Source organism: Elephas maximus, chromosome 22 (genome assembly GCF_024166365.1).
Source record: "Elephas maximus indicus isolate mEleMax1 chromosome 22, mEleMax1 primary haplotype, whole genome shotgun sequence".
NCBI classification, from domain to species: domain Eukaryota; kingdom Metazoa; phylum Chordata; class Mammalia; order Proboscidea; family Elephantidae; genus Elephas; species Elephas maximus.
The window spans coordinates 50,807,919-50,880,007 of NC_064840.1; the positions used below are offsets into that span (position 1 = coordinate 50,807,919).

The 72,089-nt window shown below is 43.8% G+C and overlaps 2 protein-coding genes across 2 annotated transcripts; both read left to right on the forward strand.

The window, feature by feature from the left end:
• The first annotated feature begins 5,763 nt into the window (after positions 1-5,763).
• NKX2-6 (NK2 homeobox 6) lies at positions 5,764-10,669 on the forward strand. The gene is made up of 2 exons (XM_049866993.1): positions 5,764-6,037; positions 10,059-10,669. The coding sequence occupies exons 1-2, from the start codon at positions 5,764-5,766 to the stop codon at positions 10,667-10,669; spliced, it is 885 nt and encodes a 294-aa protein (XP_049722950.1).
• A 29,168-nt stretch (positions 10,670-39,837) lies between these two features.
• Positions 39,838-44,595, forward strand: NKX3-1 (NK3 homeobox 1). The gene is made up of 2 exons (XM_049866633.1): positions 39,838-40,217; positions 41,626-44,595. Exons 1-2 carry the CDS (start codon positions 39,890-39,892, stop codon positions 42,042-42,044), a joined length of 747 nt encoding a protein of 248 aa, XP_049722590.1. The 5' UTR covers positions 39,838-39,889; the 3' UTR covers positions 42,045-44,595.
• Positions 44,596-72,089: the final 27,494 nt, after the last annotated feature.

The following is a 72,089-nucleotide window of genomic DNA, read 5'->3' on the forward strand; positions in this document are numbered from 1 at the left end:
ATGTTCGATCAATTTCAGACTGCAGCAGCTGATAAAAATCTTCTATTTCTTCATCTTTGGCCCTAGTGGTTGATGTGTAAATTTGAATAATAATTGTATTAACTGGTCTTTCTTGTATGGATATTATCCTATCACTTACAGCGTTGTACTTCAGGATAGATCTTGAAACGTTCTTTTTGACAATGAATGCAACACCATTCCTCTTCGAATTGTCATTCCCGGCATAGTAGACTACAGCCTTCAATATGGATAAAGAACATAAAGAAAACAAAAATCCTCACAACTGGAACAAGAAGCAACATCATGATAAACAGAGAAAATATTGAAGATGTCAAGAATTTCATTTTGTTTGGATCCACAATCAATGGCCATGGAAGTAGTAGTCAAGAAGTCAAGCAACATATTGCATTGGGAAAATCTGCCACAAAAGACCTCTTTAAAGTGTTAAAAAGCAAAGATATCACTTTAAGGACTGAGGTGCACCTGACCCAAGCCAGGGCATTTTCAATTGCCTCATATGCATGGGAAAACTGGACAATGAATAAGGAAGAAGCCCAGGAAGAAAGTCCTGGCAATATACTCCCCAGAAATCAGCAGTTGAAACCCTCTGGAGCACATTTCTGCTCTGACATACACGGGGTCACCATGAGTTAGAATCAACTTGAGGAAATAACCTGTTGTACATAGAATTTTGAAGAGGCAATCTCTTCAATTTAGGAAAGTTTGGAAAGAACAGAAGGAGGGAAGGACTTTGGGTAATCAAGAATGGGAAGTAGTTCAATAAATACCTTTTTTTGCAGTTTTTTTTTCACTTGAGAGATGAAGGTTTACAGAACAAACTAGCTTCTCGTTAAACAGTTAGTACACATATTGTTTTACGACATTGGTTGACAACCCCATGACGTGTCAGCACTGTCCCTTCTCGACCCTGGGTTCCCTATTACCAACTTTCTATCCCCTCCTGCCTTCTAGTCCTTGCCGCTGGGCTAGTGTGCCCTTTAGTCTTGTTTTCTTTCATGGGCCTGTCTAATCTTTGGATAAAGGGTGAACCTCAGGAGTGACTTTGTTACTGAGCTAAAAGGGTGTCTGGGGGCCATACTCTCAGTGTTTCTCCAGTCTCTGTCAGGCCAGTAAGTCTGGTCTTTTTTTATGAGTTAGAATTTTGTTCTACATTTTTCTCCAGTTCTGTCCAGGACCCTCTATTGTAATCTTTGTCAGAGCAGCCAGTGATGGTAATTGGGCACCATCCACTTGTACTGGACTCAGTCTGGTGGAGACCATGGTAGTTATGGTCCATTAGTCCTTTAGACCAATCTTTAGTTTTCTTCATTCTCCCTTCCTCCAGATGGGGTGAGACCAATGGATTATCTTAGATAGTAACTCACAAGCTTTTAGGGCCCCAGACTCTACTTACCAAAGTAGAATGTAGAACATTTTCTTTATAAACTATGTTATGCCAATTGAGCTAGATGTTCCCCAAAACCACAGCCCTCAGCCCAGCAGTTTGGTCCCTCAGGGAGTTTGGATGTGTCTATGGAACTTCCAAGACCATGCCTTATACAAGTTGTCCTAGCTTCCCTAGTATTGTGTACTGTCATACCCATCACCAAAGTTACCACCTGTCTATTGTCTATTTAGTGCTTTTCCATTCTCACTCCTTCCCTCCCTCATAACCATCAAAGTTAGTTTCTTTTTGTGTGTAAACCTTTTCATGATCAATAAATATCTTGTACAAATTCCCTATGATTGTGCAAGGTATCATATTGCATGGGAATAATTTAGAAGTCTGTCTCCAGTGCAAGCATGCAAGTTCAGATGAAAGGGCTGGGACTGCTCATTTCCTCAGTATCTTCAGAGCCTGGGCAGTGCCTGGTCCATGACAGGGGCTCAAAACACATTCCTGGGCCTGGCACTGGTTGGAGCGTCATAGTGAGTTATCTCGGTGGAGCTTGGCAGGCAGATCCACTCACACCGCTGGCACTGCCGCTCAGAGAGCTCATGCTATACCTAAAAGCAGGCGGTCTCATTTTAAGAACAGAGATGACAATGTCCTCACTCATGAGCCAAGGACACACATACACCAGCAGCACCAGCACCATCACCACCATCCCGCACCACAGTCTTGGCTGCGCAGATCTCAACCTTAAGAGCCTCTGGACTCCCTGGCCTTTCAGTTCTCACTGTCCCGCCTCGCTTACCCCTCCCCCGCCCTGGCGCCAGCACTTCAGCTAGTAGCCAGGTCCCTGGAGCTGCCCTTAAGCCGCCGGGCTGCCGCTAATACCTCTCCAACTGACCCGGAATAGGAGAGATTAGTGTTACTGGCTCCACTCTCAGGCCGGACACCCTTCGTGTGCGCTAGCGCAGGAGTGGGAGAGGGAAGGCGAGGGCACAGAGGCCCCTTGTTTGCCTCCACAGCCCAGTGCCCGAGGTCCGCTGAGACAGCGGAGGTGACTCAGGGAGGGTGAAAGCCCGCCAAGGGGAGAGAGCCCCGGAACTGGGACCCAAACACCCAGGTTCCAAGTTCCCTCCCCGCGCGCTGCGGGGCAGAAGGACAACCTCTCTCCCTACAGGGGCTGGGCAAACGGGATATGACACCTCTGGCAGGTTTGCACCGACCGGCCCTGGAGCAAGAGCCGAGGCAGCAGTTTTCTTAGGGAGGACTCGGGTTTGCACCACAGGAGGTATTAGAAAGACTTCTTATGCCTGGGACCTCGTTTGATACTCGCAGCAAACCAGGAAAAGGTGGTGGGGAGCAAGACCTGGGACGGGAGGTAAGGATTTGAACTCAGGGCTTTTGGCTTCAAGTCCTTTCTCTGCAGATATTTCTTTTACGACTTCCTACACCGCGGCGGTCCGTCCGCTGGGAGAATTCCACTGTTTGATAACGCGCTGGCAGGTTTGTGGCTTCGTGTTTTTATCTGGGGGCGCTTCTCCTCAACCAGCCCTTGGAATGGGGGATTGAACCCAGCGTGTCTTGGATCTACTGGAGGGAAGGGGGCGGAGCACCCCCACAGTCCGATGACCGGAAATACTAGAAATTGCTAGTCTCTCAGTAGTGTCCCACGGTTGTAAATATCCGTCTACCAGATCGATATTTGCCTGCGACTCTGGGAGGTGGATGCATGGTGCTAGTCTTCTGGGAAGTTGAGCGTTAAAATATTTGATTCATTAATGTGCCTTCTACATGTTTATCCCGAGGAAATAATCCCAAGTGTTGACACAGACTAAGGCACAAAGATGTTTTCTGAACCCTTATTTGCAGTGATTAAAAAAAAAATTAGATAGGATCTAAAAATATAAATACAAGTCTATTATGATCCATCCATGATGTGGAATATTATATCATCATTTAAAATTATATTAGTAAAAACTGAAGTGGTGGGCATGCTCAGGAAGTGAATTTAAAATATGCAAACTCCCATATACCTTATGATCTCCTATGTGTAAAATGTACGTAGAAGGAAGGGCGCTAAAGTGCTATCTCCACATGGAAGTTGTCTTCTTTTTCACTTTTCCCTGTTTTTCATGTTTTTCAAGGCATGCAGGATTACTTTTAGAATCGGAATAAAATAATAGAATTTAAATAAATATGTGGACCATCACAAGATTTTTGACATTTCAAAGGGCAACAATGTCTCTTTCAGGAATAAAAATAATTGCTGCCGTCTCCTAGACTCCTGTGTGTTATTCATCAGATGGACAGCCTTAGACTTCAGGTAACTTCTCTGACTGTGACTCCTTACTCAAAAAAGGAAGTGGCAGATAGTCGGGGTATAGCTTAGATGTTGTCTTAGTTAATAGTGCTGCTATAACAGAAATACCACAAGTGGATGGCTTTAACACAGAGAAATTTATTTTCTCACAGTTTAGGGCGCTAGAAGTCTGAATTCAGCGTGCCAGCTCTAGGGGAACTCTTTCTGTAGGCCCCGGAGGAAGATCCTTCAGCAATCTTCTTGTGGCTTGGCATGTGTCTTCCCCCATCTCTGTTTCTGTGGCTTGCTTGTTTAATCTCTCTTACAGCTCAAAAGAGATTGGTTTAAAACACACCCTACACTAATCCTGTCTCATCAGCATAACGGAGACAACCCATTCCCAAATGAGATTATAACCACAGGCACAGAGGTTAGGATTTACAACACGTATTTCTGGGTGACACAATTCAATATATAACAGATGTAACAGTTAAATCATATGATGTATAAGAAATCATTACCGGTGGCTGAACGACCAAATTTGCCAAAACTCTACATGAATTATTTAGCCTGGGAGGATGAGTTCATTTTATCTGGATTTCGAGAAATAATGCCCAGGTCTTGGAATATTAAATTTGCGTAAGAAGATTTGTTTAAGAAACGTCTGCTCTGAAACTCCAAAAGGAGCTCTAATGAGATCCCATTCTGATTTGACAACATTTAAAAACCTTTTTTGATTCTGCGTCTGGGCCGGCTGACGCTGACTCCCTTTTCCTTGATTCCGGTAGCATGAATAATAGTAGCAATGGACATTCATTGATAATCTTACACGTTATATCACTTAATTCTTGAAATAACCCTATGGCGAGCTTATTCTTATCTCCATTTTGTAATGAAACCAAGGTTCAGAGGAGTTAAATGGTTTGTCCAAAAGCCCACATGCCCTTGACTCCCAACTCCAGGGTCTTATCCCTGGCCCACGATGCCGCCCTTTACGCCGGGCGGGCTGTGTCCCAGGGGATTTTCTGGAGATCTAATGCTCATTAAAACTTGCCGTCCCTGCAGGGGCGCAGCGTTCATACACCCATGCACGCACGCACGCACTCTCAAGGCAAATCAACTTTAGGGAGGAAGAAAAGGAACCCGAGGAGGTGAAGGATGAGTTAAGCCCTTCTCTAGGACCTTCGCCCCGTGCCAGCGCCGTTACCTTCTCTTCTCCCCAACCTCGCGGAGTCAAAGGAGAGCCTTCAAAGAGGCAGAGGGCTCCCCAAATCTAGCCCTCATGCTCCTTCTCCGCTCCGGTCGCTCCTACTGGGAAGCGGCTGGTCGGGTGCACCCAGACCCGGACTCTACTTTACCGCTAAAACACTCGCAGACATTTCCGCCCCAGTAGGCCCCGTTGGCTTAAGACTCGCTCTTCCTCCGCGGTCCAGACTCTGCGCACTGGGATGGGCTCCCGGTCGCCGAGCTCCAGCCTTGTGCACCTTAGACCCGGTGGGTGCCCAGTGGCCCTCCTCCATGGGAGTGAAAAGTTGAGCTAAGGCCAGGCTGAATGGACCGTATCAGTTTGCACAGCAAGGCTCCACCCCCAGCCCCCGCGCACCCACTCGGAGGTCCCTGCAGAACCTGGGTTGACCCCGGAAGCTCCCGATTCCCTCAACGCCTGTACCGTACCGACAGAGTCACAAGCCTCGAGCAGCACCGTCTCTACAGTTTTCCTTGCTTTTGCAAGCCGTCAGTAAGACCCAAATTTCTCGGGAGGTGCTGGGGATGGGCAGGATTAGACGGTTGTGAGGGGAAAGCTCTTGGTGGGGGGAGGGGAGAGGTGCAGGATTAGCACGTGGTTTCTGCGGGAACCAATGAGGGTGGCGGTCTTGTCTTGCAGCCTTGACCCCCACCCCACCCCCCCCCCACCCCCGGGCCGCAGGAATGGCCCAGCGCGGTCAGGACGCTGGGCGTCTGTCCCTGGGCTGGGATCCACGGAACCTGCAGCAAGGAGAGCCAGGTAGTTTAGGGCGCTGCGCTCCTCGAGGACTAGGGACGCCCCGGCCCCGCCCCCTCCACCTTCGGGATGCTGCTGAGCCCGGGCACCTCCACCCCCTTCTCCGTCAATGATATCCTGCGGCTGGAGCGCGAGCAGAGCCTCCCCAAGGCCTCTCCACTCCTGGAGGCTCGGAGGAGCCCGGAAAACTCTCGATGCTTGCGATTGGACCCGGAACCGCGCGGATGGGAGGTTCTCAACACCGAAAGCGGCGGCGACAGGAGCAGGCAGGCAGGGTCAGAGCCTCTGGGGGGTCCCTGTGAGACGGTCTTGGAAATGGACGCGGAACGGTTGGAGGAGCCACGTAAGTAGCGCTCAGGTCTTGGCTCCTACCGGGTTATTATCGAGGGAGGTCCCTACCGATCGGTGCTGGGGAGGGGGGGCGGGAAGGGCGTAGCTCCTAGTTTCCTGGTCTCCGAAGACCCCTCGCCAGTTTCCCTCAGTTGAAGAGTCCAAAAACCAGGCCTCGCAGGTCCCACTACTACCCACCCGCATACCCAGAGAGCTTCTCGCGCCCAATAAAAGGCTCTGACTCAGGACTTCACACCGCAGCCTGCCTTCTGATTCCCACAGAAGCTCATCACCCCCGCTCACGGCCACAGTCCGCTCATGGCCACAGTTACCAGAATTTCCAGCTTCTCTTTCCCACTGCAACCCCCCCCCAAAATATCTCAGCTGTGCCCACCTCCCCCACACACGCACAAGCGCGCGCGCGCGATAGAGAGAGAGCCCCTTTCCTGTCATCTCCAAGTCTCTCTCTACCCTAAACCATCTGCGAAGAAAATGTGACCTTCAAAGCAGCCGAGCCTGGAAGCAGAACCTCAGTCGGCTCTGGGTATCCGGCCCTTTCTTGGGTTTTGCTGAATGGCCTGCCCCAGTCCCGCCATTCCTCTGCCGCAGTTCCTCCTCTCGAGGGACACTAGAAGTGGGGACCAGGTGGTGTCTGAGTCCCTCGAAGTGGAAGGCCCAGCGGGTGCTGGCGGCAGGGTTTGGCGTCTGGGAGCATGTTAAGGCAGCTCGGGTTTTAGCTGCCCTGGGAGATGGCTGAGTCCTGGCGCCTGGTCACCGAGGGCGCAAAGGCGAGCCCCTACACCTGTGTCCATCCCTTAGGAAGGGGAGAAGAGGGTCAGGAGTTCAGTTGGGTCGGCTCCGGCGACCCAGGAGAATTCGGCAGGAAACGTCCACAATCCCAAGGATGAAAAAGCCACCCTTCCTCTTGCGGCAACAGGTTTGGTTTTTCTCTCACGGAACCCCTAAGCCTAGGTCCACCGTCTCGGATCAGGTCTGGGGGACCCCGAGAGATGTGAGCGCTCCTCAGGGCGAGTCTTCTCTGCCAGTCTGCGCCACGGTCCCTGTATTCAAAGAGCAAACTAACCAAATAAATAAAATCAAGATGTTGGTGCGACGTTATCCGCCGACTTACAGGCCGGTTTGGCAAGATCTTGGAAAGCAAAGAACCTTTGCTGTGTTCGCAAAGAAGCTGGTGTGTTTTCTGCAACCGATGCGAACTCCCTTGACCTTGCTTTTTCACTTCGGCTTTGCTGAGAAAGGATGGCGCTCCTCGGACCACCTCTGTCACCTTGCAGCGGGAGGCTCCCACCGCACGTTCCTCCTTTGCTGGCCATCCCGAGTCAAGTCTCTTCTCTTCTGCGGCTATCGTGGACGCCGAGGAGGGACCAGAGTCCCGCTCCAGGAGCTAAGCTGGCGGGCCGGGGCAGCGCTTCGCGCGGTGGACTGGGCGCCGCATCTGTCCACCCAGACTTCAGACGCGCGGAGCTGGAGAGGCTCAGGATTGTACACCAGGGAGCGCGTGGCGCCGGCACCGGAGGAAGGTTGATCTTTGTCCGGAGCGTGCAACCCTCAGCTTGCGTCTTTGGGGACTTTGAAATGGGTGCTGCTTGCCCCACAGCATTGGTGAAGGTCAGCTGTTATTTTCTGATTTGCTAAGATAACGAAGCTTCCTCAATATTTTTCCTTTTTGCCAGGGAAGAAGTCCTCGAGTTCTCTGACCCAGACACTGAGCGCAGGCTTCCCTAAAGCTGTTCTCTCCTCAAACGTCAAATACCAAACAGCCCCATACCCAGGGAGACTGTGCCAGTGCGCGTGGCGATTTGGAGTCGGGTGCCAGCCCGCACAGGCTCTAATTAGTTCAGGCAGCTCAGGCGTGCCCTGTCCCGCCTCACGACGAGCTTGAAGCCCCTCCACACCTGTAGTTTTCTCCTGGTGTGAGTTTTTATTTAAAAACATCAGCATTTCCTTTTTTTCCCCCATCCTTGGCTTAAAACAGATCCTAAACCAAGAGAGAAGAGAGGTGGGGAGAAGGGAAGAAAAGGCTGCATTCTGGCGGGGCTTGAGGCACAGGGTCAGCAGTCTGTGTCGGGAGCCCTGTTTTCACTGCTTCAGTTTGGAGCCCCCGCCCCCACCGGGTTCCCAGAGAGGGCCCTTCCTCTGGGGAAGGAGGACTTGAGGGACTAAGCACGTGCCACCGACCTCACTGGGAAACCCCAAGGGAAGAGGCCACTTTTCAAAAAGTTAAATGTGGATCTCAGCTTTTCATACCCCTTAAAGAGAACATCCGTTTCTGTTTCCCAGCCAAGAGCCAGGAGTCAAGAAATATTTTGTTTTATTTTGTTAATTTGGATTACAGACCATCATGGCCAAGAAAGATGGGATGGGTCTTTGGTGCCAGAGGAGCAGTTGGTTACTAAAAAGACAAGGCTGTATGCAAAAGGGGGAGTAAAGGTGGGAGACACACTCAAGACTTCTGTTCCTGGGCTGGTGGCCAAGTATCCTGGGATGCACATGGAAGCTTTGACCAATGACTCGGAGGCAGAAAGATATCTCCTGGTGAGCACTTCACCCAGCTTCGGGCTTCTCTGGACACGGTAGCAGACGGATCTGGAGAGAGGGTGTCTCTTTCTGTCTCCCCACCCCTCTTCTCTAAGGATGGTCCAGAGTTTCTGTTAGATAGAGCCCAAACTAACACTCGATCCTAACACCTAAAGCTTTCCCAAACTCAGCCACACTTCAGAATTGAGATCCCATGGAACTGCCCTCCCACCGATATACATCACATACATTCTACGAAGGAAATGCAGCCACCTTAGAAGCTTGATAGTTTATCTTTTGGGAAATGGTGTGTATACCCGGGACCATAGAGTGTCACAATTTACATATATTCCCAAAGCTACAAAAGCCACCCAGCTTGGGAAGAAGAGACATTCAAACTGGCCTGGGGGGGAGGCATGCAGGGGAAGGCTCTCAAGGAAGGTGGATCTCTCCTTTTTGTTAATGTTTCATTTTATGTAGTTATATTTCAATATCACACATAGTTCCTCTCTTTTTTTGTGTGTGATAAATCCAACACTCAACAGAAATACATTCTTCCTGAAAAGTCAGTTAAGTAATTTTTATTCTACCTTTTTTTTTTTTCTAATTGTGCTTGAAGTGAAAGTTTACAGTTCAAGGTAGTTTCTCATACAAAATTTATACACATTGTTATGTGACCCTAGTTGCTCTCCCTATAATGTGACAGCATGCTTCCTTCCACCCAGGATTTCCAGTGTCCATTCAACCAGCTCCTGTGCCTTTTTACCTTCTCACCTAGCCTCCAGACAGGAGCAGCCCATTTAGTCTCCTGTTTGTTTGTTTGTTTGTTTTATCTAGAGTCGCTGTGAGTCAGAATCCACTGTATAGCACTGGGTTTGGTTTTTGGTTTTTATCTACTTGACCTAAGAAGCACTGTCTTTACGAGTATCATTTTATATCTTATAGTCCACTCTAATCTTTGTCTGAAGAGCTGGCTTCGGAAATGGTTTCAGCTCTGGGCTAACAGAGAGTCCGGGGTGTCTTCTGGGGTCCCTCCAGTCTCAGTTAGACCATTAAGTCTGGTCTTTTAACTAGAATTTGAGTTCTGCACCCCACTTTTCTCCTGCTCCCTCAGCGACACAGTTGTGTTCCCCCTGAGGGCGGTCATTGGTGTATTCTATCTTCTTGGTACCTAGATGAATAGATACGCTCCATGTATCTCTCCTCACCACACCCCTAATGGTAATGCTCCCTGGTGACATACTTACAATGTGAATATTATTATTGTTATATATATCTCACAATATTTGCCAATTCAATGTCGCATGTACAGTTTAGTGATATCAATTACATTACTCATGTGCGACCGTCACCAATAATTTTTCTATCACCAGGAATAGAAACACACTTCCTAAACAATGACTTCCGAGGAAGAGGAACTCTTGGTCGCAATGTAAAAATTGCTGAGGTGTGAGCCTTAGGCTGGGTGCTGATGGTGTTCCCCCCTGTGCTTTTAGAGCCCGGCCTGAACGCGGCCTCGTCCCCCCGCGGCGGGACCAGGGTGCCCGAGCGCGGCGTTGGGAAGAGCGGAGGCGGCGCGGAGCGGCCCAGGGCGCGGCCACGGCGGAAGCCGCGCGTGCTCTTCTCGCAGACGCAGGTGCTGGAGCTCGAGCGGCGCTTCAAGCAGCAGCGGTACCTGTCGGCGCCGGAGCGCGAGCACCTGGCCAGCGCGCTGCAGCTCACGTCCACGCAGGTCAAGATCTGGTTCCAGAACCGACGCTACAAGTGCAAGCGGCAGCGCCAGGACAAGTCCCTGGAGCTGGCGGGCCACCCCCTAGCGCCGCGGCGGGTGGCGGTGCCCGTGCTGGTGCGGGACGGCAAGCCCTGCCTGGGACCTGGAGCGCCGGCCTTCCCGAGCCCCTATGGCCCCGCCGCGGCGCCCTATTCCAGCTACGGAGGCTACGCCGGCGCCCTCTACGGTGCTGGCTACGGCGGCGGCTACACGGGCGCGCCCCCGGGCCCCGCGCCGCCCGCACCCTTGGCCCGCGGGGGCTTCGGCGGGGGCAGCCCTGGCGGAAGCCGGGAGGGCCATCTGCCTGCCACGCTGCAGGGCGTCAGGGCCTGGTGAGGCGACTCAGCTGGGCCATGCCCACCGGGCCAGGTACCCCATCCCCGCTCCTCCGCGCGCGGGCGCGGCCGGGGTGAGGGGCCGCCTCCCCAAAGGGAAGCGAACATGGGACGGCGCTTTCCTCCCCCCAAAAACGATCTCTGGGACTGCAAATTGACACCTCACCTCCCCGACGAGCGACCCCCTCTCCCAAGGCCCAGGGAAGGTTCTGCCCCTAAGAGAAGTAACGCGGGGCCTTGGCAGCGCAGGAGGGAGGAAAACCAAGGGTACCGAGAGGTGTCGGAGCAGGAATGAGAGAGACAGGTGGTGCTTTTCAGGTCTTTGACTAAGAGCTTGAAAGGCTTTTTAATTTGTGTGCAGCACCCGCGGGGCTCTAGGCTGGAAGAGTGATGTAGAGGACCTAATTTCCAGCGAAAGATGGGGGAAGGATGAGAAGACAGGAGCGAGGGAAGGGGGACGAAGACCAGCGAAGAGGAAGGTCTAGCAGGTTCACGCAGAGGGACCATTGCTGAGAAGTACGCCCTTCTGTGGGGCCTAAAAAGTCCTCCAAAGGCAGCGCTCATGGGGACTCACTACTAATCCAGTGGCTCACTCTGTTGAGGAGTCCAAAGATTGCCCTCCAGGAGTATCGTCTATATTCTGTCTGTCCCTTCACTGTCACTTGCATTTTATCTCTTGTGTACAGTATAACATCCTGAGTAAATATACTACATATATTTGTGTGTGTGTGTGTGTGTGTGTGTCACGTGTGTGAATCTGAGTCTGTGTGAACCTATACTCTTCCTGGCTATTTTGAAACAACTTTAAATTGAAGTAAAAATAAAACTCAGAAGTTCCGAGCCTGCAAAACAGGATTTCCTAAGGAGACAAAACTAGCTCTGCCCTAAAGGTAGCTTGTTGTCGTTAGTTGCCTCCCAGTTGGCCCCACCTCATGAGAACCCTGTGTATAGCAGAAGGAAAGATTGCCTGGTCCTGTGCCATCGCCACCATCATTGGCATGTTCGAGTTCATTGTTGTGGCTATTGTGTAGTGCCTTCCCACCCAGGGAGCTCGTCTTCCAGCACTGTATTGAACAGTACTCTGTTGGGATCCATAAGGTTTCCACTGGCTAATTTTTGTAAGTAGATCACCAGGCCCTTCTTCCTAGTCTGTCTTAGTCTGGAAGTTGTGCTGAAACTTGTCGCTGTTGGTGACCCTGCTGGTATTTGAAATACCCACAGCATAGCTTCCAGCAACATAGCAACAAGTAAGCCAGCACAATAGGACCAGCTGATAGACGGACGGGGGGTAGTTTACCTGATTTCTTTTCTCCCATCTCCCTCTCCCTTTATAAGGTTTTCTTTCAAAACATAACCAGCTTCTAAATTCTATATCAGGAAAGCAGATGACATGGGAGGACACCTCCACAAGTCCATGTATGGCCATCCTTAAATGATGGCTAGGAGCCTGAACTTTACGGGAAACTTATGACCCCCCCCCCAAAAAGAAGAAGTTATGCAAGCTGAACACTGAAAACAAACTCATTCTGTTAATGGTAGCATAAATTCAAATAGGAAATTTGTCTTCGGCAGGCACCGTCATAGGAAAATCACCCCCCCTCCTCTGGATTATCTTTTCAGGCAATAAAAACTCTGGTTCTTCATCTCCTGGACCAGTGATTTGTCAAAAGTTGAATTCTAATATTTAGTAAATTCTAATATTTAATGAAAAGGCACTGCCCTTGCAGTGTCTCATTGTTAAATATGCCCTGGTTTTTCTTCTGAATTGGGAAAGCAGAGACTGCTTGATTCTATGTAAACTGTAACTCACTATAGTTTAAATGCTTTAAATAGTCTCTGTTTAAGTTAAAAACCAAGAGTAAATGTTTATATTTTTCTCACTACCATTTCCTTACATTTTTTTCTTATTTTTGTTTGCATCCATTCTCTTTTATTTCTTCATTTTCACGGCCAATAAAACTGTATTTAGAAACAACCCCACTGTCTTTAAATTATACTTAGTGCTGACACCTGGGCTTTTTTAAAAAAATGCAGTGTGTATATTTGGAAATCTCAAATATTCCTTGGTCAATTAAGCTGAGATGAACTAGAGATTAAAGTTAAACTCTCCATCATGAGAAAATTGTTATGTTCTATGATTATCCTTCTTTCACGTTTGGGTTTATTCCTGACAAGAAGAAAAATTACTCAATGAACACTGGCCTTATATTTATGACAGCTGAGTTTAGGTCCCACTGCTACCACTGAGTAACAATCTGTGTGGCCCTAAATTGTTAAGTGGTTAGGTTAAACTACTTCTAAGATCAGAGTCTAAAATACATATGTTAATTTTTAAAAATCCTTTGTTGTTTTTTGTGTAAGGTCCCACCCTGGAAATGAAGGTCATGGTGGTATAGTGGAAATTAATAAATGTCATTTCCTCCACCCTCTCGCTCCCTTCTAACAGAGAATGTAACGGAAGAAGAATTTACAGACACGTATTGTTCAGAATCGGCCTTGCATCTGTGAATTATCCAAGTCAAAGGCTCCCACTCCACCCTCCACACCTTTGTCTATCACATGGGAAGGCATGAGAAAAGAGGCTGCCCAGAGTGAAGCGGGGAAAGAAGCTTAGATCAATCACCAGGAAATCAGCCATCACTGAACACTCCTGGTGGACACCAGAGAAAAATAGGATTTGGCTGTCAGCCTTAGAGAATTTATTATCTAATTGGATAACAAAGACTAGCATAAGAAAAAGGTATCTAAAAATACAAGGTGGTGTGTGCTGCGTGTCAAACAAGAGAACAGACAATAAGTTCTCTCCGGAGAGAAAGAAAATCCAGTGCAAGCCGGGGTGCTTAGAGAAGGCTGCCCAGAGGAGGCGGGTTAAGCCTGGTGATTAGTGTGGCAATAACACCACTTATGAGGAGAGGTTCTGAGAGAGGTTCTAGGGACTTTGGATTGAAGAAAAGTCAATGGGCACATCCTAAAGCCAGAGTTACATTTTTTAGTTGTTTGAGACACAATTGAAAGCTAGCTTCTGCAAATTTTAAGACTGCATTCAGTTGGCTGAAGGCGTGAGGGAGGGGGAAGGAGGGTTGCTTAATTATACATCCAAGGTTCTTCAGCTGTTTCATTGACCTGCGGCATTTTCTGTTGTGCTCCCCAGATCACTCCAGCATACGTTTTTGCTGGTCTAAAAAATATATACCCCTAACTAAAACCTTGTCCATGTACAATGCACGTGGCTTTTCTCTCCAGACCACGGCACAGAAGTTTGAGGTTCACAGGACACCAACAGCTTCTTTCCAAAAGGAAAGGAGGGCGAGAGAGTGAAGGAAAACTCTCTCCCATCTCCCCATCCTGTCAGGATCACTTTAAAATGCATCCCTCTCCCTGCTCCTCAAACCCGCCCCCAGCAGCCCATTTTCTGTCTCCGTAATCTCCTTTCCACCAAAAGCAGCTCTTTTTTTGTGACTCCTACCGAGGACTGCTTATCCGAAGCGGGGCTTTCACCAAGGAGCTTTCTGTAAGCAATCAAGGCTCTTATCTGCATCCTTCAGTCCCGTCACTCCAGTCACCTCTTAATGTTCACAAGTTCCTCAAATGGGAAGTAATTGACCTCTAAACAAAACAAAAAGCTCTCAGAGAGATAGCGGAGGTTCCTTTCCTGACTGTCCCAGGGCTAGGGGTCTCACCTAGGCCAGGTGGATAAGTCAATAAAATTGCAGACTTCCTGGCTCCCTGTCCCTCCTCTCTCTGTCCCAACCCCACTTCAAGCCAGCTCCATCCAGATACCATCTGCAAATCAGATGGAGTATGAGTCCAACTCTAGACGTCAGAGTGCCCACGGACTTCTGGTATTTATTGTTTATAATGTTATCATTATTATTACATAAATTTTGGGGGGCGTGTTTAATTTTTTAAATTCCATTTGAAGTGTCTACAGTCTCAGAGTTCATACCAGCTCTTTATCAGCTTACTAACTGCCCCCCCCGCCACCTTTTTCACAAAACAAGGGAAGTCTCAAGCTTAAAAGCTGTGGCTCTCCGCCCCCCCCAACACCCCATTCTCCTCTTAAAGAGGCCCTGTTAGACAGATGGAAGAAGGTGGAAGGGAGGGATACTGAGTCAGGAGTTGTTGCACCTGGTTCTATGTGATTTGAGCAAGCCTAGTAACAATCTCTCTAGGAGTACCTGGTTGGCGCAAACACTTAAGCGCTAGACTACTAACTCAAAGGTTGGCAGTTCAAACTCACCCAGATTGCATCTGGGAAGTAAATCCTGTGGACCTGCTTCTAAAAGGTCACAGTGTTGAAAATCCTACGGAGCGCAGTTCCGCTCTGCGCACATGGGGTCACTATAAGTCCAAATCGACTTGATGGCAACTAACAACAACAGTAACCTCTCTGAAATTCGGTCTTTCCATTTATAAAATTAAGGAGGTAGACCTCTGAGGCTATGATTTTAATTTGGGGTAGCTCCCTTTAGATTGCAGATGGCTTTGTTTTTCTCTTTTTTTCAATCGTGAGCTATATCATACACCCAGAAGAGTATGTAGAACATTGTATAGATTAAAGAAGACAGTGAACACAGTTGTAACTACCACTCCAGGCAAGAAACAGGGATGCCAGCTCCCCCAGAAGTCCTTCTCCCCAAGCACCTCCCACACTGAATGCCCTGGCCCCTCCTCTTCTTCCCCCAGGAAACAGCTATTCTGACTTCTGTGATCTTTAATTTTGCATGCTTCCCTTTTTGAATTTACCCACATGGACATATCCCTAAACTATATGGTTTAATTTTGTTTGGTTTTGAATGTTACAGAAATAGAATCATACTGCATGTGCGCTTTTGTGACTTGCTTCTTTTGTTCAACTTGATGTTTGATTAACCCATGCCTGTTGTTTCAGTTTGCCAATTTCTACATTGCTACATTGTATTGCTATATTCCTTGCTATATTGTATCCTGTTGGATGGCTATACCTCCATTTATTTATTTACATGTTGATGAAAATGTAGGTAGTTCCAGTTGGGGATTTTAACAAGAGTGCTGGCAGTGGTGCCCTTTCTCGGAAGTACAGCTGTATTCTATAACTGGAGTTTTTCCTGGGGTCTTGTAACTGTTATATGCAAATCACAACCTCATACTAGTCCACCCTTTTAACTATTGTATGATTTCATTCTGTACTCACCACCTCCAGCTGAGGCAGCAGATATTACTGTTTCCATTCACAGATGAAGAATCTGAGGGCCAGAAGATATCAGCCACACTGACTTAGTGGCAGAACTAGGACCAGACCCCAGCCCTCTGCCCTCTGGCTCTGGGTTACTTGCACTGAATACTCTGCAGGAGTTCAGGTCCTCACACAAATCAGTTGACTGCACAGTGACACTGTTTTCTTCGTCCTGAGTTAAAAATGGATAGGAACAGGAGTCTTTTGGAAAGCATCAAGAGAGGATACATATGAAGCAAGATGCCAGAGAGGGTGGGAGGTGGATGAGAGAGATAAAACTTCTTCTTTTGATGCCTGTGGATAAACAGAATAAAGTCCTTGTGGGTTTGGATCTCTCTGTGAGTCTCGCCTTTGTCCATTTTTGTCCACACTTTCCTCGCACTTTGAACCCCTAGGGATACCAATTCCTGTTTCCTAGCAGCCAGCTCTGGAAAGTGGGAAAAATTCAGCCCTTAAGCTGTTTCTTTTCCTGAGTCCCCCCTCCCCCCATAGTGGAGAAAGAGCTTCATGGGAAGTCACTTTGCCTCCCCCTGACTCTCTGTTTAGACTTGTCCGGCGAGCTCCCCCTCCATCAGCCCAAAAGAAGGATGTGGTCTCAGTGATACAGTCCAGATTCTGCTGGAAGGAAAGCAAAGATATGCCCAGCAGCCATGACCACAGGCCTCCAGAGCTCTTTCTAACTCTGCCCCTGTGGGGCCGTCTTTATAAGCTGCTCTCAGTCTAACCCGCCTCCTTTCCATCCATTCTTCAGTGACTCCTGCTTCCTCCTGTCACCAGCCCAGCTTAATTGCCTGAAACCTTAGGACCCAGGAAATTGGAATCCTAAGTGAGGACTTCAGTGGGCCAAAGGTGAACCTTTCCTTTCCTGGCTCCTGTCTTCAGTTCTGCTCTGAGCGCCCCCCTCTGTACCCCTCTACCCCTTGCCTCCCTGGACATCCCCCATGAGAAGCCTTTCTTAAAGCCCTAGATTGAGTCAGGCCCCCTGGTGTGGGTTCCTGTAGCCCCTTGGACTTCTACATTATAATGCACTTATTCTCAGTGTCTATTGTCCCTTTTGAACAATCAGCTTGGTGTCTGTCTTAGAGCCCAGGATATTTCTAGTATACCCTGCCCCTGCCATAGAATAGAGGCTCATAGCCATTTGCTGATTGATCAAATGGATGAACAGTTGCTACTTGGCTTCCTTGCATGGCCCCACAAAGTCTGCATTAAAGACCCAGGCTCCTTGGTGGTCAGAATTCTCTGGAAGGAACATGTAACTAAGTTCTGGCTAAAAAAAAAAAAAAAGTTCTGGCTAGTGGGATGTTAATAGAAGAGATGTGTGTAACTTCCAGGACAGGACCTTCCCTCCACTTCCCTCCTCTCCTTGCTGCTGGCTGGAATGCAGATAAGATGGTGGAAGCAGTAGCAGCTGTCTTAGATTATGCCAGACCAACAAGATGGAAAAAGCCTAGGTCCTTGACACCATGAAATCACCACATCAGCCTTGACCTGCTTATATTCAGACTATTACATGAGAGAAAAATAAACCTTGGTCTCATTTATGCCACTGTTATTTTGGCCTTTGTTGCAGCAGCTGAACATGTATCTCAACAATAGAAGACACAAGGCTGGTGATTAGAAAAACTGATACAATTGCAATCAATGTTTAGAAGACGAATAAATCATGCCACAGTGATCTGGGAGAGCCCCCATTAAAGAGGAGAAGCTTGAGACAAGCCTCGAAGGATGAATAGAATCTGGATGGGTGGAGGGGAAGGTTATGGAATTGGGTGCCTAGATGGATATACAGAGAAACATAGGAAACAAAGTGCGTGAGCCAAAACCAGCCAAACCCAGTGCTGTCGGGTCAATTCCGACTCATTGCGACCCTACAGGACAGAGTAGAACTGTCCCATACAGTTAAGCGCATGAGAAGCAAGGACTTTATGCAAGGTGACATTGAAGGCAGCAGTCTGGATACGTCCATCCAGGGTCCTGGTTTCCAACTTGCCCTGCACACTCTCCCCAGCTAATTTCTACTCGAAGCTTAACTACCAGTTCTATGCAAATAACTCCCAAATCCCACAACTACCAGATCTACATCTCCAGCTCAGCTCTCTCTCTTCAGTTCCGGATCAGAATTGGCAGTTACTTCTGGGCTTCTCTATTTGACTGTTTCCCAGATACTTCAGTCTAAAACAGAGGGCATCTCTCTCCACCCCTCTCCTGCCAAACCTGCTCAACTTTCTATAGTCCCCCTCCTGTTGACGCTGTTGCCTTCTGCCTGTAACCCAGGCTAAACTTCCATTGTCCTATTTAGCTCTTTCCTCTCTCTCATTAACAGCAGTTAGTCAAATGGCAAGTTCTCTTAATTCTATCCTCAAAGTAAGTCCCGTACCTGCCCTTCGTTAGGGTCCCACTGCTACTATTTTAGTTCAGGTCATTGTCTTTCATTGACTGGAGGAAATAGCCTCCTAATGGCCTCCCAGGGTCAAAGTGTATGCTTATGGTCAGATTTAGTAGGTACCGCTATTTATCCAAAGTAGTTGTGTCAATTTACACTCCTGATAGCTGTGTTTGAGAGCTCTGATTGCTCCACCTTGTCGCCACCCCTTTGTTTTTCTTTCTTTAATTTTTTACATTTTCTATGTTTTTTTTTTTTATTGTGCTTTAGGTGAAAGTGTACAGAGCAAATTAGTTTTCCATTCAATAATTTATACACAAAGTGTTCCCATGACATTGTTTGCCATCCCCACAGTGTGTCAGCACTCACCCCTTTCCCACCCTGGGTTCCCTGTTTCCATTCATCTGGTTTCCCTGCCCCTTCCTGCCTTCTCATCTTTGCTTTTGGGCAAATGTTGCCCTTTTGGTCTCTTACAGTTTCTTGCCATCCCTTTCAATTTTCTTTTTCCCTCTCCCTTCTTTCACCTTAAGGCCTGGCAATCTACTTTTGAAAAATCAGCCATTGAAAACCCTATGGAGCCCAGTTCTACTCTGACACACATGGGGTTGCTGGGAGTTGGAAGCGACTTGATTGCAAATGTATTGCAGGCAGTGCAGGCAGGTAATGAGTGCTCTATCAATATTTGCATAATAGTATAGATTTGCATCACCCCTCGGGGAAGGAGTGGGAGATTAAGTGTGAAGTGGCACCCGGTCAGAGGGTAGAGAAAACTAATGCTTATCAGGCCCACACTAAGTGCCAGGTACCTAGATTCTTGGCACACGCTATGTCATTTAATCTCCATAATCACCTCCATACTTTAGGATTCAAAGATTCTAATTGGTTTTCACTCTGCTTCCCAAATTAGGAAGCTGAGGCTCAGAGCAATTAAGTAGCTTATCCAGAATCACCACCACTAAGGGTAGAAGTTGAGCCTCCAAAACCCATTTGCTTTCCCTTATTTTCTGTTGCCTTTTCATGATCATTACAGGCTGCTGTCCTTTACTGTCATTTAACTACTTAAACATACAGCTCTATTTTCTAACAATTGAGCATTTAATACCTGCCTGCTGACTGATTGTGGTGTCTTTCTGATCCTGCGATTTCCTCCCACCTTCAAAAAGAATAATCCGAGGGAAAAGGTCTGACCCAAAGAGGGCCTTCACATGTATGAGATATATAAGATTACGGGGATTCCATAGGCCCTGCCGTCCAGCCAGGATGTCTGCATTCAAAATCAGTCGTTTCATAAAAGTATTATGTATACTGCCAAGAACATTTGCGTTGGAGATAACGGCACTTTTTTTTATGTAAACCAGCAGCCATTGCTTGCAGAACTTAAAAATTTCCGCCAGGGGGCACCATTACCCCCACTTTACCCCACCGGAGAGGGAATTCCCAAAATTCCTTGTAACTCCACTCAAAGCCTCTGTATTTGGGTTTGAGTTATGTTTCACCATCAGGCTTCTTTTTCAGGTCAAGCCCTTTGCTGTCCTGTTTGGATGGTGACAAGTAGGAGTGAGCAGAAGGAGGCATCGAATCAATAGATGAAGGGCTCCACAGGCACAAGCTGTTGGCGGTGGTTTCAGTGTGACAACTATTAATGATAACATTGGTGATGTCGGTGGCTACTGAGATTCCTGGGGCACTTCACAGCACACGAATCTCCTCCGTAAATACTCTCTCATTTAATCACCATATGAAAACCAACCATTTGCCAGCCTGTTGACTCCAACTCATGGCAACCCCGTGTGTCTCGGAGTAGAACTGTGCCCCACAGGACTCTCACTGGCTGAGTTTTCGGATCATCAGACATTTCTTCTGAGGTGCCCCTGAGTGGGCTCAAACCACCAACCTTTTGGCTAGCAGGTGAGTGCTTAACCGTTTGCACCACGTGCCACATATGCAATGCTATTCTCATATAGCTAAAGAAACTAGGGAAACTGAGGACTCACCCAACCAAGGTCCCACGGCTTGTAAGTCACAGAGGCAGAATATGAACCCACTAATCCTGCTTCCAGATCCTTGTACAGGTTTGAGTTGTGCATCTACCATACAACTGTCTGAGTTTAGAATACCAGCCCTGAAGGGTTGGTAAAGCAAATACTGCCCATAGATTGGACTGCTGGCCCTATGCACATTTTCACCTCTCTCCCATCTCCCTTCAAACACCCTGAAGGGAAAGTGATCTGATCACCTCACTCAAATTGAGTGGCTCAAAAAAAAAAAAAAAAAATTTTTTTTTTTTTTTTTTTCCTACTCAGAGCAGAAGTTGGGGACTCCTTTGAGATTAGACTTAACTGAATCTGTTGGACTCTGGCTTACCTCTGGCTTACCCCTGCCACTGACCAGCTTCATGATGGAGGGTTGTTGTTGTTGTTGTTGTTGTTGTTGTTAGGTGACGTCGAGTTGGTTCTGACTCATAGCAACCCTGTGTACAACAGAATAAAACATCACCATCCCCACAATCTCTATTATGCTTAAGCCCATTGTTGTACCTACTGTGTCAGTCCATCTCCTTGAGGGTCTTCATCTTTTTCACTGACCCTCTACTTTACCAAGCATGATGTCCTTCTCCAGGGACTGATCCCTCATAATAACATATCCAAAGTATGTGAGATGTAGTCTCGCCATCCTTGCTTCTAAGGAGCACTCTGGCTGTACTTCTTCCAAGACATATTTGTTCTTCTGGCAGTCCACGGTGCATTCAATATTCTTCGCCAACACCATAATTCAAAGGTGTCAATTCTTCTTTGGTCTTCCTTATTCATAGTCCAGCTTTCGCATGTGTATGAGGTGATTGAAAACACCATGGCTTGGGTGAGGGGCACTTTAGTCTTCAAGGTGACCTCTTTGCTTTTTAACACTTTAAAGAGATCTTTTGCAGCAGATTTACCCAATGTGATGTGTCTTTTGATTTCTTGACTGCTGCTTCCATGGGTGTTGATTGTGGATCCAAGTAAAATGAAATCCTTGACGACGTCAATCTTTTCTCCGTTTATCATGATGTTGCTCATTGGTTCAGTTGTGAGGATTTTTTTTTTCTTTATGTTGAGGTGTAATCTATACTGAAAGCTGTGGTCTTTGATCTTCATCAGTAAGTGCTTCAAATCCTCTTCACTTTCAGCAAGCAAGGTTGTGTCATCTGCATAACGCAGGTTGTTAATGAGTCTTTCTCCAATCCTGATGCCCCGTTCTTCTTCATATAGTCCAGCTTCTCAGATTATTTGCTTGGTATATAGATTGAATAAGTATGGTGAAAGGATACAACTCTCATGCATACCTTTCCTGACTTTAAACCACGCAGTATCCCCTTGTTCCATTCAAACGACTGCCTCTTGATCTATGTGCAGGTTTCTTATGAGCACAATTAAGTGTTCTTGAATTCTTATTCATTGTGATGATATCCATAATTTGTTATGATCCACACAGTCCAATGCCTTTGCATAGTCAATAAAATACAGGTAAACATCTTTCTTGTATTCTCTGCTTTCAGCCAGGATCCATCTGACATCAGCAGTGATATCCCTCGATCCACGTCCTCTTCTGAATCCAGCTTGAATTTCTGGCAGATCCCTGTCAATCTACTGCTGCAACATTTTTTGAATGATCTTCAGCATAATTTTACTTGTGTTGTGATATTGTTCGATAATTTCAGCCTTCTGTTGGACCACCTTTCTTTGGAATGGGTACAAATATGGATCTCTTCCAGTCAGTTAGCCAGGTAGCTGTCTTCCAGATTTCTTGGCATAGATGAAGTGAGCACTTCCAGCACTGCATCCATTTGCTAAAGCATCTCAGTTGGTTTCTTAGTGCTGCCATAACAGAAATACCACAAGTGGATGACTTATCTCACAGCCTAGTAAGTTACAAGTCCAAATACAGGGCATCAGCTCCAGAGGAAGGCTCTCTCTCTCCCTAGGCTCTGGAGGAAAGTCCTTATCCTCAATCTTCCCCTGGTCAAGGAGCTTCTCAGGTGCAGGGACCCCATGTCCAAAGGACGTGGTCTGCTCCTGGTGCTGCTTTCTTGGTGGTGTGAGGTCCCCAACTCTCTGCTTTCTTCACTTTCCTTTTATCTCTTAGGAGATAAAAGGTGGTGCAGGCCACACCCCAGGGAAGCTCCCTTTACACTGGATCAGGTGGGTGACCTGAGTAAGTGTGGTGTTACAACCCCACCCTAATCCTTTTAACATAAAATTATAATCACAAAATGTAGGGCCACCACGGAATACTGGGAACCATGGCCTAACCAAGTTGATACACACATTTTGGGGGGGGACATAATTCAATCCATGACAATTGGTATTCCCTCAATTTCTGGAGCTTTGTTTTTTGAAAAAAAATAAATTTTATTTTTATTTTTTGTTTTTTGCCAATGCTTTCAGTGCAACTTGGACCTCTTCCTTCAGTACCATCAGTTCCTGATCATATACTACCTTCTGAAGTGACTGAATGTCAACCAGTTCTTTTTGGTACAGTAACTCCGTATATTCCTTCCATCTTCTTTTGATGCTTCTTGCATTGTTTAGTATTTTCCCCGTAGAATCCTTCAATATTGCAACTAGAGACCTGAATTTTTTCTTCAGTTGTTTCAGCTTGAGAAATGCCGAGCGTGTTCTTCCCTTTTGGTTTTCTATCTCCAGGTCTTTGTGCATTTCTTTATAATACTTTACTTTGTATCCTCGAGCTGACCTTTGAAATCTTCTGTTGAGCTTTTTTACTTCATCATTTCTTCCTTTCACTTTAGCTAACAGACATTCAAGAGCAAGTTTCGGAGTCTCTTCTGACATCCATTTTGTTCTTTTCTTTCTTTCCCATCTGTTTAAGAACTTCTTTCTTTCTTCATGTATGATGTCCTGGATGTCATTCCACAACTCATCTGGTCTTCGGTAATTAGTGTTCAATGCATGTTATGGATTGAGCTGTGTCCCCCCAAAATATCTGTCAACTTGGCTAGGCCATGATTCCCAGTATTGTGTGATTATCCACCATTTTGTCATCCGATATGATTTTCCTTTGTGTTATAAATCCTACCTCTATGATGTTAATGAGGCAGGATTAGAGGCAGTTATGTTAATGAGGCAGGACTTAATCTACATGAATAGGTTGTGTCTTAAGTCAATCTCTTCTTAGATATAAAAGAGAGAAGCAAGCAGAGAGACATGGGTACCTCATACCACCAAGAAAGCAGCACCTGGAGTACAGTACCTCCTTTGGACCTGGGGTTCCTGCAAGGAAAACTCCTAGACTGAGGAAAGATTGATGACAAGGATCCTTCTCCAGAGCCAATAGAGAGAGAGAAAGCCTTCCGCTGGAATTGGCATCCTGAATTTGGACTTCTAGCCTCCTAGACTGTGAGAGAATAAGTTTCTCTTTGGTAAAGCCTTCCACTTATGATATTTCTGTTACAGCAGCACTAGGTAACTAAGACAATGCTTCAAATCTATTCTTGAGATGATCTCTAAATTCAGGTGTGATATACTCAAGGTTGTACTTTAGTTCCCGTGGGCTTGTTCTAATTTTCTTCAACTTCAACTCGAATTTGCATATGAACAATTGACCGTCTGTTCCACAGTCAGCCCCTGGCTTTGTTCTGACTGATAATATTAAGTTTTTCCATATTTTCTTTTCACAAATGTAGTCGATTTGATTCCTGTGTATTCCATCTTTTGAAGCCCGCATATATAGTTGCCATTTACATTGTTGAAAAAAGGAATTTGCAATGAAGAAGTCATTGATCTGGCAACCTTCCCAACAGAAGGGATCTTGTCAAAAAGTGGGTCTAGCCCCAGGAGAAGAACAATGGGAGCAGAGGCTGCAGAGGGCATGGTGAGGACAGGCCTCCAGGGGCCTCTGTTCTCATGCCCTAGAGGGTCAGAACTAAATGGGTGAAGTTGTGTTGTCGTTGATAGATGCCCATAGAGTTGGTTTCGACTCATGGTGACCCTACGCACGATAGAACAAAACACTGCCCTGTCCTGAGCCATCCTCACAATGGTTGCTATTTGAGCCCATTGTTGCAGCCACTGTGTCAGTGTATCTCCTTGAGGGTCTTCCTCTTTTTCAGTGATCCTCTACCCTACCAAGCATGATGTCCTCCTGCAGGGTCTGGCCACTCCTGATAACGTGTCCAAGGTACATGAGACGAAGTCTTGCCATCTTCGCTTCTCATAAGCATTCTGGCTGTACTCCTCCCAAGACAGATTTGTTCATTCTTCTGGCAGTCCATGGCATATTCAATATTCTTCGCCAACACCATAATTCAAAGGCATCAATTCTTCTTCAGTCTTCCTCATTCATAGTCCAATTTTTGCATGCATATGAGGCAAAGGAAAACACCATGGCTTGGGTCAGGCACACTTTAGTCCTCAAGGTGACATCTTTGTTTTTTCGCACTTTTTAAAGTGGTCTTTTACAGCAGATTTTCCCAGTGCAATGCATTGTTTGATTTCTTGACTGCTGCTTCCATGGGTGTTGATTATGGATCCAAGTAAAATGAAACCCTTGAGAACTTCCAAAAAAATCCAAGGCGATTTCTTGGCCCACATATCTGAATGTCAGAAAGGCTTAAGGTGGAGCTGGCCTAAGGATAGCTGAAACCAGTACTCAAAGCCATCAAGTTGCTCCCAATCCACCTCTCATCTCTGTTTATCTCCATGTTTGGCTACATTATCTAAGCTGGACAAAACCATGGCCAGGAACGCAGCTGTACTGGCAACTCAGAATCACTTCCTTATAACTCCATACCACTCTCCTGTCAACTTCAGGTTGAAAATCTAAGTCAGTTTCCCTTCATCACAGGATGTAATGTACATCAGGCAAGATTCAAGGATGGAAACGCTTTTGAAAAGTCAGCCTCAGCTATCCAAAACCTCCTTCTTGAGGGTTATCCTGCCTCAACAATTCACTTGCTAGTAATCTCCTAATCCATTATCTCAACAGTTCCTTATGACAGTAGGGTCTACAGTGAGAAAGCTGGCAGTTCAATGTGTTTACTGTATCTCTTCTTAGTCTTCACCCATGGAACAAGTAGTGGGCTTCCATGAATCTAACATCCCATAAACCTAAAGAAAGTAACTCAGAGACTGCTACACCAGCAGTGGCTATCACTTTGCATCACTTCAGTCTGTCTCTCAGGGTTGTATTATCATCTCTGAGGCACCAAATAGAAACAGGCAATAAAGACACCATCATGGCATAAGACTTCTATTGGAGAGGTTGATTTCATCTCTTATCAGCATCCTTTCGGACCATGGAGCTAGTCACCTCTCATCCTTCTGATGGAATCCTATTCATTATGACCCTTTAATAGTAGCATCTCTTAGCCTAGGGATGAAGAAATGAGGTGATATAACTTTTTGACCTTTGTATTCTCTTACACATTGGAGTAAAATTCTCCATACCTAAAAATAGCCTATCTACAGAGCAAGGCCAAGGCTCCCAGGGTAGGCCAAGGTGTAACGCAGTTGTAGGCTTGCCCCAAGGATGGCGAGTAGTAGAATCTGGGCAGGGACTTGGAGGGGCAATAAGATGAGGACAGGCTCCATTCAGGAGGATCAAAATTATCAGAGGTAGATGTGTATAAAACTCAGTCCCTGAATGCCAGTCTCTGCCTGCACACATTCTCACTATCACCATAGCAGCTGCAGACACTCTGGTGCCATCCACACCAGCCTCTAGGCCTGCAGCGGTCCTTTGATGATGGCTTTGCCATTTGTTTTGACTTGACCACTCCTCTGTAGAAGTTGCAGGGAGGGAGCACACAGACCAGGACTTGGCTTTGGTTCTATACCATCTGCAGAAGGCTCTGCTCCCAGGATGGCTGGTTCACTTCTGTTTGAGAGGCTCCCCCTCAGCTCTGGGCCTCAAAAGTTGTCCCAATTTTCAGAACAACTGTGTATCCAGAACTAGTATACCCAGAATTCACCCAATAATGCTGCTGAGGTAGTAATTTACTTCTTCACGCAAATCTCTTCTTGCTCCTCAGGCACTCACAGGTAAGATAATGTGACCATTCGGGTAGCTTTTCTGAGGTGAGTTGGTGGAAGGCCAGCATCTCTGTCTGGCCCTTAGGGGGCATCAGAGACAATGCTGAATGTTGAGCTTGGTCAGGCACTGAACTAAGTGCTTCACATACTGGACCTGGTGTAACCCTCAGGACGAATCTGCGTGACAGGCACTGTTACTCCTATTTACCAGGGGCAGTGAACTAGTTTACCCAAGGTCGTGCACCTTGTAAGTGACAGAACTGGGTGTAAACTCTGGCCTGTCAAAGCCCACACTGTAGCTGTCCTACCACCCTGTTTCTTTGCAGTAGCTCCGGCATAGGCCCACCTTCTCTACTCTCACTGTCATTGCCCTGGGTCAGCCTTGTAACTGGCCACCTGATTCCCCTCATGCAATCTGTCTCCACTTCCATCAGCACTATCTTTCTAAAACACAAATTGGATGATGTCACTTTCCTCTGTTCCAGAACCCTCTGCAGCTGAATAGCCTGGAGTATATAAACTCTTCCATATGGCAGTCCAGGCTACTTCCCTTACCGGACATGCCTTCCCTCTTTCTCTGCACCTTCGCCAATCTTCTCAGTGTGCCAAGGCCCCTATAAAGACCCACCTACTATGAGTCGGAATCGACTGGACAGCAATGGTTTTTTTTGTTCTTCCGTGAAGGCTTCCATTCTGAATCTGCCTGTCTCAAAGGGAGGCAGAGTTGAAAAGGCTCCTGTGCCTAGTGGTTTTCAAACTACGTTCTAAAAAACTACAAGGGTCCTTGGGACCACCACCGGGACCTAAGGGGCAAAGGGGGGAGGCTCTAGCTCCTTCCGCTGCCTCAGTGGCAGCAGATCAACCTTGTTGTATTTGGGATCCATGTAAAATTTCATTTGTAAAAAGTCCTGCTGCTAACATAAAAATAGATAATTATATTTACAATAATAATATCACAATAAATAGCATCCAAACTAATCTTCTGATTTTACAGATAGGGAGCTCCTACAACACTTGTCTACTTTTTATTTGAAAACTAGGTATATTAGCCCTGCACATTTAATTGCTTTTTCCTGTGTATATCAGTCTCCCCAGCTGAAATATAAGCTCCTCATGGGCAGGGGCCTGGTCTCATATCCAGCTGTCTCCAGGGGTTAAGAGATGTCTATTTTTATGACTATTTCATTGTTTACTGGGGCCCTGGTGGCACAGTGATTAAGGGTTTGGCTGCTAACCAGCCACTCCTTGGGAACCCTTTGGGGCAGTTCTACTCTACCCTATGGGGTGGTTATGAGTTGGCATCAACTCGACGGCAAAGTTTTTTTTTTTTTTTTGCTTTTAATTTCATTGTTTGCTTAAGATATCTCTTTAACGAAATCACACAATGCAGATACAGCTAAAGCCCCCCCCCCATCCTTTCCTTCCTGCTCTCTCCCCAAGGGTAACTACCACCCGAAAGTTTGTGTGAATCATTTCTCTGCATGTTTTGTGGTCTGTTTGTTTTTTTCGATCACATATAGACATATTCTTACACTGTGTGATCCATTTTCTGAGTTTCAGTGTTTTGTGTAAATGGTATCATCCTTATCCTTTTATATCTTGGGTTATCTCAAACACATAACATAGATGACTGATACTTTTCCACATGAATCTTGTTTTCCCAGTTGGGCTCTAAGCTCCTTGAGGGTACACATTATGTCCTATAACCTCCCAACATGCCTCTTTCCAATTCATACCACATAAAGACTCCAGGGACAAGTTTTACTTAAAAATGTGGCATTTCCTCCTCTATGGGGTCCCTGCCAGGAATAACACCAGCAGAAGACAGCATTGTCTGGTGGCTAAATATGCAAGACCTGGAGCCAGCCTGCCTGGTGGGAATCTTGCCACTTATGAGCTGAGTGGCTGCAGGAAAGTTAATCAACTTTTCCATGCCTAGGGTTTCTCTTCTGAAAAATGGGAGCATGACAGTAGCCACTCAGAGTTGTTGTGAGGGTTAACGGAGTTAATACATGGGCTTTGAATAGCACATCTATATGTCAGGTGTTAGCTGTTATTGTTTCAGGGGGTTCCTGGGTGGCATAAATGATTTGCGCTCAGCTACTAACCTAAAGATCGGTGGTTCAAGCCCACCCAGAGGCTTTGAGAAAGAAAGGCCTGGTGATCTGCTTCTGTAAGATTACAGCCAAGAAAAGCCCATGGAGCAGTTCTACTCTGTAACACCTGGGGTTGCCATGAGTCAGAATCAAGCTGATGGCAATGAGTGTGTATATATATATATATATTTCCACTGAGGTGTCATAGAAATAAAACACTGGTAAGGGAGCTTCAGCTGTGCAGGTAATACTTTTTTTTTTTTAGAAAAATACATGAAAGAAATCTAATTCTAATAATCATCTCTGTATTTTTGAATGTTTAAAATAATTTATAGCAAAAATCACTCTATTTAAGGAAATAGAAATAAAACTGACCTACACATTGAGAGACCTGGGTTAAAGTTCCAACGTGGTCACTAACATGTGCAATTTTAGATGAGTCACAGATTCTCTGAACCTCAGTTTCCCCACTTCTAAAATAAGGCTTAAAATCTCTTACCATCCACATTTGTGAATTTTTAAATAGGAATGCCACGATAACTCCTGTTTCTGGACATTTCCCTCTCTCCAGCACACCCTGTTTTATGTCTTCTGTTTGCCCCCTTCTTCTCCCAGTACCCTAGAGTGGGGACCTGGAAACATGTATGAACGGGATGAAAGGTTTTGTCCTTGCTGAAAGCTCTTCAGGCATCAGTGTGCAGCAGGGTGGTCCAGAGGGGTCTGCCCTCCCTCCCCACATGCCTGGGGTAGCCATTTCCCCTAATTTGCTGTAAAAACACCAGGATGGCTTCCCTGGGTCTCCTCCCTCCGTGGGAGTGACAAGGACAGGACATATCTCAGACCACATATGAATCCCTCCCTGCCTGAGTGACTTACTCTCTACCCAGTGGTCAGAACCTGAGTAGTCCCAAATAATTACCGGGAAAGTGTCCACTAGAGAAGAAACCGTCAGTAGTTCCAGAAGAAAGCAGCTTTCCTTGTGGGACAACCTCTCTGAGTACACAGGCTCTGTCTAGTCACAGAGGTCAGAAGAGTAAAGCCAAGCAGAGTGCCACCCCCCAGCCCCTCACCACAGGGCAATCTGCTCCTACCTCATCCCTAAAGATTGGTTCTGCTGCCTTATCAGATGCTCAGCCACCCCGGATACCATCATTTTGGGGCACCAAGAGGCTAAAATAACCTGCTCAGTTTTATGGAGGGCACTGGGAGCTGGAGGGAATAGGAGAGGGTCAGTCTCAAATTGCTTCTGGCAGCCAGAAAGCTGTGGGAAGGTCAGAGCCTCCTCCCCTAGACAAACAGCCCCCAATGTGTCTCCCAGGTGAGGGCGTCTGTTAAGCTGTTGAGCAGACTAGGCAAGGAAGGCCCTGGCCACCCAGAGAGCACAGGGGAAGCTCCACAGCCGCAGCCACAGCCTCGGACTCCCCAGAAACAGGCATCAGCGGAGGGGCAAAGAAGAGGTTACCAGGGGCACCGTTAGCAAAATACTCTTGGGCTCCAATTGCCCAATAAATCTTCCCCAGTTGCTTTGCTTGGGTGGTAAGCACTGGAGGGCATGATGAGGTTGAATTATTATTTGCCACGGAAGTTTCCCAAAACCCTAATCCCCTTTGTCATCCGGAAAGGCCTGCAGGAAAAGTTGGCATAAACGGTTACAGGGTTGGAGGGGCAAACCTTTTCAAAGGGCCTTGGGATCAAGGAAGGGAGGCCTTTTGGCAGGTATGGGATTTGAAACATGAGTCGGTTTCACAGTGAGATAAAGGGCACAACAGCATAAGAAGTCTGGAGTCCCTCAAAGACAATGGAAGAAATCACATGGGTCTGTAGCAGGTTTCACCTCTTCCCCGTAGTACCCCCTACCTTCCCTCACTGAGCTACTCAGAGCCCTCAGCTGATCACTACTCAAGCTGGGGTTTGGGGGTCCATGGACAAGTAACATCAGCATCAAGTGGGAGCTTGTTTGAAATGAAGAATCTCAGGGCCCACCCAGACCTACTGAGGCTGAATCTGCATTTTAACAAGATTCTCAGGTGATTTGTATGCACCTAAAAGTCTAAAAAGAGTCCCTGGGTGGTGCAAATGGTTAATGTGCTCAGTAACCAAAAGGTTGGAGGTTCGAGTTCACCTAGAGGTACCTGGTGATCTACCTCTGAAAAATCAAGCGTTGAAAACTCTGTGGAGCACAGCTCTACTCTGACACACAAGTGGTCACCATGAGTTAGAATCAACTCCATGCAACTTTTTTTTTGGTTTAAAATCTGAGAAATGTTGCTCTAGCCAACCACAGTTCTATTCCCTGGTCCCTATCTCACCTCCTCCAGGCTAGTTCCCCTGTGCTCTGAACTGATCTCTTTACAGGACTCTACTCTGTCGAACCTATTGCTCTATTGCACTCTGCCAACTACCCATAGGCCAGTCTAATTCATGCCATTATATATAAATGGCTGATAGCAACTTAATGGGTTACCAAACTGACATTGCACTTTCATATTAATACCTGTCAATAATCTTAACCCAAATACCTGGTGGAAAAATCTGGCACTGAGCCAGTTCAGTGGGAGGTAATGCTCTTTAATCATTCCAGGGAGGCACTTGCCTATGTTTCAGGCCAACTTTGCAGAAGGTGATTTAATTCACTCCCCTTGTCCTTCTTTTTGATGGCTCTGCCTATGGTACTTCCTCAGGAGAAGAGAGAGAGAGAAGCAAGGACATAAGATAAGCTGAGCAAGACTTTCTGTAACAACCAATGGGGAACCTTTGTAGCCCCAGGTGATTTGTCAACAGTCTTCTTTGCCCTTCTCACTTGATGAAACTGGAGCACATTGTCTCTCTTCTCATTATAAGTCAGACATCAAGACAACTGAAACCAGGTTCTGAAAGAGCCTGACTTGTTTTCAAAGTCTTTTCTGAGTAGTCAAATCAATAGCTGTTTATTGAGCATCTGCTATGTGTCTAGAGCATGGCATGGGGTGAAAGCATGGGATTTGGAGCTAGAACAAGCCTGGGTTACCTGTGAGAACATGGGCATGTCATCTTTGACCTCTCTGCACTTCAGTCCCCTTATCTGTAAAAAATGATCCCCAGTGGGTTATAAAAAAAAAAAACCAAACCAAACCCAGTGCCGTCGAGTCAATTCCGACTCATAGTGACCCAATGGGTTATAAAAAAAAAAACCCTATGGTGAGGATTAAATGCCTACAGCGAGCCTTTTGAAAATGTTAGCTATTTCTCTCCCCTTTCCTGGTGTGATGCAGGAAAAGGAGAAACTGAGCTACAGTCCTGACCCTCAGTAAGGCTAACAGTCTTATTGGGAGGACAAAGCTCAAAAGCATAAAATGATTATATACTTCAACGCAATATAGGATTAAATGTCCAATGAACAATGCAGCTATTAGTGCCTACAAAGTCTTTTGGGTGGAAACTGAACCAGTGAAGATAAACAAAACCAAAAAAACTCAAACCGACTGCCCTTGAGTCTATTCTGACTCATAGCAACCCTATAAGACAGAGCAGAACTGCCCCGTAGAGTTTCCCAGGAGTACCTGGTGGATTGGAACTGCTGACCTGTTGGTTAGCAGGCATAGCTCTTAACCACTATGCCAGAGGGTTTCTGAAGGTAAACAAGAGAGTGCAAATATGCACACACCATGCATAGAGGCTTGGAGAGTGGCCTGAGGATGATGAATGGGACCATGACAAAAACAGTCTGCAGAGGCAGGGGAGGATGGGGAAAGAAGGGAAGGGAAGGTATTATGGACTTAATTGTGTCCCCCCCAAAACATGTGATATAATATCATTTGGGAGTAGTGTTTTCTTTGTTAAGTTAATGAGGCCATATCACTGTAGGGTGTGTCTTAAACCTAATCACTTCTGAGATATAACAAGAGCAGTTTAAGCACAGAGAAGCAAGCACGAAAGAAGGGGAAGATTCATGCCATGTGGAGATTGTCAAGGAATGAAGGAATGCCAGGTTTACAGAAACTGAAAGAGATCTTGCCCTACAGACAACAGAAAGAGAGCTTTTCCCTAGAACCAGTGCCCTGAATTCAGACTTCTAGCCACCTAAGCTGTGAGAAAATAAATTTCTGTTCTTTAAAACTACCCACTTGCCAAAGCAAAGAAGTTTTCTGAATAAACTGAACGCTTCGAATACCACCGTAGCAGGGGCGTGGGCTTGGGGGCCATGGTTTCAGGGGACATCTAAGTCAATTGGCATAATAAACTCTATTAAGAAAACATTCTGCATCCCACTTTGGTGAGTGGCTTCTGGGGTCTTAAACGCTAGCAAGTGGCCAACTAAGATTAATCAGTTGGTCTCAACTCACCTGGAGCAAAGGAGAATGAAGAACACCAAATTTTACACAAGGAAAATATGAGCCCGAGACAGAAAGGACCACATAAACCAGAGACTCCATCAGCCTGAGACCAGAAGAACTAGATGGTGCCCAGCTATAACTGATGACTGCCTTGACAGGGAACACAACAGAGAACCCCTGTAGCGAGCAGGCAAGCAGTGGGATGCAGATCTAAAATTCTCATAAAAAGACCAGTCTTAATGGTCTGACTGAGACTAGAAGGACCCCGGACGTCATGGTCCCTAGACTTTCTGTTAGCCCAAGACAGGAACCAAACCGAACTCTTCAGACAGAGATTGGACTGCACTGTGGGATAGAAAATGATACTGGTGAAGAGCGAGCTTCTTGGATCAAATAGACACATGAGACTACGTGGGCAGCTCCTGTCTGCAAGGGAGATGAGAGGGCAGATGGGGTCAGAAGCTGGTGGAATTGACATGAAAATAGAGAGCGAAGGGAAGGTGTGCGCTGTCTCATTAGAGCGAGAACAACTAAGAGTATATAGCAAAGTGTATGTAAGTTTTTATATGAGAAACTGACTTGGTTTGTAAACTTTCACTTAAAGCACAATAAAAAAAAAAAAACTACCCACCTGTGGTATTTCTGTTACAACAGCACTAGATAACTAAGACAGAAGGAAAGGAGAAGGGAAGCTGAGGCCTCTATGTGGGGGCCCTGGAAAACCAGGATGGCAAGCTGGGATGTTGGGTTATCAGTAGCCAGAAGTGTGGCAGAGGAAAAGTACCACTAGGCTAGACCTGAGGCACACTCATTCATTCAGCACACTCTTTACTGTCTCTCCCTCCGCAGTTTTATTAGGAATTCCTGTATTCAGAGCTAATATTTGGTTTGCCTCTTTGAAGTGTGCCTAATTTATTGTAAGGGATAGGGGAGGTGTCGCGCCTAACATTACCAGTAGGAGTTAGCCATTCCTGGGGATGGTCCTGTGCCGTCTTCACAATCATTGCCATGTTCGATCCCATTGTTGTGGCCATTGTGAAGTGTCCTCCAACCTAGGGGGTCAATCATCCAGCACTCTAACAGATAACATTCCATTGCAATCCATAGGATTTTTAATGGCTAACTTTTGGTAGTACTGAAGGAAGAACTCCAAGCTGCACTGAAGGCACTGGTGAAAAACAAGTCTCCAGGAATTGACAAAATACCAATCGAGATGTTTCAACAAACAGATGTGGTGCTGAAAGTGCTCACTCGTGTATGCCAAGATGCCAAGAAATTTGGAAGACAGCTACGTGGCCAACTGATTGGAAGAGATCCATATTTATGCCTATTCCCAAGAAAGGTGATCCAACAGAATGTGGAAATGATCTAATAATATCACACACAAGTAAAATTATGCTGAAGATCATTCAAAAACTGTTGCAGCAGTACATCAACAAGGAACTGCCAGAAATTCAAGCTGGATTCAGAAGTGGATATGGAACAAGGGATATCATTGCTGATGTCAGATGGATCATGGCTGAAAGTGGAGAATACCAGAAAGATCTTTACCTGTGTTTTATTGACTTTGCAAAGGCATTCAACTGTGTGGATCATAACAAATTATGGATAACATTGCAAAGAATGGGAATTCCAGAACGTTTAATTGTGCTCGTGAGAGATCTGTACATAGACCAAGAGGTAGTCATTCAAACAAAACAAGGGGATACTGCATGGTTTAAAGTCAGGAAAGGTGTGTGTCAGGGTTGTATCCTTTCACCATATTTATTCAATCTGTATGCTGAGCAATAACCCGAGAAGCTGGATATGAAAAAGAACAGAGCATCAGGATAGGAGGAAGACACATTAACAACCTGTATTATGCAGATGACACAACCTTGCTTGCTGAACGCAAAGAGGACTTGAAGCACTTACTGATGAAGAGCAAAGACTACAGCCTTCAGTATGGATTATACCTCAATATAAAGAAAACAAAAATCCTAACTACAGGACCAATAACCAACGTCATGATAAATGAAGAAAAGATTGAAATTTTCAAGGATTTTATTTTACTTGGATTCACAATCAATGCCCGTGGAAGCAGCAGTCAAGAAATCGAATGACGCATTGCAGTGGGCAAATCTGCTGCAAAAGACCTCTTTAAAGTGTGAAAAAGCAAAGATGTCACCTTGAGGACTATGGTGTGCCTGACCCAAGCCATGGTGTTTTTAATTGTCTCATATGAATTTGAAAGCTGGACAATGAATAAAGAAAACTGAAGATGAATCGATGCCTTTGAATCATGGCGTTGGCGAAGAATACCGAATATAGCACGGACTGCCAAAAGAACAAACAAATCTCTCTTGGAAGAAGTACACCCAGAACGCTTCTTAGAAAAAAGGATGGTGAGACCTTGTCTCACATACTTTGGACATTGTCTTAGTCATCTAGTGCTGCTATAACAGAAGCACCACAAATGGATGGCTTTAATAAAGAGAAATGTATTTCTTCACGGTAAAGTAGGCTAAAAGTCCAAATTCAGGGTGTCAGCTCCAGGGGAAGGCTTTCTCTCTCTATACTGGTCTTCTCATCCATCTTCCCCCAGACTAGGAGCTTCTCCATACAGGGACCCAGGGTCCAAAGGATGCATTCTGCATCTAGCCCTGCTTTCTTGGTGGTATGAGGTCCCCCTGTTTCTCTGCTTGCTTCTTTTTTTTATCTCAAGAGATTGTCTCAAGACACAATCCAGTATTATAGATTAAGTCCTGCCTCACTTTAACAGGACTGCCTTCCATTCTCCCTCATTAACATCATAGAGGCAGGATTTACAACATGTAGGAAAGTCACACAATGCTGGGAATCATGGCCCAGGCAAATTGATACACATTTTTTGGGGAACATAATTCAATACATGACAGACATGTTATCAGAAGGGACATCATGCTTGGTAAAATAGAGGGTCAGTGAAAAAGAGGAAGACCCTCAAGGAGATGCATTGACACAGTGGCTGCAACAATGGGCTCAAGCGTAACAACAATAATGAGGATTGTGCAGGACTGGGCTGTGTTTCATTCTGGTGTACATAGGGTCGCTATGAGTTGGAATTGACTCAATGGCACCTAACAACAAAGATTTTTGGAAGTAGATTTCCAGGCCTTTCTTCCTAGTGTATCTTAATCTGGAAGATCCACTGAAACCTGTCCACCATGGGTGACCCTGCTGGTATTTAAAATACTAGTAGCACTACTTCCAAGATCATATCATAGCAATAAACAAGCCACCACAGTATGAGAAACTGACAGATCAGTGGGTGGTGGATATATATATTTAGAAACACACACACATATATATAAGAGAGAGAGTTATTTTAAAGAACGGCCCATGAAATTGTGGGGCCCTGGCAACTCCCAAATATGTAGGTCAGGTAACAGGCTGGAGATTCCTGCAGTCTTATATCCCAAAACCTGTAGGTCAGGTAATGGGAAGAATGAACAGTGAGGAACTTCTGACAAAATATCTATTTAGGATCTGGAGGAAGAATACATTCTAGGGAGAAGTTCATTTTTGTTCTTAAGGCTGTTTGAATGAGGCCCACTCACGTTACGGAGGATAATCTGATTACTTAAGGCCAGCTGATTGAATCGTATGTAACTACTTCATAGCAGAGTCTAGTGTTTGACCAAACAGCTGGCCACCAGTCTAGCCAAGTTGACACATAAAGTTAAACATTACACTGCTCTATTGCTATATATCCTTCCAGGTATACTCTGAATGTTAGAATACTAGAATGTAAAATACTGGATAGACAATTTATAAATACTTCTTTTTTTTTTTTTTTTACTTTTTTTCACAATTGGTTCCTTCTCTAACACTTTTGGCAACTTGAACCAATCTCTTACTATATTGAGGATATGTTCCCAAGTCAATACATTGTGTAGTTGTATATTTCTAGGGTAAATCTCTAAGTGTGGAATTGCTATGTCAAAGGATATGTCCAGTCTTAATTTTGACAGATGTTGCCAAGTTGCCATTCAAATACATGAAATGACTTACTCTCCCTCCAATGTGGTACAAGACAAACTGTTCCTCCATGCTCCCACCAACATTGGACAATACCTATCTTTTTAACCTTTACCAATCTGACAGGTGGAAAAGGGGTATCTCAATGTGGTTTTAATTTGCATTTCTTTAATGATGAGTGTGGTTAAACTTTTTTTTTTATGTGTCTGTTTATGCTTTAAATCTTTGAGCCATCTGGATTTATTTTATTGTAAGAAGAGAACTTTATGTTTTCCAAAGGGCAGTGCTAGTTATTAAATAATTCACATTTTCTCCACTGATTGGAAGTGCTACCCAGCTCTAAATTTTTTAAGTGAAAAAATGTCACTTGAACCTAAACCTCACACTATACACAAAAATTAACCCAGAATGGATCGTGGATTTAAATGTAAAATATAAAACTATTAAACTTTTAGAAGATAACATAAGAGAGCATGTTCAGGGCTAGTCAAAGAGTTCTTAGACATGATATCAAAAGCACAATCTATAAAATGAAAAATTAATAAATTGGACTCCATCAAATTTTTTTTCTGCTGTGAAAGATCCTGTTAAAAGAATGAAAAGACAAGCTACAGACTGGAAAAAATATTTACAAACCACATACCCAACAAAGGCCTTTTATAGAGAATATATAAAGAACTCTCAAAACCCAACAGTAAAAAGCAAAAAAAAAAAAAAAAATCCAATTATAAAATGGACAAAAGATATGAACAGATATTTCACCAAAGATGCGATGCAGATGCCAAATAAAGACATAAAAATAGGCTCAACATCATATTGCAGAAATGCAAATTAAAAATTAAAACCACTAAAGTATCTCCTATCTTATGAAACCACCTACCACAATGGCTAACATTAAAAAAATAAAAATGATAACACCAAATGCTGGTGAGGATGTGGAGAAACAGGAACTCTCATACATTGCTGGTGGAAATGTAAAATGGTACAACCAGACTGAAAAATAGCTTGGTGGTTTCTTACAAAACTGAACAGGCACTTACCATATAATCCAGCAATTGCACTCTTGTACTTTTATTCCAAGGAAAATGAAAACTCTTGTTCACACAAAAATCTGTACATGCATATTCATTTTTTTTATATTCATAGGAACTTGATTCATAACAACAAAAACAAAAAGAAACAACCCAATGTCCTTCAATGAGTAAATGGTTGAACAGACTCTTGTAGAGCCACACAGTGGAAGACTACTTAGCAATAAAAAGAGATGAACGATTAATACAAGCAACAACCTGAGTGGACCTTAGGAGCATTACGCTCAGTGCAAAAAGACAGTTCCAAAAGGTTATATATTATACAATTCCATTTATACAACATTTCCAAATGGCAAAATTACAGAGATGGAGAACAGATTAGTGTTCTCCAGAAGTCAGGGAGGGAGAGGAGGGGCTTCAAGCTGGGGAGGTGGTGGGCAGTATTCAAATACAAAGATGTAGCATAAGGGAGTTCTTTTGTGGTGATGAAATCATTCTGCCTTGTGATTGTGGTGGTAACAGAAATCTACATAAAAATATATTTTTACACGTGATAAAATTGCATAGAGCTATACGCGCACACATGCACACGCACACACACATGCCCACACCAGTGCAGGTCAAAAATGGTGAAAATGGAATAACTTCTGTAGTCTAGCTAACAGTAATGTACCAATGTCATTTTCCTCGTTTTGATATTGTGCTACAGTTATATAGATAGGATGGAGACATTGGGGGAAGCTGCAGGTACTGTTTGGCAACTTCCTGTGAATCTACAACTATTTGAACATAAAAAGTTAAAAAAAAAACTTTAAAGAAAAGAGGCCTAAAAAGATGAGAGAAGAAAGCCAACTTTGCCGAAGACCTTCCCATTGCACAGCGTGAATGGCTGCTTTATCCACAATAACCTATCCTCACGCCCACCCCCTAGAAACACACAACATACCATCCTGGTGAAAAATTTCCAGTCTCACGGAAAGTGCCTTAGACCAGGACTTACAGAGAAGCTGCATCAATAAAAATAGTTAAAACAAAATAACAGAATACTTTTCTCCAGACTGACCTATAGTTAATATTTTAACCCATTGGATTTATCATGTGTGATCTGTCATCTATCCATCTCATTGTTTATATTTTAACCCACTGGATTTATCATGTGTGATCTGTCATCTATCCATCTCATTGTTTCTGAACCATATGACAGGTAAGTTAAAACATGGCTCTTTGCCCCTACATAATTTAGTGATTGCTTCCTAAGACCAGAATTTCTTAAGAATGTTATCTTACATAATCACAATATAGTTAACAACTTCAGTAAATTTAATATCGATTCATATTGGTGATATTCTACTTTTGCTAGTTGACCCAAAAACGTTCATTACAAAATCCAGTCTAGGGTCACATATTGCACCTAGTTGTCACGTCTCTTTGAGAGGTTTAGATTTAGTAGATCCAGCTTTCACATCGATCTTTCTGTCATCGTCACCCACTAAAAACATACCAAACCCGTTGCCATCGAGTCAATTTCAACTCGTAGGGATCCCGTAGGACAGAGTAGAGCTGTGCCGTAAAGTTCCCAAGAAGCAGTTGGGGAATTGGAACTGCTGGCCTTTTGGGTGGCAGCCGAGCTCTTAGCCACTGCGCCACCAGGCACCCAGAATTCCCATCTGAAAAGTAGGATGACAGTGATTGCCTCGCCTATCTCTCGAGCTGTGATTAAAGCTGGTTTCCGTCCACACCAGCTAAATCGAGGATTTCTCTTCTGTATCATTATTCCTGAGAAGCGTGTCAACTTTTACGGGGTGGTTGGGCAGAGAAGGCCCACTTTGGCTTTCGCTCCGGGCTTGGGGAAGGGGCTTGGGGTGGGGCAAGGCTAGCCAGGAGCAAGCAGTAAAGGGAATTTGCAAACTAGCCTTCGAGGGAAAAGGGAATGAGACCCTGCGAAGTGACTCCTCCCTCTCCGCTCCCCCTCACCTGGAGGGTCAGGCGGCCAATCCAGAGCGCAGCCCCGGGTCCGGCGGCCAATGGGAAGGCGGCGCGCCGTGCTCCACCGGCGCTATAACTGAAGGAGGAGCTGCGGAAAGTGAAAGTGGTGGCCGGAGCGGCGGGTGCAACCCGGGACTGGAGCGCAGCGGCCCGAGAGGAGCCACAAGGATGCTCAGGACTCCGAAGCTGCGGCCCGGGGTCGCGGGGACCGCCGACTGCCTTCCCCAGACCACGCCGCCGCCGCAGTCCAGGCCGCTCACTTCCTTCCTCATCCAGGATATTCTGCGGGACTGCGCCGAGCGGCGCGGCGGCAGCCACACGGGCAGCCCGGAGCCGCAGCCCCAGCCGCAGCCCCCGCGCGAGCTGGCCCCGCACCAGGACCCAGACCCGGAGCCCGAGGGAGGCCGAGGCCGCGCCGGAGGCCCGGAGGACGAGCTGAGCGCCCAGCCCGGCGCCGCTCCGGGGGAGGCCGGGAACCTGGCGGAGACCGAGCCAGGTACGCTGGCGAGGCCGGGGCTGGGGTGAGGTCCTGCGGGAGCGGAGGAAGGGCCGAGAGGCTGGAGGGGCTCTAGGGCCGGGGGAGGGTTGCTCGGAGCAGACCTCACCGAGCTCGGGATGCAGGGATGCTGGGCCCACAGTGACAGACGAAGAGACAGAATCCTACAGTCCCCCCGCACCCCCCTCCCCAGGCGCGCCTCGGGGATCCCCTCTGAGCCCCGGCGTCAGGGCGGCGCACGCTGTTGACATCGGCTCGGCGGCGGGCGCGGTGCGCTCTGCTCGGCGGCTCCTGGCTCTCTGGGACTCCAGAGCGAGCGCGCACGCAGCGCTCAGCTGGCCGCGGGCAGTCTCCAGCCCTCCAGCGTGGGAGATGGAAATCCCCTGCCAGCTCTGAGCGACCGACTGCCGGACCCTTGCTCGGTACCAGCCCCACGTTACCTCTTCTTGGCGGTTAAGATAACTAATAATAACGTATCAATTGGTTAAGAGCTCGGCTGCTAACCGAAAGGCCGGCAGTTCGAATCCTCGAGCCGCTTCTTGGAAACCCTATGGGGCAGTTCTACTCTGTTCTATAGGGTCGCTATGAGTCGGAATCGACTCGACAGCGACGGGTTTAGTGTTAATAAATAGAGTTTAATTCGCAAACACTTCCTTTACTTCCCAAACCGACAGGCAGTAAGAGTAAATTTAGGAGTTCCCTCTAGTCTTCAGGAGGTATAACGTGGTCGGAAGATTTTAGAGTAGACTTAGTTTCTTTTCCACCGCTCTTTATGAGGCAACCTACCGCCTCGTTTAGAGGAAAAGGGATTAGAGCAAGAGAATGAATTTGCTGCTGCCAGTTAACCCTTGCGTCTTTGCTATCACACAAGCCCTTTCTTGCCCATCCCGGATGTTAAGGCCGGATGCTTTTTGGTCCCACTTTACCAGGTATCTTATTCCTCAGTGCCTTTTCTGCTTCCCTTCTCCCACCCCAACTCAGTACACATATCCAGAATCCCTATTTAGTTCAACCGATAAACACCTCTAACTTTGGGTTCTTGCAAATTATGAGGGAACAAACAAACAAACCCGTTGCTGTCGAGTCGATTCTGACTCATAGCAACCGTATAGGACAGAGTAGAACTGCCCTAGAGCTTCCAAGGAGCAGCTGGTAGATTCGAACTGCCAAACTTTTGGTTAGCAGCCGTAGCACTTAACCAGTAGGTTACCACACATAATATACATATTTATTCATTCTCCACTCTGGAGAGTTCCTTAGTCATGTGAAAAAAGTGAAATGTAACCAGGATGACAGTGGGCTGTTTGTTCACTCACTAAAGAGATAAGGGTGGATTGAATTCTGTTCTCTTCCCCGCTAATATGTAACTTTGTTTTTCCCATCCCTCTTTCTCCCCTCTACTTTCCAGATAGGCACTTTGAGACTTATCTGTTTGACTGTGAAAACACTTCAGGCGCCTTACCAGACCTCCCGCCAACACCCAAGCAGCCACAGAAGCGCTCCCGAGCAGCCTTCTCCCACACGCAGGTCGTTGAATTAGAGAGGAAGTTCAGCCATCAGAAGTACCTGTCAGCCCCTGAAAGGGCTCACCTGGCCAAGAACCTCAAGCTCACTGAGACCCAAGTCAAAATCTGGTTCCAGAACAGACGCTATAAGACCAAGCGAAAGCAGCTCACCTCCGACCTGGGAGACCTGGAGAAGCACCCCTCCCTGCCCGCCCTGAAAGAGGAGGGCTTCAATCGGGCCTCCCTGATCTCCTTGTATAACAGCTATCCATACTACCCCTACCTTTACTGCCTGGGGAGCTGGAGCCCGGCTTTCTGGTAATGCTTGCTCTGATGACAACCATGTGTGACCAAAACCTGCCTTCCCCAGGTTCTCTCTGGGAAGCAAAAGGGGCCAGGGTTAGGGAGGACTGGGAAGCAAGAGGTGTGCAGACCAAAACTGTTGGAGGTTTGCATGGGGATCCAAGATTCTTCACTGGTGGGCCAGAGAAAGATCTGGAACTGTGAATATTTTAATATTTAAACAATTTCCCAAACACACAATGTAGGTCATTTTTGCTTTTTGAAGGGGGGAGGGATACACTCAGGTGCTGTTTCCAGCACTTTGTATGATCTGTTCACATCACTTCTGGGGATTCCATCCCTATGCCTTCATCCTCTGTGTAATTGAATATCGACTCTGAAAGAGCAAACCTGAAGGGAGAAAGGACAGCCGAGATGAGAATGTTGCCTACACTGACCTTGGAATATGACCAAAGTTTCTTTCTGTCTCTGTAAGAGAGAGGGATATAGAGGGCCTCAAAGAGAAATTCCTCATGCTCAGAGCAGATTGGTGTGGGATATGGAAATGAGTGGAGCACGTGGTGGCACAGTGATTAAGAGCTATGGCTGTGAACCAAAAGGTCAGCAGTTCGAATCCACCAGCCACTCCTTGGAAACCCTGTGGAGCAGTTCTACTCTGTCCTATAGGGTCTCTATGAGTCGGAATCAACTCGACGGCAATGGGTTTGGTTTTTTGGTTTTTATGGAGATGAAAATACCAGCTGCTGCTTATTTCTTTTTAAATAGTACACCAATTTAAGTATTTATAGGGTGGTCCCAGGTAGAACAAGACCCATTTGCTATGGTTTTTAAGACACGCTGTACAAACCAAAACTCGAAGTGCAAGGGTTGAGCCTCTGGTAGGAGAGCCCCATCATATCCAAGGTGGGGGGCTCAAGAGGTTCTCCACTCTGCTGGGGGTATTGCATTTTTTTATTGGCAAAAGGTAAAAAGGCCTCTTGTGGACCTTTTTGCTCTGGGCCTGAGAATTTAGACTGAGAACGTTCGTGGAGTTCTCAGGCTATAATTCATGCTACATCACGACATACCACCTAATTTTTTTTTTTAATTTTTACTGTGCTTTACGGAAAAGTTTACAAATCAAGTCAGTCTCTCATACAAAAATTTATACACACTTTGCTATATACTCCTAATTGCTCGCCCTGCAATGAATCAGCACACTCCTTCCCTCCATTCTGCATTTTCGAGTCCATTCTGTCAGCTTCTGGCCCCCTTTTGCCCTCTCATCTCCTGTCCAGACAGGAGATGCCAACATAATCTTTTGTGTCTACTTGAACCATGAATCTCATTTTTCACCAGTATCATTTTCTATCCCATAGTGCAGACCAATCCGTGTCTGAAGAGTTTGCTGTGGGAATGGTTCCTGTCTTGGGCTAACAGAAGGTCTGGGGACCATGACCTCCAAGGTCCTTCTAGTCTCAGTCAGACCATTAAGTCTGGCCTTTTTATGGGAATTTGGAGTCTGCATCCCACTGCTGTCCTGCTCTCTCAGGGGTTCTCTGTTGTGTTCCCTGTCAAGGCAGTCATCAGTTATAGCTGGGCACCATCTAGTTCTTCTGGTCCCAGGCTGATGGAGTCTCTGGTTTATGTGGTCCTTTCTGTCTCTTGGGCTCATATTTTCCTTGTGTAAAATTTGGTATTCTTCATTCTCTTTTGCTCCAGGTGAGTTGAGACCAACTGATGTATCTTAGTTGGCCACTTGCTAGCATTTAAGACCCCAGAAGCCACTCACCAAAGTGGGATGCAGAATGTTTTCTTAATAGAGTTTATTATGCCAATTGACTTAGACGTCCCCTGAAACCGTGGTCCCCAAACCCCCACGGCTGTTACGCTGGCCTTTGAAACATTCAGTTTATTCAGTGAGCTTCTTTGCTTTTGGTTCAGTTCAGTTGTGCTGACCTCTCCTGTATTGTGTGTTGTCTTTCCCTTCACCTAAAATAATACTTATCTACTATCTAATTAGTGAAAAACCTTCTCTCTCCCTTCTTCCCTTCCTCCCCCCTCTCATAACCATCAAAGCATATTTTCTTCTCTGTTTAAACTATTTCTCCAGTTCTTATAATGGTGGTCTTATACAATATTTGTCTTTTTGAAACTGACTAATTTCACTCAGCATAATGCCTTCCAGATTCCTCCGTGTTATGAAGTGTTTCACGGATTCATCGTTGTTCCTTATCAATGCATAGTATTCATTGTGTGAATATACCATAATTTCTTTATGCATTCATGCATTGATGGGCACCGTGGTAGCTTCCATCTTTTTGCTATTGTGAACACTGCTGCGGTGAACATGGGTGTGCATATATCTGTTCGTGTAAAGGCTCTTATTTCTCTATCACCTAATTCTTAACTGGTGGTATTCCTTTATTATTTGTTCCTGTTTACAGAAATCATCCACCGAAGGGCTTCTTTTCAGTCATACTTTTAGTCTGGCTGCACCTAGCATAGACTTCCTTATTTAGCCTAAGACTGTGTCTTTTTTTTTTTTTTTTTTTTTTTAAGCTCTGTCTCTCTAGGGTTTAAAACAGAAAAAGTAGGGAGCCAATTTTGAATTTGTTCTTTTTTCCTCATTTAAAAATACACAGCATTAAATTCTAAATCCTATTTAAAGACCTGACAGATCTAGAAGGTCACTTACTGATGCTTTGATAAGACTTGCTGGTGGTTCTGTTGCTACCATTCAAAGTCTGACAACCCTTTTTGCTTGGACTCCCTACTGGCAGAGGAGGCAAATGACACTGGGCTCTCACACGCAAGGAACAGCGTGCAAAATGCAGGGCCAGGTATCATGGCACTGTCTGGTGGAAATAGAGGCCTCATGGGCTGGGGATAGACAGAAGTGCAGCCCAGGCTTTGCAGAGCGTCTTACCGCCCAGTCCACAGAGAAAGCTGAAGGGGCTGAGGACTTTGCAGGGAGAGGCTAAAGAAAAGGAAACCATTTTCAAAACACAACATTATTGTAGCTTCCATCACCAAAAAATGAAATTGCCCAAATGCTTTAGGAACTGTAATGCCTACATATATTTCTTAGAAGTCCTCATTTCCAAAGTGGGTCACTAGTGGCTTCAGAGAGAATGAGAGGGGGACAAAGGGGAAATTTGACTGCCTTTCCATTCTTCCCCATCCTGTTATCTCAGGTGACCTGGTGGTGAGGAGACCGGTTACTAATGAGGTAGCCTAAGGCCTGGAAGTCTCTTGATCCCACTACTTAATTCTATTTAGCAAGAAACAGGATACAATTTCCTAATACTAAAAGCACCAGTTTACTGTTGATGGCAAAACTGCCAAAGTAAATTGATAAAAAGTTGGCTAGTTTCACCCCATTTTCTATGGTTTGGGCTCCACATTGAAATATTGTCAAAAGCCATGTACTTTCGACAGCCACCACCATACTAGTTGGCACAGAAGGCAGGAGAGCTTAAATTGCTTTCTCCTTTTTCATGTGTCTTTCCTAAGTGCTTTAATACTCACTCTCTACTCACTACCCGTTCCCTCCCCAAGTCTCTGAATTTAATTCATTCTTCCTGAAATTCCATGTTAAACATTTTACTGTGATGTTGCCTTGCCCCCCTCCAAAAGTCTTTGTTTAAAATTTTTTTCTTTCATTGAATTAGTTACTGAGTCATATCTTACCTAGTCAAAAAAAATTTTGAAGAACTAGTGTATCAGTATCTGACAGATGCTGGACAATGTCCTCCACCATCTCACCCAGACAGCCTGCTTCAGTTCTGTTTCATAGATTAGTTTGGGTTTCCCACATGCATAGCAAATCCTGCTCCAATCTGTAATGTTAAAGCCTTGACTTGAAGTTTAGTAAAGTAGCTCCAACCAAACTTTATTTTTCTATGTATTTTTTGCGACATACTAGTGTTTTAAAATAAAGTACTGTGTCTTTATTAGAAATACCTGTGTGTGTGTGTGTGGTTTTTTAAAAATTTCTTAAAGACTGCATTCTGTTTAACTTACATGGTTCTGGTTACCATGTTCTCCCACCATCAGCCCACCTGACAAACCTCTGGAGACCAAAGAACCAAACTCAGCAGCTTAGCCAGTAACAGATGATGGTCAGTGTCTTAAAAACACATTGCCCTTGGATCCTGGCAGATCACAGGAGGGGAAAGATATTTCTGTATTCAGTTTAATAAATATCTGTTCCATTTAAGTGATAAAACCAATACCAGTTGCCATCATGTCAACTTCTACTCATGGCTACCCCACGTGTCAGAGTAGAACTGTACTCCATAGGATTTTCAATGGCTGATTTTCCTGAAGTAGGTTTTCTTCTGAGACGCCTCTGGGTAGACTAGAACTTCCAATCTTTAGGTTAGCAGCTAAGCACATTAACCATAGATACCACCGAGGGACTCCATCCAAGTGGTACCTCTTGTTTAAATTTAAAACATTACGTTTTTACTTAACATTTCTTGAAGACCCTGAAGGGAACACAGAAACCACACCAGTATTTCTTTAAAAACCCCCCTTTCATCTCCCACTAGCCCCTCACAGTTCCCCTGTCCTGTTGCACCTATGTCTCCCTGAAAATTTAACCTTCAGCCAGAGTAGACAGACGTGTTGCGACACCTTTGAATTGGAATCACAAGTACTGAAAATAGGTTTTATTAATGCGTCAAAGTTAAAAAATAAATGCATAAAATGTCCTTCATCCCTCTGCACTTAAGGCTTCATTAAACCCCACAAGTAGAATGTCTCATGTACCCGATTTCCTGAGAGAATTGATGGTTTTCTCCCCCCAACCCCCGCTCAAGGAAATAGAAGCTTAAAGAGTAAGGTGCTTACTCTAGGTAAAACATATCATAATTTCAAAGTTTGCTCTAATCCTTTAAGTACATTGTACACACAGGTGGGGCCTCTCATAGCATGTTCACATCATGAGATTTGACTCTTTGCACAAATCTATACCCATTCTTCCCTTCCCCTGGGAGACTATTAGCTCTCAAATTACAAAAGCTTTTGCAGTAAATTTACAGATGTGATTTATTTATTTATTCACTGTTTTAAAGTAACTAATCCAGGAAATTAAACACAAATCTCTCATCTCTAAAGAAAATTCTCCTCTGCCTTCTCTTCTTTGTCGCTTTTCCAACTTTCCTTCAATATCTCTGCTAACCTCACAGCCATCTTCTTCCATCAATTCCCCTTAGCCTGTCACCTGTTCGTAGTGTTTGAAATTCCTTTTCAATCTGTCTCTCAGGTGACTTCAAGTGTAAGTTTCTGGAGTCACTGTAGTTTTGCCACTGGTGGTACCATTAACCCTCCCCAGGCCTCCTGGGGGCCATAGCAACCAGAGGGGAAATGATTTACACTAAAAGAAAACTTTTTCTTCTAACGACAAAGCAAATAGTTTTTCTAGGATGGTGTTAACATTACGTAAACTCCCTGGGTGGTGTGAACAGTTTGTGCTCCACTAGTAACTGAAAGGTTGGCAGTTTGAACCCACCCAGCAGTGCTGCAGAAGAAAGGCCTGGCAATCTGCTGTAAAGATTATAGCCAAGAAAACCCTACGGAGCAGCTCTACACTGTAACATATGGGGTTCTCCTGAGTCAGAATTGAGTTGATGACAATGGGTTTGGTTTTGAGGGGGTTAATATTACACATCTTGACCTCGAGAGGGACCTCAGAAGGTGCAGTGGCCATGACGAGAAAGCCCTGGAAACCACTCAGGGATGGAGAGTTGCATGCAGAAGATTTATTGAGAGTGTTCTCGGGACATGCATCTGTAAGGAAGCAAGGACGGCGGGATTGAAGAGAGAAGCTGACCCACTACACTGTTTCACAGTTCCAAAGCCAAAGTGCCCCAAATTAAGGCAAGGGCCCTGGGCATTTGTATCCCATCATCGGTCAATCTCAATCATTGGCTGTGGGCTGCCTCCTAAAAGTGGGAGTAACCTTGGGCAATGCAGCTCCTTTCCGTGGAAGGCAAAGCCCATTTAGAGACATAGCTTTGAGTCATTAGCAGCCAATATTCCCAGCAGCTGGGGGCTAGGGGGCGTCCATTGACTCTATAGAAGCACCAGGGAATCCACTGCAAGACATAGGATTTTTTCCTTGATCAGTGTCAGGGCCATGGTCACCACCATTTTTTGCAAGGAGGAAATCTGAGTTGAGAGGGTCCGGCTAGCCTTAGTGCACTGAGTTCTGCACTCAGGCATCCAGACTCTGCTCCTCCCCACTGCCATCATGAATATGTCACCAGGGCATGTTTTTCAAAGTCAAGAATTATTTACTGCCCCAGAAAAAGGGCAGGAACGATAGTCCTCGGACATGAAGGGCTCCTAGTTTAGCCATAGACTTGGCCTTCACGCAAGCTTTCCCAGACAGACGACTAACTCACCAAGAGGCTTATCTAAAGTCTGCAAGGGAAAGGAGAAGAATCTCAGTTTCCATAGTCTGCCCTCCCCTCCCCTCTGTAAAGGCTCCAGTTGGGTTTTGACTTATTTCCTGGGCTTGCTGCTGTGGGATGGCTCACTTAGGGCAAGTCCCTGTGTGACCTCATGTAACTGGTCACTCTCCACCTGTTTCCACCTGTTTCCGTGATGAAGTCAGACCTTATTAGGGAGGTGATGGGGCAGAGAGGAAGAGGTGGCATGCTGAGAAACATCCCTTCTCTCATTGGAACCATTCTAGGATACTTGGAAATTATGATAAAAAAAAAAAAAAAAAAACCTAGAAGTCTATGTCGATGTGCAGGAGAATAAATGCTGATTATAATCTCTCGAAGGTGAAAGTCCAGTGTTTTGTCTCTAACACCAGTTGTCTCACATTCTCAGCTGCATTTGCCAGATGCCCTTTAGTCCAGTGGTTTTCACCACTGTCTGCACATTGGAATCATCTAGAAGTCTTTAGAATAACATAAGGAAGGTTCAGCCCTACTTAACACCAATTACATTCTAATCTCTGGAGGTAGGGCTCAGGCATCAGTATCCTTTAATACTAATGTCCGAGGTTGCAAATGACTTGCTTAGCTTTTTTTCAGCTGGTCTGGCTGCTCAGCCTCACAGGTGCCAGGACAAGAGAGAACTACCTGAAGGGTCAGGAAGGGAGGAGTGGGGGGTGGGTTGGTTTTTTCTTTTCTTTTTTTTTTGCTTGCTCTTTCTTTTTCCAGAGAACAGATGTTCATCTTTTCTTGCTTTCTTCCGAAGCCTTCTCCTCTTGGAGTCTCTGACATCTTCAAAAGGCCCTCTGTAATCCAGGAAAGCTCAGCTCATTCCGGCTAATCCCCCACTCAAAGTTCAAGGTATTCAAACTTCCTGGGTATTTTCATAACCTATCCACAAGCACTTACTATCCATCTCCAACCGAGGCCCATCCGGAATGATAACGTACTCTTTGACTGCCCCCGTGGAGGAGAGGAAACAAATTCCGTCCTCAACTATTGCCGAGGAGTTTTAGCCTATCCTGGCAGTACAGAGCTTTGTTTGTGCATTGTTGGGAACAGCAGGTGTCATTTAACATCTGTCAATTAGCGTCAGGGTTCCCTGACAACACATCTATCAGGATAAATAGTGTCTTAACGCTGATATAACATTTACACTTCCTTCTGCCAAGTCAGTTATTTTAATCTTTTTTTTTTTTAAATTGTGTGTGCAGAGATGGGTAAGGGTAGAGGCTGGCTCAAGGGGGGAAGAAATATGCCTTTTGACCACACCTTTTTTGGGTAAAATTTGCATGCAATAAATGCATAGTAGGCAAAAATTTGACCTATACAACATCTGAAAACAGGAGTGATAGGAATGAATTTGCTCTACTGAGTTCTTTTTATTCAGAAGAATACAGGGAATATTCACAACATGAAATGGAAGGTGGGGAGGAGATGTCATTCTCTCATGGAAAAGTTTGGCATCTCTGTCCATGCCGAGAGCTTGTTTATACCTGGATTGTTGATGTCCCCGCCTCCCCCTTTAAGGAAGATGATACTGATCAAAAGTTGAGATGTGCAGATTTTGTGCCTTGCAAAGACTTGGACGGCGACTGATTGGATACAAGGGACTGGCCCTGAATAAAGACACACTAAATGGGGTTGCTTATTTAGCTTTAGAAGGGCTCTAGTAGGTAGCCCACATCTCCTTTCTGTGAAGAAACCCACATAATGAAGACATCAGCCTGAAGGACTTTTCAATTGAATTAGAGAAGAGAGGCACTTTTCAGGACACTGCAGACTTTTCTTCAGCTGCTCTCTTAGTCAATATTTAGATTGACAGGCTGCATTGATGATGGAAGCTTAGGACAAAGGTTCCAGGGTCTTCACTGTGGCTCAGACAAATTATTTCTCTGGGTTTTTAATTTTCCTTATCTGTAAAATGGGTAAATGAGACCCTCTGTCAATGTGTAAATTGCTTCAGTGGAAAGAGTTCTTTAAATAGACGAAAGGGAACGGGGTGAAGAAGGATGACGGGGCGGGTGAGGAATGACATCTTAAAGACACTAGCAGTTTGGATTTTAGAGTTCTGCAGCCTTCTCTGTCCAGAATCCTTACTCCAAAAATGTCTTTAAAGCTTTGACTTAAATGGTGTAGCCTGTTGCTGGATTGTTGCATTTTTCCTCTCAGCCAGTTCAACTGCCTGTGCTTTTATTATCTTCTTATCTTGGACGGGCAAAGGAAAGGAAGGAGAGACAACAAAGAGTCCAAAGCAAGAGGGAAGGGACTGGATGGGTAGTTTTCCATGGCCTGTGGAAGCACCTTTGTACATACGTGAGCTCACCACCCCTCTCGTTGGCTCCTGATTGACCCCTGAGTAGAGAGATGGCTCCACATCCTAGAGACTGGGTTTTATTACAAGGACAGGCTGGGGGCATGTCAACTTTGGCATCAGGAAGGAACACAAGCTGGACCAGGATCTGAGGGAAGGTGTTTTCATTATAACTAAATAGGTTTTATAAAAGCCTGTGCAGGCACAAGCCTCAGGGTAGCACGGTGAGTTTTGTTTTATTTACAGAGTAGCAGCTTGATGGAGAATGAGGCACATACTACACCAGGGGGTTATAGGAAGGACTTGAGAGAGCTAGCTGACCGTGAACATCTAATTTGAGCTTGTGCAGCAACCAAAAGTGTACGGTGTCCCAAGCAATGGAGCTGAGTGTCCCTACCTACTCTGCACTGATCAGACGGATGTTTGACCCTGGTCAACTAGATGACTGAAGCATAAAGGAAGGAATGAATTAATTAGTGAATGAATCCCCACCTTACCTTAAGTACTAGGTTCAGTTCTGAGCACCATATATTAAGGAAAATTGTAGCAAGTTCAGAAGAGCATAATTGAGATGGTTAAGAAAAAAACAACTACTGCTATTGAGTTGATTCCGACTCATAGCAACCCTATAGGACAGAGTAGAACTGCCCCCAAAGGTTTTCCAAGGCTGTAACCTTTATGGTGGAAACCCTGGTGGTGTAGTGGTTGAGTATGGCTGCTAACCAAAAGGTTGCCGGTTTGTATCTACCAGGTGCTCCTTGGAAACCCTATGGGGCAGCTCTACTCTGCCCTATAGCGTTGGAATCGACTTGATGGCAATGGGTTTTTTATAATCTTTATGTGGAAGCAGACTGCCACATCTTTCTCCCATGGAGCAGCTGGTGAGTTGGAACCAACAACTTTGCCGTTAGCTCCTTAATTGGGATGGCACAGGGGTTGAGAGCAGTCACATGAAGAAGAGTTGAAGAAACTAGGGATGTTTAACCAGGTAAAAGGAAGTTAGGGCTGGGGTGGGTAGTAAAGAGAGGAAAGATGAGACTTTCTCTGTTGTCCGAGGTGGAATCCTCAGGGTGACACAGCTCAGATGATCAGCAATTTCTGAATAATCTTTGGGCTGTCCCAGATAATGGGAATTTCCACTCCCTGGAGAGCTTCCTTGAAACTGAAACTATTTGGTGAGGAGGTTGTAAGAAGAATGGACATTCATAGCACAACTCTAAGATCCTTGCCAGACCTCTTGTTCTATGATTTTAAAGACTAGTTTTGGGTTCTAACGTGTCCACAGCCTACTAACTATGAGATTAGGGAAAATCGCCCCAACTTCTCTGAGCTTCAGCTATTCTCTTGCTAAATGAGGAAATTTACAGTTAAATGGTGGGGAACTGAATCAAATCAGTTGTAGAAGTCCCTTCTCTGATTCATAAGTGAAACAAATAACTGTGTGATTTCAGGGACAAAAGGATGTATTGCGCCTAAATATGTTTCCTCTCCAGCTGACTGATATCTGAAATTCTACCTTTAGAGATAAATTCTTGGGCCTAAAGAATCTGTCTCCAGTTAAAATGTGGATATTTCTGGGAGAAGTAAAGAAGTAAATTTAATTAATCATTTATCCTTGAATATAAATAAGTTCATTAGTTTCAACAGATACAGCACACGTTACTGAAAATGGATCAGTATAAAAGAGAGGGGAAAACAAAAAATAACATAGAGGCTTGAGAAGAAAAAAATAAATTTCTATTTTTAAATTTCATCTAAGTTTAGCCTTGCCATAAGTCATATAGTTCTGATCGTTTTATTGCTTCATCTTACATTCTGGGCTTAAACTATCACATTCTTTTCTCAGAAACCTTTTGATTTTAGACCTCAGTACATGTATATTGTTGCCTGGGAAATGGGTGTCCAGGGAAAGGTAACACCATTGTTCTAGCAGCCAAAGAACAGACAGGAATGATGAGTTCTCTCAGCTGTATCATTAGAGTTTTCCTTCTTCCAACGTAGAAATTAGTGACTCAGTGACTATAGAGGGGGGCACAAATATCTTCATATTTATTTTAATTTTTAACAAAAATGTTATAACTCTAAGCCTTTACCTAAATCAATAACTGCAGAGGTTTCTCTCAGTGAAGTATGGCATATTGAAAATAGCATGGATTTCATGCCATCAGCTTTAGGGCTGACCTGTAACCCTAGATGCACTGCTATATTAGCTGCTTGAACTTAGGCAAATTATTTGACCTCACGGAGGCTCAGTTTCTTCATCTTTAAATAGGGATAATAATGCCTTATTTATAAGGTTAGTTATCAAGAGTTGTCAACTCACTTTTCCTCTTTTTAAAAAAAGTCTATTTTGCAACAATGTTGTTGTTGCTAGGCGCTTCTGCTAGGTTTTGACTCGTAGCGACCCTATGTACAACAGAACAAAACACTGCCCAGTCCTGTGCCATCCCCATGATTGCTGTTATGCTTGAGTCCGTTATTGTAGCCACTTTGTCAGTCTATCTCCTTGAGGGTCTTTCTCTTTTTCGCTGACTCTCTACTTTACCAAGCATGATGTCCTTTTCCAGGGGCTGATCCCACCTGATAACATGTCCAAAGCATGTGATACAAAGACTCACCATCTTTGTTTCTAACAAGCATTCTGGCTGTACTTCTTCCATGATAAATTTGTTCCTTCTTTTGACAATCCATGGTATATTCAATATTCTTCACCAACACCATAATTCGAAGGCGTCAATTCTTCTTTGGTCTTCCTTATTCATTGCCCAGCTTTCGCATGTATTTGAGGCCTTTGAAAACACCATGGCTTGGGCCAGGTTCACCTTAGTTCTTAAAGTGACCTCTTTGCTTTTTAACACTCCAAAAAGGGCTTTTACAGCAGATTTGCTCAATGCAAAGCATCGTTTGATTTCTTGACTGTTGCTTCCATGGGTGTGGATCCAAGTAAAATGAAACCCTTGATAACTCCAATCTTTTCTCCATTTATCATGATGTGGCTTATTGGTCCACTTGTGAGGATTTTTGTTTTTGTTATGTTGAGGTGTAACCCACCCTGAAGGCTGCAGTCTTTGATCTTCATCAGTAGGTGCTTCAAGTCCTCTACACTTTCAACAAACAAGGTTATGACATCTGTGTAACGCAGGTTGTTAACGAGTCTTCCACCAATCCTGATGCCACATTCTTCTTCATATTATCCAGCTTCTTGGATTATTTGCTCAGCGTACAGACTGAATAAGTATTGTGAAACAACACCACCCTAACGCACACCTGTCCTGACTTTAAACTATGTAGTATCCCCTTGTTTTGTTTGAACAACTGCCTCTTGATTGATCTATGTATAGTTTCCTCATGAGCACAATTAAGTTTTCTGTACTTCCCATTCTTTGCAATGTTATCCATAATTTGTTATGATCCACACAGTTGAATGCCTTTGCATAGTCAACAATACACAGGTAAACATCCTTTCTGCTTTCAGCCACGATGCATTTGACATCAGCAATGATATCCCTTGTTCCACGTCCTCTTCTGAATCCAGCTGGAATTTCTGGCAGTTCCCTGTTGATGTACTGCTGCAGCTGCTTTTGAATGATCTTCAGCAGAATGTTACTTGTGTGTTATATTAATGATATTATTCAATAAATTCTGCATTCTGCTGGGCCACCTTTATTTAGAATAGGCATAAATATGGATCTCTTCAAGTCAATTCGCCAGGTTGCTGTCTTCCAAATTTCTTGGCATAGAGGAGTGAGCACCTCTAGCGCTGCATCTGTTTGTTGAAATATCTCAGTTGGTGTTCTGTCGACTGCTGAAGACTTGTTTTTTGCAAGATCTTCAGTGCAGCTTGGACTTCTTCCTTCACTACCATCATTTCTTGATCATATGCTACCTCCTGAAATGACTGAACCTCGAGAAATTTTTTTTGGTACAGTGGCTCTGTGTATTCCTTCTATCTTCTTTTTATGTGTCCTGTATTGTTCAGTATTTTGTCTATAGAATCCCTCACTATTGCAACCTGAGGCTTGAAGCCTCCAGTTGGAACAATAGCAACAACCAAAAAGGGGGGGTGGGACCCACCTACAGCTGCTGATACTAATTAGACATAACCAATCACATCATGGGATCAGTTCTCTTGGTTTGGGGGCTTAGGGCCATAGTCTTCTGGGGCAATCCAGTAAATTAGCATAATATAGTCCTTAAAGTTTATGTTCTACCTCCCAGGATGCGAGCAGTGTCTGGGGTCTTACAAGCTTATGAGTGGCCATCTAAGATACAATTATTGGTCTTTATTTATGTGGAATGAAAGAGAAAGAAGAAAACCCAAGAGAATGAACTGGACTACAGGACTAATTGTCTACATGAACCACTGTCTCCTCCACCTAGAGACTGGAAGAACTAGATGGTGCCCAGCTACCACTGCTGAACACTCTGATCAGGAACACAATAGATGAATCCTGACAGAAAAAGAAAAACAATGTGGAGCAGAAGGTCAAATTCTTAAAGAATCCAAATTTGCTAGACCTATTGAGGCTGGAGGGAGTCCCCAGGACTATGGCCCTGAGTTGCTTTTCAAAGCTTGAATTGAAACTATCCCCTGAAGTTACCTTTAAACTAAGTAACAGTTTAGCCCAGAGAGTAAAGATTGTCACTCTTGAGTATTTTTTCCTTAAAAAAAAAAAAAGTTAGCTATTTTAAAGCCCAGATGAGAAGGTGGGGGGGGGGGAGTGGGGGATGGAGGCAGAAACATGAAGCAAATGAAAGTGAAACAACTAGAACAGAAATAATGAGAATGTTGACACAATTTGAAGAATGTAACCAATGTCAGTGATTATTGTGTCTCGAAACTGGAATGGAAGTGGATTTGCTGTGTATTTTCACCAAAAACAAAATAAATTTTTTTAAAAGTGAAAAATATAACAAAAAGTCTAAATTTTATCCAAATATACACATAAATTTTACCTACTATCATTAAATATATGCAATTGTCACATAACATACTTTATATATACTTTCCCATGTAACTACATCTAAAAAAAAAAAAACCTTTGCCATCAAGTTGATTCTGACTCACAGCGATCCTATAGGACAGGGTAGAGCTGTCCCACAGGGTTTCCAAGGCTGTAATCTTCATGGAAGCAGACTGCCACATCTCTCTCCCAAGGAGCAGTTGATGGGTTTGAACCACGAAATTTTTGGTTAGCAGTCAAGCCCTTAACCACTTAGCCACCAGGGCTCCTTCTGTAACTATACAGCTACACAATATTTGCCATTTCATTTTTTGTGACTGCTTTAATATGCCAGTAGGTTAATACTCCATAATATAGAACCATCATATTATTGTACATTAGAATTGTTGATAAGTAGATAGACAGCCAGAGAGATAGATAGATGGATGGATGGACGGACGGACGGACAGACGGACAGATGGACAGATGGATAGATGGATGGATAAATAGACAGTTTTCAAGACAGACTCAGGGGAAAATGCAGACAAAAGTTACCATAAAAGGAACTGAAGGTGAGTCTCCAAGATGTGATAGTTTCTCCTGGGCTGAGCTATAATTCTATGGTATTCCATATGGGGTCTTTCTCACAGGAAAGAGGGCTATATACCCTGAGGTTAAATTATTAGAGGTGGAGGACTAGAGACGAGAGTTGCTTGCTTCGATGCCCAAAGTTGGATTTTGCAAATACAGACAAAGAAAATAAATCAACAAAAATAGCTAAGAAGCATTTCTAAACGTGTCCAGCTGCAAAAATTTATGGCTCTTAGCTCTCAGAAAAGGTCATTTCAGATAAGACAACTATTTATACAGAAAACAAAAACGAAACATTTATTGATTGGGTTTCAGTTGACTATCTCTAGTCCTAGGAGAGGCACTAAGTGGGAAAAAGTCTTCCCAGCCACACTGCTGTTTGCCAGTGCCTCATTCACTAAAGTCTCCCAAATTTTGGACTAGAAAATTGAAGTTCAGGGCTTTATGACCATGTGGACCATTATTTTTTCTGACATTTTTTTATGAAAGAGAGACAAGGACTCAAAGGCATAAATATTCTCGAGCTGTATGTAGGCTTTTCTGTGGACAAGTGAAATCTTTGAGTGCTGCAGAAGAGATGGCTCATGGCAGAGATTCCCTTAGCAAGGCAATAAAACTTTCTCTTTGAATAGATCCAATGAATCTATTTTTCAAAGGTTGTGTGACTTTACGAAAGTTATTCACTTCTCAATACCTTAGTTTCCTCATCTTTAAAGTATTCTCTAAAGTCTTGTCCATCTCTGTTGTTGTTGCTGTCTTGTCAGCCTTGACTCTTGGCAACCCCATTTGTGCAGAGTGGAACTACACTCCATTGGGATTTCAAGGCTATGACCTTTCAATCTCTGATGGTGTCTATATAAACATAAATTTGAATATATTACAATGTAAAAATAAGAGGAAGAAGGAGAATCAGGAACAGGAGATGGAACTGGAATGTGTAGCTAATTGCCTCCATGAACAACTGTATCCTTTGCCATAAGACCAGAAGAACTGGGTGGTGCCTGGCTACCATTACTAAACATTTTGATCAAAGATTCTATAGAACAATCCTGATCAAATTCTCATGAAATCCAGAATTTCCGGAGCCATAGAGCCTAGATAAGCTAAAAACTATTGCCCTGAGATAATCTTTAAACCTTAAATCAAAAATATTACCTTGTTATGGGTTGAATTGTGTTTCCCCAAAATACGTGTTTTAAATCCTAACCTCTATGCCATTTGGGAATATGTAGTCTTTGTTACGCTAATGAAACAGGACTAGAGTAGAGTGTATTTTGAGTCAATCTCTTTTGAAATATAAAAGAGATTAAACAGGCAAGTGAGAGAAGTAGGGATAGGGTAAGGTAGATGTAAAGACACATGGAGGTCTCAAAGAAACCAGGAAGCAGAAGCTGAAGAGACAAGGACCTTCCTCCAGAGTTGACAGAGACAGAAAGCCTTCCCCTAGAGCCAACACTCTGCATCTGGATTTCCATTCTCCTCAATTATGAGAAAATAAATTTGTATTTGTTAAAGCCATCCATTTGTGGTATTTCTGTTATGGTCGCACTAGATAACTAAGACCCCTGAAGTCTTCTCGAAGCCAAAAAATAGTTTAACCTAACGAGTAAAGAATATCTGTCTTGAGCATTGTGCTCTTTTAAGAACTATCTCTATGGGATCAAACTAACAACAGCAACTTGAAGGATTAGATAGGGACATTAGGTGGTAGTGAGTGTATGTTAACAGGGGAGGAACAATTTGGAAAAGGAGGGTGAGAACGGTTGCACAACTCAAAGAATGTAATCAGTGTCACTAAATTGTATATGTACAAATTGTTGCATAGGTGTATGTTCTGCTGTGTACTTTCTCAACAACAAAAATAAAATAAAATAAGAGAGGCAGAGCCAAGATGGCGGAAAAGACAGACGCTTCTGGCGAGCCTTCTTTACAACAAAGACGGAAAAAAACAAGTGAAATGAGTATATTTGTGACAAGCTAGGAGCCCTGAGCTTCAAAGGCAAGCTTAGAAAATGAACAGAGGAGCAGGGGGAGGAAGAGAGGTTCAGAAGCAGAGAGGAGTTACCCACCCTCAATCCCTGGGAGCCCTCAGGCACCACTCTGGGAGCTGCGATGGTGGCAGGCTGGTACTACCGTTCAGGAACAGTTTCCTCAGGGAGAAGCAGCCAGCCACACAGCCTACTCACACCTCCGGAACCTGAGAAGAATGGTGCTGTCAGCAAAAGCTAAGTACTCGCGTATATTTTACCATGCCCCCCTCCCCACCCCCAAGCCGGCTTCAGCGGCTGAATTCCCTGGGCCTGAGATAGGCACTGTTGGGCACCTAGAGCCATCCTCCCGGCCCTGGAAAAGGAAAAAATTTGCATTTGGAGGAAAACATAATTTGCCAGCTCCACTAACATGGGGAGCTCAGGACAGAAGTGGCTCCTGTTCAGGCATAAATGGTCTGTGGACTTTCAGCACTTTCCCCTCTGCATGGACCTGTGTGGGCCTATTTCAGGAGAAGAGGCCCTTGTTGGCAGACTCCAGTCATTTCAGCTGTGCTGTGGAGAGGTAGGTGTTTGACATTTGACATTGCTTTGCCTATTAAACAGAGTCCTTACCAACCCACATCACGGGCCTAAGGACTGGTAGCTCCACTCATGTCACCCAGCCACCCATGACAGGGGTCCAAGGATAACTGGTACCTTCCAGTCCCTACAACCAAAAACATTGGGTGCCCATGATCCATCTGCAGAACCCACCCACCTGCACACTCTAGGCAACAGGGATGCACTTTCCTCAGAGATACTCGAGGGTCAGTTCTCAGCCCCCTGTGTTGTTCAGAGTGTGACCCCCTATTGCAATCAGATACCGGGACATACACCAATCACCCCTGCCCCTCTAAGACTGTAGCACAGAGCCTGTACCACACACTTGATGATCAGCTACCTGGACACCTGAGCTGAATTCATACAAGAAAAGTGAATGGACTCTTAGACTGATATACCTGATAACAGCTCTAGCCATCTGCGGAGAGGACATCAGAGCTCCAAAGATGAAAATAACCAAGCTAGCTCACTCAATTAACCCATTTGGGCATACTGAAACAAAACAAAGCAAGAAGCTACGACACAGTAAGCAAGCATAAATTAATACAATAACTTATAGATGGTTCAGAGACAACAGTCAATATCAATTCACATAAAGAAACAGACTATGATCACCTCAACAAGCTCTCAAAACAAAGAATCCAGGGATCTTCTAGATGAAAGTGCCTTCCTGGAATTACCAGAGGCAGAAAACAAGAGATTAATATACAGAACCCTTCAAGACATCAGGAAAGAAATGAGGCAATATGCAGAACAAGCCAAGGAACACACAGATAAAGCAATTGAAGAAATTTGAAAGATTATTCAGGAATATAATGAAAAGTTTAATAAGCTGGAAAAATCCATAGACAGACAGCAATCAGAAATTCAGGAGATTAACAATAAAATTACAGAAGTAGACAACTCGATAGAAAGTCAGAGGAGCAGAATTGAGCAAGTAGAAGCCAGAATTTCTGAACTTGAAGGTGATAAATCACTTAGCACTAATATATTTGAAGAAAAATCAGATAAAAGAATTTTAAAAAATGAAGAAACCTTAAAAAAAAATTTTTTTTTTTAAGAATCATGTGGGACTCCATCAAAAGAAATAACCTACCAGAGTACCAGAACAGGGAGGGATAACAGAAAATACAGAGGAAATTGCTGAACATTTGTTGGCAGAAAACTTCCCCGATATCGCAAAAGATGAGACGGTATCTACCCAAGATGCTCATCAAACTCCACATAAGGTAGATCTTAAAAGAAAGTCACCAAGACATATTATAATCAAACTTGCCAAAACCAAAGATAACGAGAGAATTTTAAGAGCAGTGAGCAATAAACAAAAAGTCACCTACAAAGGAGAGTCAATAAGAATAAGCTCAGACTACTTGGCAGAAACCATGCAGGCAAGAAGGCAACAGGATGACTTATTTAAAAAACTGAAGGAAAAAAATTGCCAACCAAGAATCATATATCCAGCAAAGCTGTCTCTTAAATATGAAGGTGAAATTAGGACATTTCCAGATAAACAGAAGTTTAGGGAATTAGTAAAAACCAAACCAAAACCACAAGAAACACTAAAGGGAGTTCTTTGGTTAGAAAATCAATAATATGAGGTATCAACCCAAAACTAGAACACTGGGCAGAGCAATCAGAAGTCAACCCAGACAGGGAAATCAAAAAAACAAAGCAAGATTAAAAATAAAATAAAAAAGCTTAAAACAGGGTAACAGCGATGTTATTATATAAAAGAAGAAAACATTAAAATAATAAAGAGGGACTAAGAAATGTAATCATAGACCTTCCATATGGAGATGAAGATACGGCGACACAAAGAAATAAAAGTTAGTTTTAAATTTAGAAAAATAGGGGTAAATAATAAGGTAACCACAAAGGAGACAAACTATCCTACTCATCAAAATAAAATACAAGAAAAAAATAGAGACTCAGCAGAAACAAATTCAACAACAAGGAATATGAGGAAAGGACAATATGTAAAGATAATCTACCCAGCACGTAAAATTAAGTGGGAAAAAGAAACTGTCAACAGCACAGAAAAAAAGACATAAAAATGATCTAACTAAATTCACGCCTGCCCATAATTACGCTGAATATAAATGGAATCAATGCACCAATAAAGAGACAGAGAGTGGCAGAATGGATTAAAAAACACAATCTGTCTATATGCTGCCTACAACAGACACACCTTAGACTTACAGACACAAACAAACTAAAACTCAAAGGATGGAAAAAAATGTATCAAGCAACAACAATCAAAAAAGAGCAGGAGTGGCAATATTAATTGCTGACAAAATAGACTTTAAAGTTTAACCCATCATAAAGGATAAGGAAGGACACTATATAATGATTAAAGGGACAATATACGAAGAAGATATAACCATATTAAATATTTATGCACTCAGTGACAGGACTGCAAGATACATAAACTCTATCAGCATTGAAAAGTGAGATAGACAGCTCCACAATAATAGTAGGAGACTTCAACACACCACTTTTGGTGAAGGACAGGTTATCCAGAAAGAAGCTCAATAAAGACACAGAGGATATAAATGCCACAATCAACCAACTTGACCTCATAGACATATACAGAACACTCCACCCAACAACAACCAAGTATAGTTTCTTTTCTAGTGCACATGGAACATTCTCTAGAATACACCACATATTAGGTCATAAAGAGCCTTAGCAGAATCCAAAACATTGAAATATTACAAAGCATCATCTCTGACCATAAGGCCATAAAAGTGGAAATCAATAACAGAAAAAGCAGGGGAAAAAATCAAACACTTGGAAACTGAACAATACCCTGCTCAAACAACACTGGATTATAGAAGACATTAAGGATGGAATAAAGAAATTCATAGAATCCAATGAGAATGAAAACACTTCCTATCAGAACCTTTGGGACACAGCAAAAGCAGTGCTCAGAGATCAATTGATATCAATAAATGCACACATCCAAAAAGAAGAAAGGGCCAAAATCAAAGAATTATCCCTACAACTTGAACAAATAGAAAGAGAGCAACAAAAGCAACCCTCAAGCACCAGAAGAAAACAAATAATACAAATTAGAGCAGAACTAAATGAAAAAGAAAACAGAAAAACAATTGAAAGAATTAACAAGACCAAAAGCTGGTTCTTTGAAAAAATCAACAAAATTGATAAGCCATTGGCTAAACTGTCAAAAGAAAAACAGGAGATGAAGCAAATAACCCAAATAAGAAATTAGATGGGCCATATTACAACAGACCCAACTGAAATTAAAACAATCTTTTTTTTTTAATCAGATTACTACAAAAAATTGTACTCTTAACAAATTTGAAAACCGAGAAGAAATGGATGAATTCCTAGAAACACACTACCTACATAAAACGAACACAAACAGAGGTAGAACAACTAAATAGACCCATAACAAAAGAAGAGATTGAAAAGGTATCAAAAAACTCCCCCCAAAATAGTCCTGGCCCGGACAGCTTCACTGCAGAGTTCTACCAAACTTACAGAGAAGAGTTAACACCATTGCTACTAAAGGTATTTCAGAGAATAGAAAAGGATGGCACACTCCCAAACTCATTCTATGAAGCCACCATATTCCTGATACCAAAACCAGGTAAAGACACCCCCAAAAAAGAAAATTACAGACCTGTATCATTTTTTTTTTATCCCTTATGAACTTAGATGCAAAAATCCTCAACAAAATTCTAGCCAATAGAATTCAACAACATATCAAAAAAATAATTCACCATGACCAAGTGGGATTCATACCAGGTATGCAGGGATGGTTCAACATTAGAAAAACAATAATGTAATCCATCACATAAATAAAACAAAAGACAAGAATCACATGATTTTATCAATTGATGCAGAAAAGGCATTTGACAAAGTTCAACACCCATTCATGATAAAAACTCTCAGCAAAATAGGAATAGAAGGAAAATTCCTCAACATAATAAAGGGCATTTATACAAAGCCAATGGCCAACATCACCCTAAATGGAGAGAGGCTAAAAGCAGTCCCCTTGAGACTGGGAACCAGGCAAGGATGCCTTTTATCACTGCTCTTATTCAACATTGTGCTGGAGGTCCTAGCCAGAGCAATTAGGCTAGACAAAGAAATAAACGCATCCAGATTGGCAAGGAAGATGTAAAATTATCTCTATTTGGAGACGACATGATCTTATACACAGAAAACCCTAAAGAATCTTCAAGAAAACTACTGAAACTAATAGAAGAGTTCAGGAGAGTATCAGGATACAAGATAAACATACAAAAATCATTTGGATTCCTCTATGCCAATAAAAAGAACATCGAAGAGCAAATCACCAAATCAATAGCATTTACAGTAGCCTCCAAGAAGATAAAATACTTAGGAATAAATCTTACCAGAAATGTAAAAGACTTATACAAAGAAAACTACAATACACCTCTGCAAGAAACCAAAAAAGATCTACATAACTGGAAAAACATACCTTGCTCATGGCTAGGAAGATAACATTACAAACATTACAAAAATGTCTATTCTACTAAAAGCAACCTATATGTTTAATGCAATTCTGATCCAAATTCCAATGACATTCTTTAATGAGATGGAGAAACAAATCACCAACTTCATATGGAAAGGAAAGAGGCCCCAGATAAGTAATGCATTACTGAAAAAGAAGTACAAAGTGGGAGACCTTACTCTACCTGATTTTAGAATCTATTATATCGCCACAATAGTCAAAACAGCCTGGTACTGGTACAACAACAGATACATAGACCAATGGAACAGAACTGAGAATCCAGACATAAATTCATCCACATATGAACAGTTGATATTTGACAAAGGCCCCTAAACAGTTAAATGGGGAAAAGAGTCTTTTTTTTTATTAACTTTTATTGAGCTTCAAGTGAACGTTTACAAATCAAGTCAGACTGTCACATATAAGTTTATATACACCTCGCTCCGTTCCCCCACTTGCTCTCCCCCTAATGAGTCAGCCCTTCCAGTCTCTCCTTTCGTGACAATTTTGCCAGCTTCCAACTCTCTCTATCCTCCCATCCCCCCTCCAGACAGAAGATGCCAACACAGTCTCAAGTGTCCACCTGATATCATTAGCTCACTCTTCATCAGCATCTCTCTCCTACCCACTGTCCAGTCCCTTTCATGTCTGCTGAGTTGTCTTCAGGAATGGTTCTTGTCCCGGGCCAACAGAAGGTTTGGGGACCATGACCACTGGGATTCCTCTAGTCTTAGTCAGACCATTAAGTATGGTCTTTTTGTGAGAATTTGGGGTCTGCATCCCACTGATCTCCTGCTCCCTCAGGGGTTCTCTGTTGTGCTCCCTGCCAGGGCAGTCATCGGTTGTAGCCAGGCACCATCTAGTTCTTCTGGTCTCAGGATGATGTAAGTCTCTAGTTCATGTGGCCCTTTCAACACAGTCTTTTAAACAAACAGTGCTGAAATAACTGGATATCCATTTGCAAAAATATGAAACAAGACCCATACCTCACTCCATGCACAAAAAGGAGCTCAAAATGGATCAAAGATCTAAATATAAAATCTAAACGATAAAGACCATGGAAGAAAAAATAGGGACAACGTTAGGAGCCCTAATACATGGCATAAACAGTGTACAAAACTTTACTAACAATGCAGAAGAAAAACTAGATAGCCGGGAGCTCCTAAAAATCAAACACCTCACACTCATCCAAAGACTTCACCAAAAGAATAAAAAGATAACCTACAGGCTGGGAAAAAGTTTTTAGCTATGACATTTCCAATCAGCACCTGAGCTCTAAAATCTACATGATACTGCAAAAACTCAACTGCAAAAAGACAAATAACCCAGTTAAAAAATGGGCAAAAGATATGAACAGACACTTCACTAAAGAAGACATTCAGGTAGCTAACAGATACATGAGGAAATGTTCACATTCATTAGCCATTAGAGAAATGCAAGTCAAAACTACAATGAGATTTCATCTCACTCCAACAAGGCTGGCATTAATCCAAAAAACACAAAACAATAAATGTTGGAGAGGCTGTGGAGAGATTGGAACACTTACACACTGCTGGTGGGAATGTAAAATGGTACAACCACTTTGGAAATCGATTTGGCACTTCCTTAAAAAGCTAGAAATAGAACTACCATACAATCCAGCAATCCCACTCCTTGGAATATATCCTAGAGAAATAAGAGCCTTTACACCAACAGATATATGCACACCCATGTTCATTGCAGCACTGTTTACAATAGCAAAAAGATGGAAGCAAGCAAGGTGCCCATCAAAGGACGAATGGATAAATAAATTATGGTATAGTCACACAATGGAATACAACACGTTGATAAAGAACAGTGATGAATCTGTGAAACATTTCATAACATGGAGGAACCTGGAAGGCATTATGCTGAGTGAAATCAGTCAGTTGTAAAAGGACAAATATGGTATAAACCCCTATTATAAGAACTCAAGAAATAGTTCAAACAGAGAAGAAAATATTCTTTGATGGTTATGAGAGGGAGGTGGGAAAGGGGTATTCCCTAATTAGATAGTAGATAAGAACTGCTTTAGGTGACGGGAAAGATAACACACAATACAGGCAAGGTCAGCACAACTGGACTAAACCAAAAGCAAAGAAGTTTCCTGAATAAACTGAATGCTTTGTAGGCCAGGGTAGCAGGGGTGGGGGTTTGGAGACCATGGTTTCAGGGGACATCTAAGTCAATTGGCATAAGAAAATCTATTAAGAAAACCCTCTGCATCCCACCTTGAAGAGAGGAGTCTGGGTTCTTAAGCACTAGCAAGCGGCCATCTAAGATGCATCAACTGGTCTTAGCTCACCTGCAGCAAAGGAGAATAAAGAACACCAAGGACACAAGGTAATTACAAGCCCAAGAGACAGAAAAGGCCACATAAACCAGAGACTACATCGGCCTGGGACCAGAAGAGCTAGATGGTGCCTGGCTACAACCGATGACTGCCCTGACAGGGAATGCAACAGAGAACCCCTAAGGTAGCAGGAGAGCAGTGGGATGCAGACCCCAAATTCTCGTAAAAAGACCACACTTAATGGTCTAACTGAGACTAGTAGGACCCCGGTGGTCAAAGCCCCCAGACCTTCTGTTGGCCCAGGACAGGAACCATTCCCAAAGCCAACTCTTCAGACATGGATTGGACTGGACAAGAGGTTGGAGAGGGATGCTGGTGAGGAATGAGCTTCTTGGATCAGGTGGACACTTGAGACTAAGTTGGCATCTCCTCCCTGGAGGAGTGATAAGAGGGTAGAGGGGCGTTAGAAGCTGACGAAATGGACACAAAAAGAGAGAGAAGAGGGAGGGAGGGAGCTGTCTCATTAGGGGGAGAGAAATTGGGAGTATGTAGCAAGGTGTATGCAGGTTTTTGTGTGAGACACTGACTTGATTTGTAAACTTTCACTTAAAGCACAATAAAAATTAAAAAAAAATGTAAATATAAGGTCTGCATATAAGACCTCATTCAAGCAGATCCCCAATAATTTGTCACAACGTCTGGTCCAACGTAGGCTGAGTTCAATTTTCATAATCTAAAAGGATTTTCTTCACATGACTGTTAAACAGAATCAAAAGAAATAATGCTATTAGAGTAATTTAAGAACTGTAAAGTGTAATATGTGTTATCCAGATGCTAACTTAGTTGGGGTCTCCTGGCCCACTGAGAAGCAGATAAGCTTAGCTCAGACCCCCATTCACGACCTGTCAAAATCCAAACATTTAGCAAAATGGTTGCTAATTCCTAGTGGGCTCATTTCATTCTCAGTTTTCTCTGTGTGTCACTGCGGACAAAGATTTTCAAATTAAACATCAAATGGCAATGGGTTAATGGGTTTTATTCCTAATTTTATATCATGGAATTCCCACTAGTTGCTTCATCACATGTGGATTTCAGCCTTATTTCATCTGCAAATCCCTCCAACCTCCTATCTTTCTCTTTCCTTCTCTCTCCTCTGTATCCTTCCTTTTGGGAACAAAGAGAGTCTCTCTCGTTTCAAGGACAGATTCACCACCACTTTTCATTGCCTTGGCTCATGACTTCACGTGTTTTACCTTCTTCCCTAAGCCGTTTATCAAGGTAGTTTTATAGATGATGGCATTTTTTTCCCAAGAAGAATTCTGGTGCTACATAATAATAATAATAATTCATTGATGTTACATATAAAATTCATAATGTAGGAAAATTTTCATCTGGAAAATTTAGGCAATTAAAAACAAAAACCTTTCATTTCAAGCAGTCTTAAAATGCCTTTATTTGTACACAGGGGTAGACAAACAGTCTATGATTACGTAAGGCTCTGAGCTAGACCCTGAAGAGTCAACGAAGTTTAAAATACAATACAAGGGCAAAAGACCTAGAATAGCCAACACAATACTGAAGAGGAACAAAGTTGGAAGACTGACACTGCCCAACCTCAAGAAGCAGTATAAAGCTACAGTAATCAAGACTGTATGGTATTGGTGAGAGAATAGGCATAAAGACCAATGAAACAGAAGCAAGAGACCAGAAACAGATCTACAAAAATATAGTTAACTGATCCTTGACAAGGGAGCAAAGGCAATTCAATAAAGAAAGGATAGTCTTTTTAACAAATAGTGTTAACGAAAAAAATGATGAGGTATTTGACTTTCATCAGAGCCAACTTGTGACAGAGTTGCCAGAAAAGATCACTGTCACTAGTCAGGGACTACTGTATTAAATTCTTACTAGGAGTTGTGAGGAACCCTGGTGGTGCAGTGGTTAAGAGCTTGGCTGCTAAGCAAAAGTTTGGCAGTCTGAATCCACGAGCCACTCCTTGGAAACCTTATGGGGCAGTTCTACTCTGTCCTATAGGGTTTCTATGAGTAGGAATTGACTGAATGGCAATAGGTTTGATTTTTTATGATTTGTCTATTGCCTTAGGCATTTAATTTGCATTAATTTCTCTGTGACATTTTACAAGATTGGAGCCAGAGGACCCAGTCCATGGCCTTGAAACAGAACAAAGCTAACTGGCCCACAAAGGTAAAAGATCCATACTTTTGTTAATGTATGGTTCCAACCAGCTGAGCCAACCAAGCAGAGCCAGGAGATTCTGGAAACCCTTTGAATACATGTACTACTTGAAGAGTCCTTACGGGACTCTATGTCAGAGAAAAAATCAAGCCATCATCTCCATTCCGGTCCTTAAACCAAGCCAAAGCAGAAATAGAACATGGGAGCTTTTGACTCCAAAGCAAATGTTACATTTACAAGGCCCCGCCACCTCACACTGACTCAGACTGCCAACTCTGGCCATCAGAGTGAAGTAGGGAACTGTGGACAATACAATCTATCACCCCTGGCAAAGGACCCAGTGCAGGAATGTGCTCCACTTTCAACACACTTGCATCCCCTTTTAATTACAGTGCCTGTCAAGAGCTCTCAGCTCCCACACACCCAGTTCCTTACAATGCTGGACTGTTCTGTAGCTTCCCTGGGCAGCAACAGAGTAACAAACACAACTGCTAACTTCAGCTTCTCAGGGGAGCAAGGGTCCCAGCTGACCTGATCTGTCCAACAACTGTTACTGACTTGTTCTTTTCCAAGTCAGGGAACCCTGCCTTGTTTGAGGGGAATAGGCTCTCTGCTGCCCTCTTGTCCCCAAAGAAGTAATTTTCCTGGGTGGCAAAAAAAAAAAAACCCGTTGCCAGCCAGTTGATTCCGACTCATGGTGACCCTATAGAACTGAGTCAAGCTGTCCTACAGGGTTTCCAAGGCTGTAATCTTTACAGAAGCAGACTGCCACATCTTTCACCCATGGAGCAGCTGGTGGGTTTGAATCACCAAACTTTCAATTAGCAGCTGAGAGCTTAACCACTGTGCCACCAGAGAATAAAACTTCCTGCAGCCCTGGGAAAGAAGAGTTGTTCAACCGGAAGAAGTTCAAATCTGGTTTCTTCCATTATTCAAATCAAACCATAGTACCTGACAGAGGAAATCAATCAATTTTAGCAATGATGTTTAATTCTGGCTGGGAGACTTTACCCCAAATATTTCCATGGCTCCATACAGATGATGCCTAAAGTTTAAATTGGATAGGAGCCCATGGATACTCAGATTTGGGATTCTTTTAAAGAGAAGGAAAAGGGAGACTGGAGAAACAAAATTCCTGAAGGCTTATAGTCTGCTTTCTGGGATATAAATATTCTAATAACTCTAACTTTTCCTTCAGAGAATGTTGCCGATATGGGAGCCCTTGGATCTAGAAGAACAAGAGAATCCCGACAGCTCAGGCTCTTGCAGGAGCAGGTTCCACATTTGCTTTTTATCAGCTTTTTCTTGGAAAGGTCAGTACAGAGATAAAGAATCTCTGAGGTAACTAGCCACAAAGCCGGTCTTCAAAACCACTCTCTACTAGTGTCAGGTTGTTATTTATAATCATCCCTCAGCACTTGAAATGGAAGTATAGAATGCATAATCTAAATTTGAGAGATGAGCTTTACCCTGGAATGGAGTTTGGGGGGCTTGCTTCTGCTCCATACACCCCTCTTACCCTTAAGCTTTTCAGCCATAACCTGGCCACCCAGTTTAGGCAGATTTCACCCCCTCCCCAAGAATCTATTGAGCTTTTCATCTATACCAATGGAAACTGAATCCCTGAGTGTTGCTTTTCTGAACTTCTTAGGAGCTAATACCTGTAAAGAAGCTAACCCAAAACCATTGCCTAGAAGCCAGGACAGATTAATTAATAAGTTGTTAGCATTATTATTATTACTTTTTAAGAGATAAGGAAACTGAGAATCAGAGAATCTGTGACTTGGCTAGGATACACCACAAGTCAACGTTGAGACCAGAACCAAAACTCTGGGTTCTTTTTTCTTAATCTAGCAAATAACGAAATATAGTAAATTCAATCCATGTCTTTGTAAAAAATGATACTGAAACTTTGTAACAGCATACCCCTGCTCTTTTTCCAGAGGATCTGCTTTAATTCCCAAGAATGAATTCTAAACTGATGCCCACCTGCTGGGGATGCTGTGGAAGAGGTAACTGCACTGGGCAGAAGATATACCACTTAAATAAGTTCTCTGTGTAGATTGGTATAGGAACCCATTCCACAAAGAAAGGCTGCAAGCCCTCCACATTATTATCATGATAGCAAGTTGCTAGACCTGTGGTTCCAAACTTGTAGTTACAGATACTGGGGTTTACAGTATAACTTTAAAAAACTAAGCATCCCACTGTAAACCAAGCACAGTCTGTACACTGAGTAAATAATGTTTTTTGTGCATGTAGATGCCATTGTAATTATAAACACAAATGTATTAAAAACTTAACAGTGGCTTTTTGCATTATCTATTTTCTCAATCAGTAGATACTAAAGTTACTGAATATCATGAAAATCCATGAAATTTTTAGATGTTGAAAGAGTTTTTTTCTATAATCATAGGAGGCAAAAGAAAAAAAAAGATAAATTAGATATCTGCTCATCAAAAGGCCCTATTAAGAAAAGACAAGCTATAGATTGGGAGAAAATATTTTCAATATATATATTTGAAAAAAGAATTATATCCAAAATATGTAAAGAACTCTAACAACTTAACAGTAAGACAAACAACTCAATTAAAAATGGACAAAATATGTTGCATTAGTTTCCTATGGCTGCTGTAACAAATTACCCTAAACTTGGCAGCTTAAAACAACAGAAATTTATTCTCTCACAGTTCTGGAGGCCAGGAGTCCAAAATCAGTATCACTGAGCCATAATCAAGGTATCCAGTAGGGCCATGTCCCCTCTGGAGGCTCTAAGGAGAATCCGTTCCTTGCATCTTTCAGTTTCTGGCAGTTGCCAGCATTCCTTGGCATGTGGTTGCATTATTCCAATCTTCAAGTCCAGCATCTTTAAATCTCTTTCTGCTCCATCTGCATATCTCTTCTGTGTATATGTTAAACCTCCCTTTGCGTCCCTTTTATTAGGATACATGTGATCACATTTAGGGCCCATCTGGATAATCCAGGATAAGGTCCTTAGCTTAATCACACACATTTTTTTTTTTTTTTAAACAAGGTATTATTTACAGGTTCCAGGGATTAGCACCTGATACCTTTGGGGAGCCATTTTTCAGCCTACCACAGATGTGAATAGGCAGTTCACAGAAGAAGATATTTAGTTAGCCAGTAAGCACACGAAAAGACATTTAACACCATTAGCTATCAGAGAAATGAAAATTAAAATGACAATACGATGCCATCACATACCCAGTAGTGTTGGTAAAGATGTGGAGGAACTGGAACTCTCACAAACTGCTGGTGGGAATGTAAAATGGTAGAACCACTTTGGAAAGTTTAGCAGTTTCTTATAAAGTCAAACATGCACTTACCATATGATGCAGCAATTCCACTCTTAGGTATTTCCTCAAGACATATGAAAACATGCTCACATGAAGACTTGTTATGCAAGTTCTTAGCAGCTTTATGAATAATAGAAAAAAATGGAAAAAAAAAAGTAAATCAACATGTAAATGAATAAGACAAATTGTGGCACATCCATGCAACGGAATGGTACTCAGCAATAAAAAGGGATGAATTACTGATACATGTAACAACATGGATGAATCTCTAAAATATCAAGCCAAGAAAAAGAAGCCAGACTCAACAGAGCATATGCTTGATGATTCTATTTTTTATTACGCTCCAGATAGATAGACAGACAGACAGATAGCTTCTGTCAAGTTGACTTCAACTCATGGTGACCTTAAGTACAACAGACCGAAACGTTGCCCGGTCCTGTGTCATCCTCATGATTGCCAGCATGTATGAATCCACTGTTGCAGCTATTGTGCCAGTCCATCTCACCAAGGGTCTCTGTCAGCCTTGCTGGCCCTCTACTTCAGCAAACATGATCATCTCTTCTTCCAGTGATTGATCCCTTCTGATGACATGTCATCTAGTCATCTAGTCATTAGTCATCTAGTGCTGCCATAACAGAAACCTCACAAGTGGATGGCTTTAACAAAGAGAAATTTATTTTCTCAGTCTAGTAGGTTACAAGTCCAAATTCAGGTCGTCAGCTCCAAGGGAAGGTTTTCTCTCTCTGCTGGCTCTGGAGGAAGGTCTTTGTCCTCAATCTTCTCCTGGTTGAGGAGCTTCTCAGGTGCAGGGACCCCGTGTCCAAAGGATGTGCTCTGCTCCTGGTGCTGCTTTCTTGGTGGTA

Coding starts and splice junctions, on each gene's coding strand:
- NKX2-6 (XM_049866993.1), top strand. CDS start 5,764: ATGCTGCTGAGCCCGGGCACCTCCACCCCCTTCTCCGTCAATGATATC. Junction 6,038..10,058: donor GGAACGGTTGGAGGAGCCAC/GTAAGTAGCGCT, acceptor CTGTGCTTTTAG/AGCCCGGCCTGAACGCGGCC.
- NKX3-1 (XM_049866633.1), top strand. CDS start 39,890: ATGCTCAGGACTCCGAAGCTGCGGCCCGGGGTCGCGGGGACCGCCGAC. Junction 40,218..41,625: donor CCTGGCGGAGACCGAGCCAG/GTACGCTGGCGA, acceptor TCTACTTTCCAG/ATAGGCACTTTGAGACTTAT.